General features: G+C 40.0%; 2 long non-coding RNA genes across 3 annotated transcripts in view; one reads left to right on the forward strand and one right to left on the reverse strand.

Annotated features, from left to right (window-relative positions):
* The window catches only part of LOC138372010 (uncharacterized), a 15,755-nt gene extending 405 nt beyond the window's left edge, over window positions 1-15,350 (reverse strand). Inside the window, exons 1-4 of the long non-coding RNA XR_011230622.1 lie at window positions 15,336-15,350; window positions 13,467-13,878; window positions 10,552-10,714; window positions 9,207-9,305 (exon numbers count right to left, since the gene is read on the reverse strand). This is a non-coding gene — a long non-coding RNA (uncharacterized lncRNA). The remainder of the gene's footprint in view (window positions 1-9,206; window positions 9,306-10,551; window positions 10,715-13,466; window positions 13,879-15,335) is intronic.
* A 3,758-nt stretch (window positions 15,351-19,108) lies between these two features.
* LOC138371935 (uncharacterized) lies at window positions 19,109-53,289 on the forward strand. Of its 2 annotated transcripts, none has more exons than XR_011230576.1 (2): window positions 19,109-19,160; window positions 52,953-53,289. It is a non-coding gene; the product is annotated as an uncharacterized lncRNA (long non-coding RNA). The 2 variants fall into 2 exon arrangements; XR_011230575.1 differs by lacking the exon at window positions 19,109-19,160 and adding an exon at window positions 52,323-52,624.
* Window positions 53,290-72,089: the final 18,800 nt, after the last annotated feature.

Below are 72,089 nucleotides of genomic sequence, written 5' to 3' on the forward strand. Positions count from 1 at the left end.
GAAGTGGAAGAAACTTCAGTCAATATTTTAGTTTTTATATTTGAAAGAATTTAAAGCTATGCAACACCTAAGCTTTGTACAAATTATGATTAAATTAACTAAAGATCATTGTTAAATTTACAAAACATTAGAAAAGTGACACTGAAGCATCTATACAACATGGTTTTCACAAAGTCTTTGGTAACTTAAATTTAATCAAAGCTCTTAAATGATTTGTCTGCCAAACTTCAGATATTCTGAAATATTTTACCTATATTAAAACCATCATTGTTTGAAAGGGGCAAAACAGATTACTGTCAATTAGTTTGACCTAACATCTGCAAGGTCCTGAAGGAATGGAATTTTTTTTTTTTTTGTAAAACTGTTTGCTAAAAACAAACCCTGCCTAATGAACCTGCTCATTTTTTTTATAAATGGTAATTGCAACATTACCAAAGACCATTGTTTTAATAGCCAAAGTACCAAATGAAAGACCAAGAAGCAACAAACAGGTACATGGTAGAAAGGACAAAAGAATGGTTACGAGGACCCTTTAACAAATGAAAGAAATGACTGGGGAAAAATGCTGTCATACCACAAGGGGTCTTAACCCTTGTCATTTACATCACTGACATTAATCTAAATATTACCAACCACAAAAATTGCTGATAACATGTTATTAAAAAAATAAAGAATATAATATTGAGGCCTTAATGCAGATCTCTAACTCTACAAATAGTAACAAGACTGGCAATTTCTTAAAACAAACAAATCCAAGACCTTGCACGTGAGCCAGAACAATCCATATCACAACTACCACATTAAAATGAAACAACAATGAAGGTAAGGTAATTACCAAAAGAAGGCACCAAAGTGCGAAATAATCAGAGGGCGCTAAATATCACCAAGAATGCCAATACGAGAAAAAAAACGCACAAGGCGAACGATATCAAAAGTATCCGATTCACCTAGAATTCTATTGAGGGACAAGTGACTGCGAGGGACGGTCGGAAAGCAAGACACACGCTCGTCCTGGAAGTCAGGACATTCAACAAGGATATGCACAACTGTTAGAGGGACAACGCAATTCGGACAATAAGCAGCAGGGCGGCACTCCATTAAGTGACCGTGGGTTAAGCGGGTATGACCAACCCACAGCCGTGCCAAAGCAGTGTCCCACCGCCGGTTACGGTGGTAGGAGGAAGGCCACGGGGACACACTAAGTTTGAGAGTATGCAGCTTGTTACCAACCACAGAGGACCAACAACCCTGCCAACAGGGAAGAATGAATAACAGGATAAAAGTTGGAATAAGGAATACCTTTATGGGAGATGGGACAAGAACGGATAGCTTCCTTAGCGGCAGCATCCGCACGCTCATTGAAACACCAATATGGCTGGGAACCCAGCAAAACTCTACTGATTTAAATTTACTAGAAATAAGAAACAGCCAATGTTGAATCTCAATGACCACCGGATGGACAGGATTAAAGGACCCTAGAGCCATGAGGGCACTACGAGAATCAACTACAACCACAAAGGTTGTGGTTGTAGTTGATTCTCTATCCGCTCCCCAAGAAGTATGGGACAAAACCTTAAGGAGGTTAAGGGCCTTAGAGCATTCAACTCGGAGGCAAGAGATAAGGCTGACCAAGACAAACGAGTGTCAAACACTAACCCCAAAAGCTTCGCGGAATCCCTGTACACAATGAGATGACCATAAAGCAACAACAATGAAGTAAAGGTCCTTTCAGTAAGAATCTATCATTCACTGAAAGTTGCTGCAGTTAAAAATAAAAGAAAATACAAGTCCCTAGAAATAAACAAGCAACCATTTTGACTAAGGAAAAGAAGGTAGTTATTCTACTGTATAAATCTAAGTATTCACTTAGATCAGGGGTCTCCAAACTATGGCCCGCGGGCCACATCCGGCCTGCCACATAATTTCATCCGGCCCTCCAAACAAATCCCTGTGTGGTGGCCTTGAAAAAATAATTATGGTACGAATGGCATCGCAGAATTATTCAAAGCTGGGGCTGCTGACTGGTGGCGCTCAACCCGAGTCAGTTTTCCTCTCTCTCGATAGTGTGACGCACAGATACTAATACTGGTAGGTATGTGTTGTGCATTACAACCAATCAGTTGTGTATAACTGTATATTGTGGGGATGGAGGGCGAGTGGGGCTTCGCTGCTTCCGTTTCAGGGAGCACAAACACTGTACAATATTCTTTTCTCTGTACTTTGACAATGCCTTTATCTTAGTTATACAAAATAGCAATAATACTATTGTAGCCAAAAATATTGCATGTTTAAAATAGTTAAAATGATAACCATTAAGTTTATCAACGAAAGCTGTTGCCATAATATTTACCACTTTATAATAATATGCTATGCTTTTTAACACCACATACAAGCTGTTTTTTTCCTGTAGAATTTATTTCATTTATTTTACCCTTATGTTTTCAGATATGGAAAAGATAAAGAAAAGAAAAGTGGACATTGAGTGCCGTCGGTTCAATGATGAATGGAAGATAAAGTACTTTTTTGTGATAGCAAATGATAAAGCTTTATGCATAATATGTAGAGACAGTGTTGCTGTTCTGAAGGAATACAATATTCGTCGGCACTATGAATCTAAACGTGGCTCAAGTTATTCTCACATCACAGGAGCAGAACGCACTAAAAAGTTTGAATCATTTCAGCACAGTCTGCATTCTCAACAAGCTGTTTTCAGTAAGAAAAAATCTGAAAATGAAACTTCAACTAGAGCCAGTTACAAAGTTGCCTATGTGTTGGCTAAAAAAGGAAAACCTTTCACTGATGGTAGTATCATAAAAGAGTGTATAGTGGAAGCAGCAGGAGAGGTATGTCCAGAAAAAGTAAACCTCTTCAAAATGATAAGTCTTGGGTCAAATACTGTTGCTCGTAGAATTGAAGATTTAGGAGGCGACATAATTCGGCAAATAAAGGAAAAAAACAAAAAGATTTTGTTGGTATTCTCTTGCGTTGGATGAATCAACTGATGTGTGTGATACTTCTCAGCTCTTAGTATTCATTCGTGGTGTTGATAGTGAATTTAATGTGAACCAAGAATTAGCATCAGTTCACAGCATGCACACCACAACAACTGGAGAGGACATTTTCAATGAACTAAGTAAAACTATGACAGAATATAACCTGGAATGGAAACAAGTGCAGTGTGTGACAATTGATGGAGGAAAGAATATGTCTGGGACAAAGAAGGGTTTGGTTGGGCAAATTACAACAGCTTGTGAGGTTGGAGGCTCAAAACCCATTTTTCTGCATTGCCTTATCCATCAACAAGCATTGTGCCTAAAATATGTTGATATGTCTTGTGTCATGAAACCTGTTGTTTCTGTGGTTAATTTCATTAGATCTCATGCACTCAACCATCGCCAGTTCCGTGATTTCTTGAAAGAAATTGATGCGGAGTTTGTTAACTTGCCTTATTATACAGCAGTTAGATGGCTTAGTTGTGGAAAGGTTTTGCTGCATTTCTTTGAGCTCAGATTAGAAATTGATTTATTTCTCACAGAGAAAAATAACCCTCAGCCATTATTATCAGAATGTGAATGGATTTGGAAATTGGCATTTTTTGCAGATATGACAGGTCATATGAATAACTTGAATCTGAAATTGCAAGGCAAAACAAATTTGATCAGTGACTACTTTGTTCATGTCAAGGCATTCAGAGCAAAACTTGCACTACTTGAAGGCCAGGTGAAGGTTAAGAATTTTGCTCATTTTCCATGTTGTGAAAAATTTCATGCAGGAAGTAAAGTTGAATTTCCTTTTTCATTTGCAAATGAAATAATTTCAGATTTGAAAAAACAGTTTCAGAAGCGATTTGCTGACCTTGATGCCAAAGCAAATGAAATCAGGCTCTTTCATAATCCATTTGACTGCAATGCTGAAAATCTTCCAACTCAATTTCAAATGGAAATTATTGATCTCCAGGCAGATGACAGACTGAAAGATAAGTATAGAGAAGGAAATCTGATTGAGTTTTATAAATGCCTGCAGCCAGATCAGTTTCCAAATTCGATAAAGTTTGCTTGTAGTTTTGTGTCCATTTTTGGTTCAACATACTTGTGTGAACAAACTTTTTCCAAAATGAAGTATGTGAAATCTAACTATCGAGCAAATTTGTCTGATGATCACTTGAAATCAATTCTTACAATTGGCTCATCTAATCTGGAACCTGATTTTAATGAAATTTTGAAGTCAAAACAACAGTATCATTCGTCACACTAATTTGGTTGCATAAAACTAAAGGCAGGAATCTATTTAGTTTACCCTGATTTTTTCCAAAAAGATATGTTTGAATTTTTCCATGTTTATACTTTAATATTTGAGGAAATTAAATTACTGGCACTGATTTGTTTTTTGTTTTTTTTTCATTTTTTATTCCTCCGGCCCGCATAAATATGGGAAATATATAATGTGGCGCTTACATTGAAAAGTTTGGAGACCCCTGACTTAGATAACTGTATCCAAGCATAGAGGTTCCCCCCCCCCCCCTTCCCTTTCAGAAAAACATCTACTTTCGAAAAAGTTTAACATTGCCCAACAAAAATGATTCCAGAACTAAATTGCCTAATACCAGGAACAACTGAGAGCCATGACAAACACTGCAACCCTCTCCTACCCCCAAGTCTTATGCTATTTATGATCCAAGGTAATTTGACATACTATACTGTACTTCCTACAGACGAGTCTAGTGAGAGGGTGATCTCCTGGCGATTAAATTGAAGCACGATACAGGTGTCAACGAACATCAGTCAGCCCACTTGTCAGCACAGTGGATAACTAATGACATCATAATCTGCAGTGTTGTATGCCTCCCTGTGGCCATTTAAATCAATAAAACACAGGGTTGTGGCAATGTTTACAGCATAAGGCAAGGTATAGAGGAATCCTGGAATGCCATGTAATGTGTAGTCCTTGAATGTGCTTTAGGCAACCAAATTGAATAACAACATTTCTGGTGTTCGGCTATATAATCCGAGTTTCTCATTCGGTATGATGTTTTAAACCTAAATAGGAATTCACTTTAAAGGTCAATTTATTTGCAAAGTGCTAACCAGATTCCAAATTACTGAGCTCTGAAAATACTACAAGGCAAGTTTAACCGAATGAGTGTTTGCCTATCCATACCCCCATGAGGTATGTGACAACACTGAATAAAGAAAGGGTCTTTGAGCATTCACCGTGCAGGTATTAATATAATTGTACAATGGTGCTTGGTGGATGATATTTCCTATTAAAACTCATTGGACAACTGTTTGTATTAGACATTTTAAACCTACAAATGGTAGCCCTAGATATCGCACTACAGTATTAATTACAAGATGAACAATGTAAAATCAATACCACAACAGCAAAGGATGACAATGGCTTTTCAACAACCGACAAACACACAGGTCTAACACCAGCCATCCCGAGAGAGGACGTCCCAAGCATGTACACCCCACAACTTTACATCACCTTTGCTACCTCACGCGAGCACGCAACAGCATGAGGATGCCATACTCCCAAACCAACTCCATGCACTTTGAGGCTTTAACAACTCAACATTTAAAAAGTTGATTTAAAAAATCAAACACCTGAATTTTTCCCGAATTAAATTTACTAGGGAAATGCACACCAAGCCATGAAACTTACAATGAAGATGAACAAACTACACACAACTGTCACCAAACTTCCACATACCACCCCCCTCTCACTCCTGCCCTCCCTCCTTAGGTGCTCTGATTGGCTGAGCACCTGAGCCACCACCACTCGCCTCTTGTTGTGAGAGCCTAGAGCATGTTTGGTTGCACTTTAAAAGTTCCCGAGTGTACTCGCCTAATTGTGAGTACCGCCTGCCCGGTTCACCATTTTGTTTTTCAATCTACCTCAATTTACCCCTTTACAGTCAAATATTATGCAAAATTCTGTTTAAGACTTGTCCCTTCTTAACTTAAATAACTGCTTTGGCCATCTGCAATCTTTCTAGGTGGGTAAAAATGACTCTTGAGGCCAGAAAGGACTTATCACACGGCGATCATAACAATACGGTACACACACAAAATCACAACCTGATATACACCGAGCAGAAAATCCACTGGAGCTGTGATGCGACGTAAACCCTTGCCCAAGGCACTGGCAGCTGCATACTCTACCACAGTATATTACTGACTTTGTAAAAGTCTTACAACCGGATTTCCCCATAAATCACAGCAAGTTTTGAGGCCCCTCCTTGAGTCAACGTCTTACGTAAGACCTACAAGCACTCAGGTGAAGGCTGAAGAAGCAGTTCAACACCATACGCCCCAACTTCAAATACACAGTTGAGAGGCGGGACCAAAACGTGATTTTCTGTGTGTGCCTGAAGTTGGGGCATACGGTCTTGCTTCACCCTTCACTTTACCCTTCACCGGCGTACTTCAGGGGTTTTATTTAATACTTGGACTGGCTTCAGTAGGGCCTCCAGAATTTCTGTGGCTTCACAAGTGTCACGTGAATCCCCTGCATAGCAGTGGAACTGCCTTTTCCCTTCACCTTCAATACCTCTGCACTGGAAGTATTATACATCTACACCAGCCCAGAAGAGTCATCAGTCCTGCCACCTCTCCATACCCCCCAGGGCCTGGCACGGCCTGGTACGACTCAGAGGCAAGCCGGGCGCCACTGCTAACTGGCAGTTTGTCCCCACAAACAAGCAGTTAGCCGCCTTCAACTGACAGTGGTACAGCTCAACACAAAGGCACCGCCAGCCACAACGAGCATTTTGCTAGTTGACCGGATGTCCACCTCGTGTTGACACTGGATGAGTCATCACCGCCGGACTATATAAAGAGCGCTGCCTCCCTGGAGAGGCAATCTCTCCCTTAGTGCTCTAGGATCACCTTGGTGTCTCTAACCCGTCGTCCACTTCCAGCCAACGTCGTGTGACTGATGCCATGGTGGTATGGTAGCTGTCTTCAGAACACCAGTATATCTTCATACTTTTATTCATTGCTTATAGTTTATTTTTTGCATTTAAGGTCATACTAACTTGTTCACCTTTGCATTACATGATAGTCAAGTATTGTCATGTGTTATTTTTGTTCATTACTATTTCAGTAAATTGTTTAATTATTTATTTGATAATTTTCATTTGTTTCCACCTGCAACTTACACACTGCAAGGCCAATACCAGCATTTCTTTCATTTATGTGAGGGAGAGCCATACCATCTTGGTTCAGTATAGCTGTGATACCATAACCCGTCACACAAGATATCCAGTTGTAAGACTTTTACCATCAGTGGTGGTAGAGTATGCAACTGGCAATGCCTTTGTTACAGGTTCGCTTCATCTCACAGCCCCAGTGGATTTTCTCACACATTTGAATACATGAAACAACTTTATTTGATACATTCCAAACCAAAGTACTGTACAGTACAGTAATTATCAAACCATCAAATGTGTGGGATAATCATAGTGCGCTAAATATCACTAACGTCGCCAATACAAGAACAAAAACGCATACGGCGAACAATATCAAAGGTATTGAATTTACCAAGAATTTTATCGAGGGACAATTGATCCCTCGATAAACAATTCCCGACAATGGTCGGGAAGCAAGACACGTAAGTCCTGGAAGTCAGGACATGTAGAGACAACGGTTTGGACAATAAGAAGCAGGGCAGCGCTCCATTAAGTGCCCGTGAGTTAAACGTGTATGACCAATATACAACCTCGCCAGAGCCGTTTCCCACCACCAACTACGGTGGTAGGAGGAAGGCCACGGGAACACACTACTCTTAAGAGCACGCAATTTGTTACCAGTAACCGAAGACCAACAACCCTGACAACGGGCAAGAATGGGGAAATGAATAACTGGGTAAAAGTCATAATAAGGAATACCTTTACGGGAGATGGGACAGATGCGGATAGCTTCCTTAGCGGCAGTGTCCGCACGCTCATTTAAGAACGCACCAATATGGGTGGGAATCCAGCGAAATTCCACTGTCTTAAATCTATTGGAGATAAGAAACAGCCAATGTTGAATTTCAACTACCAAAGGATGGACTGGATTAAAGGATTCTAGAGCCATGAGGGCACTGCAAGTGTCAACTACAAACACAGAGGAGGATTGACAGCGAGAAAAGAGTTGATGAAGAGCATAGAGAATAGCATAAAGTTCTGCCATGAAGATGCTAGTCTCCGGAGGCAGGAGACACAAAGGTGCAGTCAGGAAAAACAACAGAGTAGCCTACACCATCTGCAGACTTAAGACCCATTGGTGAAGACAGAAATAGAGTGGAAGTGTGAAGAAAAGTGTTCAAGGAAAAGGTGATTTAGAACTGTAGGAGGGGTAAAAGTTTTAGTCATGTGGGTCAAGGCTTACAGAATTTAGGAACGGGGACCCCTCCATAGGGGCAAAGATGGAATGACACGAGGGGAAATATTGGTAACACAAACTGAAAGAGCATTTTGTAAGAGAGACAACCGTACAGAAAGAGATAGGTGGTGAAGGGGAACAGGAACCACAGGATGGGTAAAGGTCAAGGCATGACATAAGCAAGAGTGAGGGTGCTGTAAGGACCGTGCAAGGTGGAGAAGACAGTAGCGATCATGGCGATCCTGTAGAAACAGGACGCCAGTTTCAACATACAGGCTTAGGGTAGGTGTCGAAGGAAAGGTACCAGAGCCGAGCCGTAACCCAGTATGATGCAGTGTGTCCGGATGGTGAAGGGTAGAAGGAGAAGCAGACGAGTAAACGGGGCCATAATCGAGTTTAGACAGAACGAGAGAGGAATGTAAAGAGAGGAGCAGTGTCGATTAGCTCCCCAAGAAGTATGGGACATGACCTAAAGTTAGTTAAGGGCCTTAGAGCATTCAACTCGGACGTAAAAAATATGGGGCGACAAAGACAAACGAGTGTCAAAGATTAGCCCTAAAAGCTTTAGCAGATTCTTTGTACAAAAGGGGATGACCCCTGTTACCTAACAGTAAATAGGTATCTGGGAGTTAGCTGTTACAGGCTGCTTCCTAGGGGGGTGCGTGTGTGGGAGAAAAAAAAATTTAGTAGTTAACCACTGAACTGCTCTGTCTCCAAATAACACCCTGGTGCACAAGAAATAAATTCTTTCCAAAAATTTTTTTTCTCTTCTTATATTGTTAAAATGCAGAGTCTGATCACGGGGAAACTAAACAAAAAATATTGTATGTGACTTACTTTAGCTGCGATGGAGCTGGGAAGTTGAGCAAATTATGGGCGCTGAGCGTTGGAGCGATGGGGGTCTGTCGGCCCCGCCACCCCGTGCGACGGCAGTTGCTGCGAATAAAATGTTGCGCAATTATTTTGAAGTTTCTCATTCATTTCTTCTTTTTTTTTGCTGTAATATTATTTAAAAGTGTGTAATTTGTGGAATTTATATAATTCAAAGTATAGAACATCGCTATGCTCAAAATTATGGGCCTCATATATGCGACATATTCTACAATCAAACAGTGTTTTTGCTGTTATTACACTATATACACACATTGTATATACCCATCTACGTATGTATTCACCATAACGATCCACTATGTTGGTATGGTGAGCCCAAAAAACATGAGTGAGCTGCCACACCCTGCCAGTCCTCCCTCCCTCCTCCAACACATTACTCGCCAACATTCCTCCTCCCAAAATACTGTTATTGTGTTTATTACACTATTTACACACGTTATGTATCAGTATGTACATGTTTTATTCATGTACATACGTACATACTTCCATCTCCTCACCTCTCTCTCTTGCCTACTTAATGCTCTTCCTTCCCTCATCTCATCACAATCGACTTTATAATGGTCCAGGACGGATCGAAATGTCGTCGTCTATTCAATTTCCAGTGTGTGGTTTGGTCAACAATGAAATCTTCATGCAAGATCTTATAAAGAAAACCCCTAGAACGAGTTTTGTAGATACGAAAGAGTTTAAGGTGAGTAGGGGATGGTTTGAGAAATTTTGAAAAAAGACGTGGTATTCATAGTGTTGTGAGGCATGGTGAGGGTGCCAGCTCAGACAAAGTAGGGGCTGAAAGATTTGTTCATGATTTTAAAGATTTTGTAGATACTGTATTGATGGATATATTCCACAACAAGTGTTTAATTGTGAGGAGACATAGCTATTCTGGAAAAAATTGCCGAAGAGGACATACATTACCCAAGAGGAGACGTCACTGCCCGGACACAAGCTAACTTGGGCTAACTTGTGTCAGGATAGGCTAACTCTTGTGCTGTGTGGCGATTTGAAAATTAAACCCTTGCTCGTGTATCATTCCGAAAATCCAAGAGTTTTAAAAAATATATGATGTGCAGAAAAACTGTGATGTGGAGTGGTTTGCCCTGCCACCAAAAAATATCTGCAAGAGAAAAGTTTGACACTCAAGGTCCTGCTTCTCGACAATGCTCCTGCTCATCCTCCAGACTTGGAGGATGCATTGTTGGGGCCACTTTTTTTTTTTTTAGGGATATTCCTACATGAGCCCTGAGTTTCTGGCTAATGTACCAATGACATGAAGGAGGAGTTTTCAACCTACCTTGTGTTAGGTGTGCAGAGGTCAATGGTTGAACATAATGTCAGGAGCAAAGGGGGGCCTTTGCCTCTTCGAACACAATTGCGACCATCTTCATCTCTTCGAACTATCCTAAATGCTCTCTTCACCTGTCTGACCAAATTGGGTGTCCAGACCACCTTTGAATCTGAAATTGTAAAATAAATAGCAATTTCAGAATATTCAGTCCATTTATACTAACAAAATTATACATACAGTACTGTAATTGAAATTTTACAGAATGATAAAGGCAATTTAGCAACTTTGTTAAAATGCACATGGGGGAAATACATGAAAATAGGTTAATATTGTTTGTAAGGTTGATGGGAAATGTTTATTACTTTTATGATTTAAAAGATGTATAGCCCTAATACTCCATCCTGGGTGCATTCCACCAGGTAATGACCACAGCAAAAGTTTTCCTTTTGCCACTTTAATGTTCATAATGTCCTTTTCTTAGCAAGTACAGTGCATATTGTTGACATAGATTTGTTGTACTGCCTAGCTAGTTCAACAACCCGTGCACCATTTTGATGTTTATGAATGCTCTCTTGTTTTTCCTCTATGGTCATTCTCACATGTGTTTTCTTGGCTTGAACCTTACCACTGGCTTTCTTGGGACTCATGGCAAGATATATCATAACAAATTTTATGTTCAAATAGCCAAAAATCCCAAAACAAATGTAATGCTTTACAAAGAATTCAGGCGCGATACTTACTAGGCAGGAGACACTGGTAAACTGAGGCGCGATCACCATGCCACCACGCGCTAGGTCAGCCCATACGTATATCAACAAACTCCTTTCCCGAGGCAAAGTTTGTAACCCGATTCAAATTTTTCGAAGAAATTAGGCTCGTAACCCGAAAAGTTCATAAATATTCATTCGTAAGTCGAGGTGTCACTATATATAACTAAAAAATTAAACTCAGGATTACTTTCAATCCCCACCCCGTTTGCTCTACTCCATTGCCACCTACCTTCACCCCCCTCTATGATGTACTCTTCCATAGACACCTACCTTTGCCCCCCTCCTCCCCTCTACTCCTCCATCATCACCTACCTTCACACCCCCTCCCTTCTCCTCCTCCATCGTCACCTTCCTTTCACCCTCCTCTATGATGTACTCTTCCATAGACACCAACGTTCACTGCATATAATGCTCCCCTCTACTCCTCCATCGTCACCTACTTTCACCCCCCCCCCCTCCGCTCTACTCCTCCAGGGTCGCAGACAATTTCACGAGCGTGAGAACTACGAGTTCTCTAACTACTCTCACACTCCTACTCTCTCACCAGTGAGGGGGAGGGAAGGAGGGAGGAAATGAAGGAAGAAAGGTGGGGGAGAGAGAATAGGCAGGGGGGAGGAGGGCCTAGATACATTTCTTCCATATAGATAGGTAGACTGAGGGAGAGCTGCTTGCCAAGAGCCCTATCAGACAGGCTTCCTATTCCTCAACCCTCCCTAATATGCCACATCCTGGTCAGGACAACTTGCTCGAATGTTATTCTTGGTGTGACTCGAGAACTGACCTCGAGGCGGGGCATGGGCATGGATTATCTCCCTGGGGCACGCACCTCCCTGCCCCAGCTCTATCTCTCTCACATAATCTATCAAGGGTCTAACATGAGGTCATTGTGCCTACCAGAAGCGTATATGTCCAAGGCTGGCCACCTGTCTGGACCATTCAAATGTATAAACACGTAATTAGTCTATTAAAATTATATATAATGCTACAATTATAAATTAATTTGTTCATGGTCATTCGTTTATCAGTATTTTAATATGAGGTATATATACGCATGTATGTATACGTTGACGTACACATATATGATTATGTGTATAGAATGATTATGATTATGTGTAATCATATATGATTATATCTAATGGAATGCATTAGTAAGTGATGTGGTGGAGGCTGACTCCATACACAGGTTCAAGTGTAGATATGATAGAGCCCAATAGGCTCAGAAACCTGTACACCTGTTGATTGACGGTTGAGAGGTGGAACTAAAGAGCCAGAGCTCAACCCCAGCAAGCACAATTAGGCGAGTATATGAATGAATGCACATGTACACTTTCAAATGAATTAAGATACCTTGAGATACACAATGACTTAGTTTAAATAGTTTAAACACATTATGGTACTGATTTTGACATGCTGATGTCTGGAAGGGAGAGGGGGTGTGGGGGGTTATTGTCTGAGGTGGAGGACCAGAGGAGGGGGTCAGTGGAAGAATGGTGGCTGGAGGGATGCCATTGTTCTAATGGTTATGAAAACAATTATTGATGGCAGGAATTCAGTGGGTGTGTACTTCACCCGCACCATCACCATACTGTGCCCTGCTACAACCCCCCCCCCCTCACTCCACCCATGCTGTGTGCGGCGTATTACACATTATGGGATAACCGACTGTCTGTCCATTCCTGTCTGCTCGTTATGCTGCCCTTCCTTTTGAAAATTGTCTGCTTTATCGACTTCCTTCAAGACCACACATTAGCCTCTTATCACGCCCTCTTACCACTCTCAGGGAGCCGGCTCTTCTATACAATAGTTACCACTCAGTCCTCAAGGTGAAAGTGTGTCCGGGCATATGACTTGTTACGTGTACTTATTTGCGATTCGTTTGGGCTGTCATGTGTGGTGATTAGTGTTGGGTAAGGCTAGGCCAGGTCAGGTCAGACTAGGCCAGGTCAGACTAGGCTAGGTAAGGCTAGGCCAGGTCAGGTCAGACTAGGCCAGGTCAGACTAGGCCAGGTCAGACTAGGCTAGGTAAGGCTAGGCCAGGTCAGGTCAGACTAGGCCAGGTCAGACTAGGCTAGGCCAGGTCAGGTCTGGCTAGGCCAGGTCAGGCCAGGCCAGGCTTGGCAGGGTGAGAGAAGTAAAGCGGCAGGTACTTACGTTTCCGAGAAAGTAGCGGCGGTAGTATATTGTTGATTTAGATTCGACGACATCCTGAAGCTAGTTAGTGGCGGCCTCATCGCTCTCGAACTTCTTGTTGTTGTAGGGGATACGAGGCACACCCAATATCCCCCTTACATTGATCACATCGCACACTAATATTTTTACTATTTCCGACACCAGATTTGTCTGTTTCGTATATGTATAATTGTTCAATATTAAAACCACAATAGAATGCTCTAAGTACTTTCGTATATTAATACATCTTCAGAAGGAATGGTTCGCTCTGAAGATGTATTAATATAAGAAAGTACTAAAGGAAATTCCTGTTTCAATTCTTCCTTCGTGGTCTGACACTCTTATTATATATTGTATATACTGAATTATATATACTATGCTTATATAATATATACTGAAATATTGTTACATTTAACGGATGAAACAAAGTATATATCTGTATTTTTAATAAAATATAAAACATTAATATTTATCAACGTATCTCTGTGAATTACATAATTTATCAGTACTGTACAGCCTGTGATCTCCACCTGGCTGGCCACTGATACTTTATTTATTTATTTATTTATGCATTTACAAGAAGGTACATTGGGATTGTGAGGATACAAATATGGTAATTACAGTCTTGTAAAGCCACTAGCACGCGCAGCGTTTCGGACAGGTCCTTAATCTAAGAAAATTTTATTTATTTATTTATTTATTTATTTATGCATATACAAGAATGTACATAAGGAATGTGAGGATACAATTATGGTAATTACAGTCTTGTAAAGCCACTAGCACGCGCAGCGTTTCGGGCAGGTCCTTAATCTAAGAAAATTTTAAGGAGGTAAATACTTGCAAAATTTATAGACAAAAAAATGATAACAGATTAATTACATGGAATGAAAAAAAAAAAGATGAGAGAAAATTATAGGTACAGTATAATATATTAAAGCACATAGGTAGCTAAGATTGATTGCAATGACAGCTTAAAATGGTAGTTGACAAAAATTGGTAGTCACAATACAGCATATGGCTAGCACATAAAAGAAGACAGCAATGAACACAATGATAAGGTTGTTTGATATTACATAAAAATTAGGAGATTGGGTACCAACTAGGTACAGAGCAAATTTAAAGCTCAGTGTAGGAAACTAAATAGATGAAGTTAGGTACTTTTTGGTTTTGCTTTTAAATAAGGCAAAAGTTTTACAGTTTTTCAATTCACTAGGGAATGAGTTCCATAGACTAGGTCCCTTAATTTGCATAGAGTGTTTACACAGATTAAGTTTGACCCTGGGGATATCAAAGAGATATTTATTTCTGGTGTGGTGAAAATGGGTCCTATTACATCTGTCCAGGGAGAGTTTCAGAGCATGGTTTGCATTTAAGAACAGGGTTTTGTAAATGTAGTTGACACAAGAGAATGTGTGGAGGGAGTTAATATTTAGCAAGTTTAGGGATTTAAACAAGGGAGCTGAGTGTTGTCTGAAAGCTGAGTTAGTTATCATTCTGATAGCAGATTTTTGCTGTGTGATGATGGGCCTATATTTGTGAATATTTGTTAATTAAGCAATATATCAGAGGGCGTGTAGGGTTCGGTGTTCAATGAACGAAAAGGACTGGATCACTGTGTACAGGAGGCTGATATGGCAGCAAACACTCTCCTGGCGACCATATTTCTTGGATAAGTCGCTCCACACAATTGTCGCTTGGACCGTCGACTTCCTATGGCGTCACCTCTCACATATTTACGTCTCATTTCGTTATGAAATTAGATTATTTCAGAGAAAAAATAGGTTTGATCATGTTCTACGTGTAGCACCAACATTATAGTAAGTAAATATACCATATTTCTTCATTACTTACGTAATGCTAATACGTTTTGGGTAGTTTTGGCCTGATTTGGGTGATTGGGGTAATTCTATGGACCGCTCCTGTGTATGCCAAAAAGCAAGAAATTTTCATTTAGGCTACACAGTGAATCAGCTTTAGACAATCTTACAGAGGCACTTCACAATATTAACTGGGATTCTGAATTCAATAATACCCATGCTATAAATTCATTAGCTAACCTCTTCCTCTCCAAAACTCTAAGCCTCTACAACCTTCATTGTCCCCTTCTTACAAAGCAAGTAACTGACAAAAGATTAAACAATCCATGGCTCACAAATGGCATTCTCAACTCAATCAACAAGAAACATGAATATGAAAAGAAAGTTAGGATTGGCCTAGTTTCAAAGGAAGTAGCTAAAAGGTACTCATCAATGCTTACCAGTATCATAAGAAAGGCAAAACTTGTATATTATGTGAATAGATTCAATGAAGCAAAAGGCAACATGAAAAACACTTGGAAAACTATCTCTAGTATCCTAGGAACTAAACAACACTCACATAACCAAATAAAACTCTACAAGGATGGGGATATACCGTCAACTGATTTAGAAATGGCAAATGAATTTAATAGTTTCTTTTCATCGGTTGGTGCTAATCTTGCCAGTAAAATCCCACAGACTCAGACACATATTAACACATATCTCTCAGGCAGCTATCCAAACTCTCTTCTCCTTTCACCAATCAGCCCGGCAGATGTTGTGTCCATCATACACTCTCTAAAAACCAAGGCAGGGAACACCAGTGAAATTCCGTCCATTGTGTACAAGAGAGCCTCCCATGCCCTTGCCCCACCCATAGCACTACTGTTCAACAAATCTATAGAGTGTCACACCTTCCCTGATATCCTCAAAAAAGCAAGAGTAACGCCAGTCCATAAAGGAGGCAATCCGGCGGACATAAACAATTATAGACCAATATCAAATCTACCCATTCTATCAAAAATATTTGAAAAAATTATTTACAAACAGCTCTATTCCTACCTCGTAAAATTCGACATACTCAGCCCCTGCCAGTTTGGCTTCCGGTCCCAAAAGAGTACCAATGATGCAATCATTAGTCTCCTTGACATTATCTACTCAGCCCTTGACAAAAATGAGTTTCCGATTGGACTCTTCATTGACCTAAGAAAAGCCTTTGATACTGTTAATCACAACTACCTCTTATTTAAACTCCAGCATTATGGAATCCGAGGCCTTGCCCTTGACTACATCCGATCCTATCTTAGTGACAGACACCAATATGTAACCATCAGTGATACAACTTCTTCCACTCTACCAATTACCGTTGGAGTGCCACAGGGCAGCATCTTAGGACCTCTTCTATTTCTTATATATATAAACGATCTGCCTAATGTCTCTAATATTCTCAAACCTATATTGTTTGCTGACGATACTACCCTTATCTACTCAAACCTCAACCCACATACACTAAATAATGTTGTGAATAATGAATTAAAAAAAGTCCACTTATGGATGTCAACGAACAAACTAACATTAAACATCGAAAAGACTTACTACATCTTATTTGGAAGCAAATCATCAAATGCAATTCAGCTACAGATAGACAACATTAACATCAGTAATAAAAATGATGGCAAGTTTCTTGGCCTATTCCTAGACAAGAGACTCAACTTCAGCACCCACATTCAACACATAACTAAGAAAGTCTCTAAGACAGTTGGTATACTCTCCAAAATCAGATATTATGTTCCTAACTCTGCTCTCCTCTCACTATATTATGCACTAATCTACCCCTATCTTAATTATGGTATCTGTGCATGGGGGTCTACCACTGCAAACCACCTTAAGCCCATCATCACACAGCAAAAATCTGCTATCAGAATAATAACTAACTCTGCTTTCAGACAACACTCAGCTCCCTTGTTTAAATCTCTAAACTTGCTAAATATTAACTCCCTCCACACATTCTCTTGTGTCAACTACATTTACAAAACCCTGTTCTTAAATGCAAACCATGCTCTGAAACTCTCCCTGGACAGATGTAATAGGACCCATTATCACCACACCAGAAATAAATATCTCTTTGATATCCCCAGGGTCAAACTTAATCTGTGTAAACACTCTATGCAAATTAAGGGACCTAGTCTATGGAACTCACTCCCTAGTGAATTGAAAAACTGTAAAACTTTTGCCTTATTTAAAAGCAAAACCAAAAAGTACCTAACTTCATCTATTTAGTTTCCTACACTGAGCTTTAAATTTGCTCTGTACCTAGTGGTACCCAATCTCCTAATTTTTATGTAATATCAAACAACCTTATCATTGTGTTCATTGCTGTCTTCTTTTATGTGCTAGCCATATGCTGTATTGTGACTACCAATTTTTGTCAACTACCATTCAAGCTGTCATTGCAATCAATCTTATATTGTTTCTGCTGTATTGTGCCTACCAATTTGTTGTCAACTACCATTTTAAGCTGTCATTGCAATCAATCATAGCTACCTATGTGCTTTAATATACTGTACCTATAATTTTCTCTCATCTTTTTTTTTTCATTCCATGTAATCTGTTATCATTTTTTTGTCTATAAATTTTGCAAGTATTTACCTCCTTAAAATTTTCTTAGATTAAGGACCTGCCCGAAACGCTGCGCGTGCTAGTGGCTTTACAAGACTGTAATTACCATAATTGTATCCTCACATTCCTTATGTACATTCTTGTATATGCATAAATAAATAAATAAATAAAAAAGTTAAATCGACTTCATAGGACAATAGTTTTGTTATATATACTTGTTATTCGTTGACATGCGTTCGCTACTTAAACTACCATGTACTGTACTTATGTAAAATCTCCCATGTCTCTTCGCTCGGCTTAGACTCGCTTACAAGTATCTCTGGGAATTCTCATTATCTGCTGATGTAGACCTGACCAAATGTAAACTGTCAACAAAATTATTCGCACACCCTCCGTCACTATGTGATGGAGTGCCTACAGTAAGCAAATGCTGGATACTTCGCTAAGATTTCGGGCAGCACATCATTATGAATGAAGTACTTACACATTTCTTGGACACTATTGATGGTGTTATCTCTAAATTCAGCGATTTTTTCACATTCCATTATATAGTGACGCAAAGTATGCGAATAATTCTGCTGACAGAGTTTACATTTAGTCAACTCTACCCTTATTAATATCCCCCTTTGTTATGTTCATTCATAGAATCACTTGATCCATCGTCCAGGCCACGTAACCCAAATTACACTGGTAATAGCACTTATGCTTATTATAATGATTCTAAATTGCATGCACTAAAACGCACTGCCAGAAGAATTAATTGGACTAGCTTATAGAAGGACCCGCACTGCTGAAATGCTTAAGCTCTTTCAAGCGGCTCTGGCTGAGGCCAGGGAACGTATGGTGGAGCTGAGGCAGACAGACTGGGAAACTTTTGTCAGTGGTCTCAATTCTCACACGCCGATCGACTTGGAGATACTATGAACATGTTTGCCATAAAATTTTCGTTTTCTCCAATAGTCACAAAGCCTTTTTGAGAGAACGGCATTGTATTGGATCTTCGTGGTATGACTATTGTTTTGTTGACACGACGAGGGTAATTAATCGACGTAGGTTTTTTTGTTTGTTGCCGGTCTAACGCATCCTTGTTTGACATTTTATTCATATGTTCTTGTATAACATTTTATTGTGAACACATTGGGCCCTGCTCAATAAACTCGCCCCTCGGAGCAAAATTTAAATTTTTTTTTTTTAATCTTGATGGAACATAAAATGGCCGCCTGTGTTTATGCTGTCGTCAGCTGAGGCTGTGATGTCACAGGTGAGGGAAGCACGTACTGCGCATTAATGCCTCCATCCCTCGTTATTTATTTATTTATTTATTTATTTTATTTATTTTATTTATTTATATATATACAAGAACGTACATTGGGGGTTAAGAGACAACATAGAGTTTAAGTTGGAATTACAATGTTGTAAAGCCACTAGCTATATATAGCGTTTCGGGCAAGTCCTTAAACTAACCTTTGAGCAAATCCTTAAACAAACAAAGTTCTAGAGAAATAATTAGGAGTAAAATTGATAAAAAGTGTTTAACAGGTACATTACAGCTTTACTTTACAAGTACAGATGACTTTAAGCAGGATAATTACAGTAAAATTGTCATTTTTTTTTTTACAGGTATGATGCAAGAATTTTCGACACAAAAGCAGATCAGAACAATACACAATAATAACAATACACAATAATGAACAAGGAATCCTAAGTACAATTAGGAAAACATCTCAGGGTTATACATTGGATTACTGAAGCACAATATGAGGATCATTACAAGGAGTAATGCAGTAGAATATGCACTCATATTCTATTATTAAGTTAATATTAAGTTCCTTCCTCATGTTAAGTATCTTTGTGGTACGAGGGGCATCCAAGGATTATCTTCAAGGCTTCGTTCTGCAAGTTTTCAAGCCCTTTAAGCTTTCTTTCAGTCATCAAGGCAAGCAGAGGTGCAGCATAATCCACTAAAGATCTGATGTATGCAAGGTACATCATTTTGACAATTGTGACATTGGCACCATAGCCTGAGTGATAACCTGCAACATCTCCAAGAGGGCTTATGGAGCCTCTCTTTATACTGACGACAGAGTTTGAATACAACAGGACAATACAAGGCCAAGGTATTTGAATCTGTTAACATAGTCAAGCTGGGAGCCATCATACAGTTACATCTTGCGAACAGCTCCTCCCTGCCTGGGTGAACACCCGTTTAGTATCTTTGTTTCCTCTGCTGAGATATGACTAAACCTAAGTCCTGACATAAGACTAATACAGAGTTAAGAGTGTTCTGCATGTTAGCATAACAAGTAGTGTGTATCATTATATCATCAGCATATACCCAGTAGTGTGTATCATTATATCATCATGTATGATGATTCATGATACAAGGGGGTCTAAATTGATCTATCGAACGATCTAAATTGGGTACTGAAATATGGTCAAAAGATTGGCAGAGCCGTTTAATCCTGACAAATGTAAGGTTTAGAGGATAGGTAATGACAACAGAGTTAGAAGCAAAAGGCAACATGAAAAGCAACTGGAATACCATGACATCTATTATCCTAGGAACTAAACAACACTCCTACAACCAGATAAGAAAGTCTCTAAAACAGTTGGTATACTCTCCAAAATCAGATATTATGTACCTAACTCTGCTCTCATCTCTCTATATTATGCACTAATCTATCCCTATCTCAACTATGGTATCTGTGCATGGGGTTCAACCACTGCAAACCACCTCAAGTCCATCATCACCCAGCAAAAATCTGCTATCAGAATAATATCAAATTCTGCTTTCAGACAACACACAGCCCCCTTGTTTAACTCCCTAAACATGCTAAACATAATCTCACTCCATAAATTCTCTTGTGTCAACTACATTTACAAAACCCTGTTCTTAAATGCAAATCCTTGTCTGAAACTCTTCCTGGACAGATGTAATAGGACCCATTATCACCACACCAGAAATAAATATCTCTGATATCCCCAGAGTTAAACTTAATCTGTGTAAACACTCTATGCAAATAAAGGGACCCAGTTTATGGAACTCACTCCCTACTGAATTGAAAAGCTGTCCAACTTTTACATCATTCAAAATCAATACTAAAAAGTACCTAATTTCATCCTCATAGTTTTTCACTTTTTGCCTTAAAATTGCACTGTATCTATTTCTACCCAATCTCCCAACCTTTATGTTCCAAATTTGAACATCTTTACTATTGTGATCATTGCTGTCTTCTTATATGTCCTGCCAATCTGCTGTATGGTGTTTATAAATCTTGTTTATCTGTAACTTTTGCTACCCTGCAGTCTCCCAATCTTTATGTACCCAATCTGAACATCTTCACCATTGTGATCATTGCTGTCTTATATGTGCTGTCAATCTGCTGTATGGTGTCTATTAATCTTGTTTAAATTACTAATCAAGCTGTCAATGTAATCAATCAGAGCTTTAATATAACAATGTGCTTTAATATACTTACTAAGCTCTCTCATCTCATTTTTCTCTTGCAATGTATCTTTATCATTTATCAATTCTGATAGAAATTACCTACTTAAAATTATCTGCTAGATTAAGGACCTGCCTGAAACGCTGCGCGTACTAGTGGCTTTACAAGAATGTAAATACTGTACTATCCAATGTATTCTCACAAACCCAATGTACCTTCTTGTATATATGTAAATAAATAAATAAATAAAAGTAAATATGAAAAACTTGTTGGTCAACTCTGCGCATGTAGTGCATCAACTGTGGGAGAGCTATTTCCTTCAAAAAGTATAATCGTGTGGCTTTATGTTTAAAGAAACAATTTCAGGTACATTCTTTGATTGAAAAACATGAATATAAATACAAGTGTTAATTGTAAATGATAAGTTATAAACAAAAATAAGAAGTAGGAAAAATGATATGTGGAACCAGACAAAAACATTGGAACGCTCAGGTGATGAGAGGGTAAACAACCGCCGCCATTTTAGCAGCACCCGCCGGTGATGTCCAGCACGAGCATTAAGGAAAAACCTTGACACAAACTGCACCTATCATAAAGAAGAAGCAACACCATTGACCGCCAAGTGCTCACATCAAGTCTAACTCTAAGAAACAACACTCAAGCCTTGACGCTTCTCCCAACATCCGGGGGAGAAAACCTTCACACAAACTGCACCTGTCATAAAGAAGATGAAGACTCACCAGTGTCCACAGTGTCCGAAGGTATTCACCCGTTCTGGAGATGTGAAGACTCACATGTTAGTGCATTCAGGGGATAAACCTCACGAGTGTCCAGAGTGTGGGAAGAGATTCGGTCGTCTTGGAAGTATGAAGACTCACATGTTAGTGCATTCAGGTGACAAACCTCACGAGTGTCCTGAGTGTGGGAAGAGATTCAGGCATCTTCAACGTATGAAGACTCACAGGATGGTGCATGCGGATGAGAGACCTTTTCAATGTGCCGAGTGTGGCAAAAAATTTAGAGCACGTGGAAATATAATAAGGCACATGTTAGTGCATTCAGGTGACAAACCTCATGAGTGTCCAAAGTGTGGGAAGAGATTCAGTGAGCTTGGAAATATGAAGCGTCACAGGATGGTGCATGCGGATGAGAGACCTTTTCAATGTGCCGAGTGTGGCAAAAAATTTAGAGTACGTGGAAATATAATAAGCCACATGTTAGTGCATTCAGGTGATAAGCCTCACGAGTGTCCAGAGTGTGGGAAAAGATTCAGTCGTCTTGGAAATATGAAGACTCACATGTTAGTGCATTCAGATGATAAACCTCATGCGTGTCCAGAGTGTGGGAAGAGATTCAGTCGTCTTGGAAGTATGAAGACTCACAGGATGGTGCATGCGGATGAGAGACCTTTTCAATGTGCCGAGTGTGGCAAAAAATTTAGAGCACGTGGAAATATAATAAGCCACATGTTAGTGCATTCAGGTGACAAACCTCATGAGTGTCCAAAGTGTGGGAAGAGATTAAGTGAGCTTGGAAATATGAAGCGTCACAGGATGGTGCATGCGGATGAGAGACCTTTTCAATGTGCCGAGTGTGGCAAAAAATTTAGAGTACGTGGAAATATAATAAGCCACATGTTAGTGCATTCAGGTGACAAGCCTCACGAGTGTCCAGAGTGTGGGAAAAGATTCAGTCGTCTTGGAAATATGAAGACTCACATGTTAGTGCATTCAGATGATAAACCTCATGCGTGTCCAGAGTGTGGGAAGAGATTCAGTCGTCTTGGAAGTATGAAGACTCACAGGATGGTGCATGCGGATGAGAGACCTTTTCAATGTGCCGAGTGTGGCAAAAAATTTAGAGTACGTGGAAATATAATAAGCCACATGTTAGTGCATTCAGGTGACAAGCCTCACGAGTGTCCAGAGTGTGGGAAAAGATTCAGTGAGCGTGGAAATATGAAGGCTCACATGTTAGTGCATTCAGGTGAAAAACCTCATGCGTGTCCAGAGTGTGGGAAGAGATTCAGTTGTCTTGGAAATATGAAGGCTCACATGTTAGTGCATTCAGGTGAAAAACCTCATGCGTGTCCAGAGTGTGGGAAGAGATTCAGTCGTCTTGGAAGTATGAAGACTCACATGTTAGTGCATTCAGGTGACAAACCTCACGAGTGTCCAGAGTGTTTGAAGAGATTCAGTCGTCTTAGTGATATGAAGAGGCACAAAATGATACATGCAGATAATAGGCTAAACACTTAGTGTGTGGAAGGTAATTAAGAGAATGTTGAAGGATAATGAGGCACATACAGGTATATTAACTTAATTTTAATCTAACAGTGTGCTATCACAATGTCAGTTGGATGTTCTTCAAAGGTAATTCTATTTTGTTTGAGAAATACACTTCACCATGAAAGGTAAAGATCAAGATATTTTATTATATTCTTTTATGAAAGTTAGATGACCAAGCAAGAACTAGAGAAGCTGTCACTATAGGAAAATTCAAAATTGCTTATAAGTATAGAAATATCTCTTTAGTTTAGAAAAGATAAATCAAAGCTTTAAATGTTTTTCTTCATATTTATGTAAATAACAATGTGCTTTCTGTTTTTGTTCTCTGTGAAAATTTATTTAAAATGTAATATACTCTGTAGCTAAGTTATGGACATTACTGTTGTAATACAGCGCTTCTTTAAAGAGCGCTGTTTGTCGACATAATTGTATTTGTGCTGCTTTTTCATCTATGTTTTCATTTCTTGTTTTCATTCTACTCATTATGCTCAATTAGTATTAAGCTTGTCATTTAAGTTTATCATGCCTGAAACGCTTTGCGTAATAGTGGCTTTAGGCATTGTATGTACTAGCTCTACCTATAAGTCAACCAATCCTTGTAAAAATTTATTGTATGTATGTACCTTACCTAAATAAAATTGTATTGTATTGTATTGTATTGTATTATTTAGCATTGGTGCTGGTGAAGAAGTCAGTCTGAGACGTACTTAAGATGAGACTATTTGATTGATAGGGAAATGTAGGTTAATCAAGGAATTTTCTCATCAGATTCATATGCAAACTGATGTCTATTTTATATTTTTTGTTTAGGCATATTTATGAATAATACTCTTGATTATAAATATTTCACCGAAGAGTTTATTGAAGGCAGATTGGCATTTATAACTGTTAGTCAATTTAATATGAAATTTAAATTGATATTACTCTAGAAATTTACATCACTCTAAATTTACCAGAAATTTATATTACTCTAGCCTAACTTTATCAGTTATGCTGTAATTGTCTTGGAATAATATTTTACCCGATTTACCTGAGGGCCACTAACCCTAGTGTCCTCGATAAAAACGGGAAGCTTGCAGTTTGTTGAAGGTTTCCTTCCCCCCCCCATTTTGCTTGATTTTTTCCAGGTATATTTTGAAATTCAGCACATTTTGGCAGTTATGGCGTTGGCGGGTAGTCAGTTCCATCGATCAATAACCCTGTGGGTGAAAAAGCCTGATTCAAAGTTATATTAGCTTGATTAGCAATAATATTATCCTGATTTCTATAATCCTCTGTCAATTATATTATCCAAACTGGCAGTTATATTAAGATGATTGTGAATTACATAAACCTTACTGGCAATTATATTAGCATGACTGTCAATTTATATCAAACAGATACTTATTTATGTTGTGGTGCTCGTGGGTTCTATTACATCTATCAATGGAGAGTTTCAGATCAGGATTAGCATTTAGGAACAAGGTTTTGTACATGTAAATAGCACAAAAGAATGTGTAGAGCGAGTGTATATTTAGCATGTTCAGGGATTTAAACAGAGAGGCTGTGTGTTGTTTGAAGACAGTTTTATTGTTCTGAAAGCAGATTTTAATTGGGTAGTGATGAGCATCAGGTAATTTGCAGTGGATGAATGAACCCCATGCACAGATACCATATGTTCACATACCAACCCTAATTTTCAAAGAAACCTCTAGATTTTTAGCTCCAGCCATTTCATTGCTCTACAACAAATCATTTGAACTCCAAACCTTTCCTGATATTCTAAGGGGAAAAAAAAGCAAGAGTAACCTTAGTCCATTAAAGTGTCAATCTCACTGAAGTCAACAATTATAGACCAATATCAACTCTGCAGATTTTGTCTAAAATATTTTAAAGAGTTAATCTACAAGCAGCCTTAATCCTATTTAGCAAAACAAAATTTACTTAGTTCTTGCCATAATGGTTTGAGGCCCAAAAAAGGACCAATCATGCACCGATTAGTATCATTAACTTTATATATGCAGCTCTTGGAAGAAATGAGTACCCTTGTTCATATATTTGTTGACCTACATTAAGACTTTTTTACACTGTTAACACATTAACTTTCTTAAATTACAACATTACGGAGTAAGAGGTTAGTCCCTCCAATACCTACAGTCTTACCTTTGTGACAGGCTTCAGTATGTCTCTGTGAATGATTCCAATTCACCCACTCTACCTATTAACACTGGTGTTACACTGGGCAGTATTCTTCACCCTCTCGTCTTTCTCATCTCCCCCTCCCTTTCCAGCCCATTGCCATCATGAGGGGGCTTGGTTGGCGGATGCTAGAGTGTGATGCTCCATGGGACAGTGTCCTCTGTCCTTTTGAATCCTAATGCTCTTGTTGGCATCTTCACTAATTGTGCTGAATGCTTTTTCCTATTAAGTTTAATTTTTCCTTCCCAATTCTCCTGTTTAATTGCTATTTCAACAATACAATACAATACAATTTTATTTAGGTAAGGTACATACATACAATAAATTTTTGCAAGGATTGGTAGACTTATAGGTAGAGCTAGTACATACAATGCCTAAAGCCACTATTACGCAAAGCGTTTCGGGCATGATAAACTTAAATGACAAGCTTAATACTAATTGAGCATAATGAGTAGAATGAAAACAAGAAATTAAAACATAGATGAAAAAGCAGCACAAATACAATTATGTCGACAAACAGCGCTCTTTAAAGAAAAAAACAGACATTGGTTGACAATAGAAGGGTAAGGTATTTCCTTGTGACGTTTTGCAATTCTTGATTATTCTTTCAGATGTTTTCTTCTGTTTAGACACCGGGTTTTTTGGGAGGCACACCCTCTCACCCGTAAAACTGTGGTACTCGGCATTGTCGAGCAAGAGGACACCTTTATTGTCAATCTTTTCCTTCATTGCTGAGCCCAATTATATCGTGCTGAGCTTCCATTATATCTTGACGGACTGATGATTCCTATGGTTGCGATTGTAGGGCATATATCTACAGTGCACCGACCGGGGGAGCCGGTCGGCCGAGCGGACAGCACGCTGGACTTGTGGTCCTGTGATCCTGGGTTCGATCCCAGGCGCCGGCGAGAAACAATGGGCAGAGTTTCTTTCACCCTATGCCCCTGTTACCTAGCAGTAAAATAGGTACCTGGGTGTTAGTCTGCTGTCACGGGCTGCGGGGTGGAGGCCTGGTCGAGGACCGGGCCGCGGGGACACTAAAAGCCCCGAAATCATCTCAAGATAACCCCTGGGGGGGGTGGCCTTTGCTTGTTGGTTGTCTTATCCTCTTATTGTGGCTCCATGGTGGGTATGGGGCCTTGTTTGTTGGTGAAATGTTTACTCGTTCATTTACATGCTGATATCTGACCCTCTTTTTAACTTCTAAGACGTTAGGGGTGGGAGACCAGGCCCCCAAGTCGGATTGTGATGGAAAGCTGGGCTCTGTAGCCCACACTACATTGGTCCCAGATCAGGCAGCTCCTGACTCTCCCTGCTTGATGGGGTTTTGGGAGCTCTTCTACTACCTGACTTGTGAGTGCTTGGTCCACCAGGTCCCAACTACCCTATCTGCTCCCCCTCCCACCTCTGTGGCTGGGTTGAGCCCCAAGCTCCCAATGATGACCACCTCATCACAACATTGTAACAACTGGGTCTCTTTGTCCCCACCCCCCTTACTGGGGGTGCTCGGTGCTGCTCCCTCCACAGTCACACTCACGCGATTCCTTCCAGTTCTAATACGTTCCAAGCTTTATTTGGTTCTGCTACATGGACAAAGTATTTTGATCTTAGTCATGTTGATTCTACTCATCCTGATGATTTATTCATCTATAAACACCTAGTTGATTTGGTGGATACCTTTGTCATTTTTATCCCCACGCCTACTGGTACGTGTTTCTTTGCAGCTCCTTCTCGGGAAGCTGCTGTCTGCTTAGCCTCGTTGTCCTGCTTTGGGAAACCCCGGTTCGGATCTCCAGAAATGCCTAGTTAAATGCTAGGATTTACAGTTATTCTTCTGCACCATGTAGCGACTGGTGATAGCTGTCAATGCTATCAATCAGAGCTATGGATGTGCTTAATATACCTAGGAATCTCTCATTTTTTTTTTTTTACAAAGTATCTGTCAACTTTTTATAAATTTTACTACAATTTACCTACTTAAAATTATCCGTTAGATTAAGGACCTTCTCGAAACGCTGCATGTACTAGTAGCTTTACAAGAATGTAGTACCCCTAACAAACCCAATGTTCCTTGTGTGTATATATATGTATGTATATATATATATATATATATATATATATATATATATATATATATATATATATATATATATATATATATATATATATATATATATATATATATTATATATGTTAAATATGACCGAAAAGGTAAGATTAATAATTCTAACACGAATTTTCTCAATATTTCTTATGTTTCTTTTCACTGTCAATGGTAATGGAAAAATCAATTCTCCAAAATTCATTTTTATTTCTAGTCTGATGCGACGCCTGAACGCGTTTCGTAATAACTTATTACATTTTCAAAGACTTTAGTTTACACACACAACTGTAACCTGTAAACACTCATTATACATCCATACTTATACTCGCATTTGGGTGAGGTGATATGGTGCAACAGTTTTGGGTGATGTGAACAAACTTGTGACTAGCACAAGACAAAACATGAAACAATGGGTATAACTTGGATAAGAGAACATAAGAATGGAAGTAACTACAGAGGGCCTATTGACCTATACTTCTATATTGGTTCGGAGTCTTGAAGTGGGTAGAACATACAGTAGTTGTGTATTAATTCGCCGTTGATTGCTGGTGTTGATGTTTTGATGTGTAGTGCCTCGCAGATGTCGAGCCTCCTGCTATCGCTGTATCTATCAATGATTTCTGTGTTGTTTGTTAAGATTTCTCTGGTGATGGTCTGGTTTTGAGAAGAGATTATATGTTCCTTGATGGAGCCTCTATGGATATTATATGGAGAACATTATAATCTCTTCTCATAACCCATCAATAAGACATCACCAGAGAAATCTTAACAAACAACACAAAAATCATTTATACATACAGCGACAGCAGGAGGCTCGACATCTGCGAGGCACTACACATCAAAACGTCAACACCAGCAATCAACAGCCAATTAATATACAACTATATTCTACCCACTTCAAGACTCCGAACTAATATAGAAGCATCAAGAGGAAGTATGGGCCAATAGGCCCTCTGCAGTTACTTCCATTCTTATGTTCTCTTAACTAAGTTATACCCATTGTTTCATGTTTTGTCTTGTGCTTGTCCCAAGTTTCTTCACCTCACCCAAAACTGTTGTACCATATCACCTCACCCAAATGCGAGTATAAGTATGGATGTATAATAAGTGTTTACAGGTTACAGGTTGTGTGTGTAAACTAAAGTCTTTGAAAATGTAATAAGTTATTACGAAATGTGTTCAGGCGTCGCGTCAGACTAGAAATAAAAATAAATTTTGGAGAATTGATTTTTCAATTGCCATCGACAGTGAAAAGAAACATTAGAAATATTGAGAAAATTCGTGTTAGAATTATTAATCTTACCTTTTCGATCATATTTAACAACATATGTTTACAAGAAAGACTGCTACCAAAATATATATATATATATATATATATATATATATATATATATATATACAGTGGTACCTCGAATAACGAATTTAATCCGTTCCGTGTTCGTCATGTGAAACGGACGTCATACAAAACAAATGTCCCCATTTAACCACTCTGATGCACTGTGTTTATTGTGAAATTTCCCCAGTCTACATGACATCAAATGTTCCCAAAAAATCATTTTTCTTTGTAAAATGATAAATTACCTTCCCTGAACATGTCTATGTAAAAATAATTACCAAATTCCACTTTGGCCACCAGTTAGCAGTAACCACAACCCACTTACTTATTACTTAACAATAAGGACTTGGACAAGGTGCGCTGTGACGTCATCAGGGCCTGGTCGCCCGTGTGTGAAGCTCCCAGACACGGTCGCGCGGGCCATTCAAGCACCGCGTGTTGCCACAAATATATTTTCAAATATTTTATCAATGTATTTCCAATGCGGTTTTATTTATTTCTTTTATCGTATATGATGCATATTTGTGACCTTTACAATGTGTATATAGTAGAACGTTGATAATGTTCCACAGAACTGTGATACATGTATCAGTAGAGTGTCCACAATAAATGCTTATTGTCACAATATTACGTGGTAAAAATTCACTAAAATTACAATATGTACAGTTTCACACACTATTTACACAGTAACACACTGTATTACACACTCAGTACTTTGGAGGTGCGTAATAATCAACGAAGGAGTCAATGGTACACAGTACGACTCTCCTTGTACCAGCTACAGATAGATTTTCGCTTCCTGTTTCATCGTTCTGTGTGCTTGCAAATAACGCACTCATGTACACCCTTGGCTTTAGTACTTGTAGGTGGTATGTATCTAAGCTTGTAAAGCATAAGGTAGTATGGAGACGATTATAGGAAAAACTCAATTTGTAAGGTAGTCTTGAAAAGATCGCTGTGTAAGGTCCCACACAGGAAGAGATTCAGCTAGCCTCAAAGAGTGTCCGTCAGTCAGGAAGAGATTCAGGTTTTCTTGAAAATATCTATGGAAAACACTACCATGAAAGCCGCTAACACTGTTCATCTATGCTACTTGTATCAGATGCATCATCATTGAAGGCAGAAAACGATTCTTCTATGTATCATCTATATAAATTAGAGATGGCAAGGGTGGGGCTCAGAGCTACACCTGGATACGCTCGCTGTATCATCCTCATAGGTGCTGTATCACTGGCATCCGACTGTTGTGCTAAGTCCTTATTGCGCCTAGCTTCACCAATATTATGACCCTTATGTTCTTCAAACAATAAGGTCTGAATTTCACCAACTGAGCGCAATCTTTCAACACCGTGTCGTACAGGTGTTTGGGAGAGGCACGTGTGCCACAAATGGTTGCTCACGCAGTACTAACCCAGCCAGCAGCCCTTGTCTTTCATATTCGTTATAGCAAAAGGTTCGTTCAGTGTTTGTTGGGTAGGCTGCTCCATTATGACGATCTTTCTTTGTTTCAAAAGTGTTCCATTTGTTTTGTATTTGTCACTTACGTCTCAATAATGGAGCAGCCTACCCGACAAACACTGAACGAACCTTTATGGCATATGTCATTTTTCAAATTGTTTCAACAGTTCTTTTATTTTTTCGTTTTATTTTTTTTTTTATTTAAGAAACATGGAGCAGCCTACCTGTAGACCACCGAACAAACCTTTTTGACATTTGTTCATGTTTTCAAAATTCTTCATTTTTTTATTATTTACGTATTTTTTATGTAAGAAACATGGAGCAGCCTACCTGCCGACCACCGAACGAACCTTTTGCTATAAGACAAATGGAAAATAAATATTGAACACATTTGAAGAAAGGACAATGTCATAATGGTTCATTGTATGTAAGGTAGGCTGCTCCATTATTGAGACGTAAATGACAAATACAAAACAATGGAACACATTTGAAATGAAGAAGGATTGTTATAATGGAGCAGCCTACCTGCTAAAAACCGAGCAAACCTTTTTGACATTTGTTGTATATCAGAAATTTCATTTCTTTTTTCTACAAAAACGTCAATGCTTTGCAACATCTCAGCAGTCACCCCTTTATATCCCAGCATCATTAGCATCTTTAAACAAGAACAACATAATTTATGTGCATCGTCGGAGGCGTCTGAGAATGTGCAAGAAGCAGCGTGACCCCACCATGTGGTGTTGACGTTACTCAAACCAGCGTTCGTCATACGGGACGATTTGACGCCGATCGGGCCGTTCGTTACCCAAAATGTTCGTCTTTTGGGGCGATCGTTATGCGAGGTACCGCTGTATATATATATATATATATTTTTTTTTTTTTTTTTTAAATATATATAGGGGGGTACCACCACTGGTGCAATTATAGGGACCCACAGCCTCAGAGAAGGGAACACAGAGCACTCAGGGAAAAACTTGACATTTATAATATATATATATATATATATATATATATATATATATATATATATATATATATATATATATATATATATATATATATATATATATATATATATATATATATATGAATTGAAAAACTGTAAAACTTTTGCCTTATTTAAAAGCAAAACCAAAAAGTACCTAACTTCATATTCTTAGTTTCCTACACTGAGCTTTAAATTTGCTCTGTACCTAGTGTTACCCAATCTCCTAATTTTTATGTAATATCAAACAACCTTATCATTGTGTTCATTGCTGTCTTCTTTTATGTGCTAGCCATATGCTGTATTGTGACTACCAATTTTTGTTCAACTACCATTCAAGCTGTCATTGCAACCAATCTTATATTGTTTCTGCTGTATTGTGCCTACCAATTTTTTTTTTTTGCCAACTACCATTCAAGCTGTCATTGCAATCAATCTTAGCTACCTATGTGCTTTAATATACTGTACCTACAATTTTCTCTCATCTTTTTTTCATTTCATGTAATCTGTTATCATTTTTTGTCTATAATTTTGCAAGTATTTACCTCCTTAAAATTTTCTTAGATTAAGGACCTGCCCGAAACGCTGCGCGTGCTAGTGGCTTTACAAGACTGTAATTACAATATTTGTATCCTCACATTCCTTATGTACATTCTTGTATATGCATAAATAAATAAATAAACATATATATATATATATATATATATATATATATATATATATATATATATATATATATATATATATATATATATATATATATATATGTATTATTAAATATGACCGAAAAAGTAAGATTAATAATTCTTACACAAATTTTCTCAATATTTCTTATGATTCTTTTCACTGTCGATGGTAATTGAAAAATCTATTCTCCAAAATTCCTTTTTATTTCTAGTCTGACGCTACACTTGAACGCGTTTCGTAATAACTTATTATATTTTCAAAGACTTTAGTTTACACACACACACACAACTATAACCTGCAAACACTAAACTGAGTTTAAACAGCTTTCATTTTATACCTGCATTTGGGTGAGGTGATATGTTACAACAGTTTTGGATGAGTTGAAAACAAACTTTCAACACAAGACAGAACACGAAACAATGGGTATAATATTGGGTAAGTTAAAGGAAAGAATGGAAGTATGTAACTGCAAGGGCCAATTGGCCCATATTTTTTTATGCTTCTATATTGGTGCAGAGTCTTGAAGTGGGTAGAATATAGTTGGGGACGAAACATCCTCAACCTATTCTTAAACTTTAAATGGGTGAGATGCCGAGCTTGCTTGAACGCTGAAGCTTCGGCGACAAATCTGAGTATCTAGTGGGCCATTTTTGGTAATGAAAAAATTTTGGTAACGTCCCCACAACTATATTCTACCCACTTCAAGACTCCGCACCAATATAGAAGCATCAAGAAATATGAGCCAATAGGCCCTTGCAGATACTTCCATTCTTCCCTTTAACTTACCCAATATTATAACCATTGTTTCGTGTTCTGTCTTGTAGTGAAAGTTTGTTTTCACCTCATCCAAAACTGTTGTAACATATCACCTCACCCAAATGCAGGTATAAAATGGAAGCTGTTTAAACTCTGTTTAGTGTTTGCAGGTTATAGTTGTGTGTGTGTGTGTAAACTAAAGTCTTTGGAAATATAATAAGTTATTATGAAACGCGTTCAAGTGTCCCGTCATACTAGAAATAAAAATGAATTTTGGAGAATTGATTTTTCAATTACCATCGACAGTGAAAAGAAACATAAGAAATATTGAGAAAATTCGTGTTAGAATTATTAATCTTACTTTTTCGGTCATATTTAATAATATATGTCTACAGGAAAGACTGCTACCAAAATATACTATATATTATACATATATATATATATATATATGTCGTACCTAGTAGCCAGAACGCACTTTCAGCCTACTATGCAAGGCCCGATTTGCCTAATAAGCCAAGTTTTCCTGAATTAATATATTTTCTCTAATTTTTTTCTTATGAAATGATAAAGCTACCCATTTCATTATGTATGAGGTCAATTATTTTTTATTGGAGTTAAAATTAACGTAGATATATGACCGAACCTAACCAACCCTACCTAACCTATCTTTATAGGTTAGGTTAAGTTAGGTAGCCGAAAAAGTTAGGTTAGGTTAGGTTAGGTAGGTTAAGTAAACGAAAATACATTAATTCATGAAAACTTGGATTATTAGGCAAATCGGGCCTTGCATAGTAGGCCAAGAATTGCGTTCTGACTATTAGGTACGACATATATATATATATATATATATATATATATATATATATATATATATATATATATATATATATATATATATATATATATATATATATATATATATATATATATATATATATATATATATATATATATATATATATATATATATATATGTATATCACGAAAATAAACACGTGATTAAGAATGTGACAATGTCAGACCACGGAGGAAAAATGAAACAGGAAATTTCCTTAAGTACTTTCGTATATTAAATACATCTTCAGAAGGTCATTTTACAGATCGAGTGATGGGTATAAATAGGCAGGAAGGAGTGGTGAAGTAAGGTGAGGTACAATACTTGGACAACGCAGACGGCCCATTGGCCCATCAGATGCACCCAATTGACACATCCGATGTAGCCCAATGGCCCATCTGATACAGCAGACATACAAGCATAATATATAGGTAATTATAACATAAAGAAGTAAATATATACAATAAATTAGTGAGACAAATGTTTTTCAATGATTCTACTTAAATCGTCCTTTAGCTGATCTATTAGAAATGGATCTAAGTTATATAGACCACTGCTAATATTCAAATTACTTTCTTTGGTGATCTGTATCAAAGCAGATTCAATTATGTTTCTGTTATAGGTGCTTTTACAATTTGATATTGAAGAAGCACTCTCCCAATCAATTTGGTGAGCTTTTTCTGACAAATGCACAAACAAAGCATTAGACAATTGGCCATGTCTTACAGAGTATTTATGTTGCGATATTCTACATTTTAAATCTTTAAATGTTTGCCCAACATAGAACTTATTACATTCCTTACAAGGTATTTTATAAATGACGCAATTATCACTACGAGGGCTGTTCCTTACTAATAGCTTACCAACAGTGTTTTCGTAGCTAAACATTACATCTATATTAAAAAGTTTCAAGGCCTTGACAATATTCTCAAACCCAGAGAAATATGGTAAACATAACACATTCTTTGGGCGAATCCTTTCACTGCATACATTATTATAATATGTACGACGAGCTTTGTTACGACAAACTTCCAAAAAATTCAGTGGGTAACAAAGCTTAAGACCAATCGAATCAATATTCTTAAATTCTTCATCTAAGAATTCTGGACTCACAACTCGAAGTGCTCTTAGATACATAGAAGAAAAAATTGACTTTTTTACATTGTATTTATGCCCTGAAAAATAATGAACATAAGATAAATTGTTCGTAGGTTTTCTGTAAACACTAAACTTTAATGAAGAGTTTTCCCTATGAATAAGCACATCTAAGAATGGCAAACATTTATCAATTTCAGTCTCCATAGTAAAAGGGGACATATCTTGTCCCCTTTGTTAGGAACTATCTCCTCTTCTCATTTGACAAATTCTCTTGATTTAGTTAACAAATTGAATAGTGTTCCTGTCACTCCTGATGTAATGTTAATCAGTTTTGACGTTTGTTCCTTGTTCACAAAGGTACCGTTCGATGATATTCTCGATAATCTTGCTCGTGAACTAATGAGCCATGACTTACCTCTTTCTGCCGATATTATTGTCAGTCTTGTTAAGTTGTGCATTAAAGAATGTAAATTTACCTTTAATAATGAGTATTATTTACAGACTTTTGGAATGGCAATGGGGAATCCTCTATCGCCATTGCTCTCAAACCTGTACATGGAATTCTTTGAAAAGAAATTTGTTTCAAAAATAACTCCTGGAATCATTCCTTGGTTTAGATATGTTGATGATATCTTGTGTATTTGGCCTTCAGATGTAAACACAGACGAATTTGTAGCCAAACTTAATGACCAAGTCACCTCCATAAAATTTACTATGGAGACTGAAATTGATAAATGTTTGCCATTCTTAGATGTGCTTATTCATAGGGAAAACTCTTCATTAAAGTTTAGTGTTTACAGAAAACCTACGAACAATTTATCTTATGTTCATTATTTTTCAGGGCATAAATACAATGTAAAAAAGTCAATTTTTTCTTCTATGTATCTAAGAGCTCTTCGAGTTGTGAGTCCAGAATTCTTAGATGAAGAATTTAAGAATATTGATTCGATTGGTCTTAAGGGGGCGTCTGGTTGGCATCTGGGTCCAAAAATGCAAAAATGAAAACTCATTCGAGTTCAATCAAACTTTTTTGACAAGTTCTATATGAAAAGTGTTTCATCTGGTCCAAGTTTCAGCATTGTAGCATAAATAGGAAGGGAGAAAAAAAATATTGAAGTAGTTGTGAAAATAATGCAAAAATGGTCAAAATCGATTATCAATCAAAAGTGTCAACTGAAATCATAACTACAACTCTTTGCTATCACAATAGCATATATTAAAAAAATATTATTAGTTTAATTGGAAAAAAATTTTAAGGAAAAAAAAAAAAAAGGATTTTTTTTTTCTTTTTTTTTTTAAATATTTTTTTTTTTCATTTTTTTTGGGGCGATTTGCATCAAACTTACACACCTGACTGTACGTAAGCCTATCTGTAAGGATGCCAATTTTGAAGAAAATTGGTTGATGTCAAACCCAGCCACAGATTTTAGAACCTTAGACTTTATTCATTTCTGTTTTTTTTCAATTGACACAAACGTTTACAAAACTCATTCTTTTTTTATTCAATTTACATGAAACTTACACAGTATATGTAGAGGGCATGTCTCTACATTGGGGGGCTTTCATTTTTCTCTAAGTTCATTTATTGATTTTATAATAGCAATAAACATGCCATATTTGCAAAAAAATTTTGGGGAACTTTGAACATTTGTATTAGGAAAACTAAAGATGTTTTGGAAATTCTAAATCCCCAAATCCTTTATTATATGCTAATGTGTCAGAAAAGTGTTACAGAATAATTTTATCTGAAACGTGTGTTCTGAAGTGTGGACTTGAAAATGTGTAAAAAACGTTCAAAAAAAATAAAATAAAATAAAACTCCCTTTCTATTTACGCTGCAGTACTGAAACTTGGGACAATTTAAGCACTTTTCATATACAACTAGAAAAATAATATTGGTTGACATTGAACAACTTTCATTATAATAACCAGACGCCCCCTTAAGCTTTGTTACCCACTGAATTTTTTGGAAGTTTGTCGTAACAAAGCTCGTCGTACATATTATAATAATGTATGCAGTGAAAGGATTCGCCCAAAGAATGTGTTATGTTTACCATATTTCTCTGGGTTTGAGAATATTGTCAAGGCCTTGAAACTTTTTAATATAGATGTAATGTTTAGCTACGAAAACACTGTTGGTAAGCTATTAGTAAGGAACAGCCCTCGTAGTGATAATTGCGTCATTTATAAAATACCTTGTAAGGAATGTAATAAGTTCTATGTCGGGCAAACATCTAAAGATTTAAAATGTAGAATATCGCAACATAAATACTCTGTAAGACATGGCCAATTGTCTAATGCTTTGTTTGTGCATTTGTCAGAAAAAGCTCACCAAATTGATTGGGAGAGTGCTTCTTCAATAACAAATTGTAAAAGCACCTATAACAGAAACATAATTGAATCTGCTTTGATACAGATCACCAAAGAAAGTAATTTGAATATTAGCAGTGGTCTATATAACTTAGATCCATTTCTAATAGATCAGCTAAAGGGCGATTTAAGTAGAATCATTGAAAAACATTTGTCTCACTAATTTATTGTATATATTTACTTCTTTATGTTATAATTACCTATATATTATGCTTGTATGTCTGCTGTATCAGATGGGCCATTGGGCTACATCGGATGTGTCAATTGGGTGCATCTGATGGGCCAATGGGCCGTCTGCGTTGTCCAAGTATTGTACCGCACCTTACTTCACCACTCCTTCCTGCCTATTTATACCCATCACTCGATCTGTAAAATGACCTTCTGAAGATGTATTTAATATACGAAAGTACTTAAGGAAATTTCCTGTTTCATTTTTCCTCCGTGGTCTGACATTGTCATATATATATATATATATATATATATATATATATATATATATATATATGTCGTACCTAGTAGCCAGAACTCACTTCTCAGCCTACTATGCAAGGCCCGATTTGCCTAATAAGCCTAGTTTTCATGAATTAATGTTTTTTAGACTACCTAACCTACCTAACCTAACCTAACCTAACGTTTTCGGCTACCTAACCTAACCTAACCTATAAAGATAGGTTAGGTTAGGTTAGGTAGGGTTGGTTAGGTTCGGTCATATATCTATGTTAATTTTAACTCCAATAAAAAAAAATTCTCCTCATACATAATGAAATGGGCAGCTTTATCATTTCATAAGAAAAAAATTAGAGAAAATATATTAATTCAGTAAAACTTGGCTTATTATGCAAATCGGGCCTTGCATAGTAGGCTGAGAAGTGAGTTCTGGCTACTAGGTACGACATATATATATATATATATATATATATATATATGTCGTACCTAATAGCCAGAACGTACTTATCAGCCTACTATTCAAGGCCCGATTTGCCTAATAAGCCAAGTTTTCATGAATTAATGTTTTTTCGACTACCTAACCTACCTAACCTAACCTAACCTAACTTTTTCTGCTACCTAACCGAACCTAACCTATGAAGATAGGTTAGGTTAGGTTAGGTAGGGTTGGTTAGGTTTGGTCATATATCTACGTTAATTTTAACTCCATTGAAAAAAAATTGACCTCATACATAATGAAATGGGTAGATTTATCATTTCGTAAGAAAAAAACTAGAGAAAACATATTAATTCATGAAAACTTGGCTTATTAGGCAAATCGGGCCTTGCATTGTAGGCTGATAAGTGCGTTCTGGCTACTAGGTACGACATATATATATATATATATATATATATATATATATATATATATATATATATATATATATATATATATATATATGTCGTGCCTAGTAGCCAGAACGCACTTCTCAGCCTACTATGCAAGGCCCGATTTGCCTAATAAGCCAAGTTTTCCTGAATTAATATATTTTCTACTATTTTTTTCTTATGAAATGATAAAGCTACCCATTTCATTATGTATGAGGTCAATTTTATTTTATTGGAGTTAAAATTAACGTAGATATATGACCGAACCTAACCAACCCTACCTAACCTAACCTGTCTTTATTGGTTAGGTTAGGTTAGGTAGCTGGAAAAGTTAGGTTAGGTTAGGTTAGGTAGTCGAAAAACAATTAATTCATGAAAACTCGCCTTATTAGGCAAATCGGGCCTTGCATAGTAGGCTGAGAAGTGCGTTCTGGTTACTAGATACGACATATATATATATATATATATATATATATATATATATACAGTGGTACCTCACATAACGAATTTAATCCGTTCCATGTTCGTCATGCGAAACGGACGTCATACAAAACGAGTGTCTCCCATGTAACCAGTGTGATGCACTGTGTTTATTGTGAAATTTCCCTAGTGTGCATGACATCAAATGTTCCCCAAAATATAATTTTTCTTTGTAAAATGATAAATTACCGTCCCTGAACATGTCTATGTAAAGATAATTACCAAATTCCACTTACTTTGGCTGTGAGGGCGTGGACAAGGTGCGCTGTGACGTCATCAGGGGCTGGTCGCCAGTGTGTGGAGCTCCCAGACACGGTCGCGCAGGCCATTCAAGCACCGCGTGTTGCCACAAATATATTTTCAAATATTTTTCCTATGCATTTCCAATGCGGTTTTATTTGTTTCTTTTATCGTATATGATGCATATTTGTGACCTTTACAATATGTATACAGTAGAATGTTCATAATTTTCCATGAAACTGTGATACATGTGTCAGTAATGTGTCCACAATAAATGTTTATTGTCACAATATTACGTGGTAAAAATTCACTAATATTACAATATGTACAGTTTCACATACTATTTACACAATAATACACTGTATTACACACTCAGTACTTTGGAGGTGCGTAATAGTCAACGAAGTAGTCCATGGTACACAGCGCGACTGCTCTCCTTGCACCAGCTACAGATAGATTTTTGTTTCCTGTTTCATCGTTCATTGTGCTTGCAAATAATGCACTCGCGTGCACCCTTGGCTTTAGTACTTGTAGGTGGTATGTAGCCAAGCTTGTAAAGCATAAAGTAGTATTGAAACGATTATAGGAAAAGCTCAATTTGTAAGGTAGTCTTGAAAAGATCGCTTTGTAAGGTCCCACACAGGAAGAGATTCAGCTAGCCTCAAAGAGTGTCCATCAGTCAGGAAGAGATTCAGCTAGCCTCAAAGAGTGTCCATCAGTCAGGAAAAGATTTAGGTATTCTTAAAAATATCAATGAACACCTCCACCATGGAAGCCGCTAACACTGTTCATCTATGCTACTTGTATCAGATGCATCATCACTGAACGCAGAAAACGATTCATCTATGTATCATCTATATACATTAGAGATGGCAAGGGTGGGGCTCAGAGCTACACCTGGATACGCTCGCTGTATCATCCTCATAGGTGCTGTATCACAGGCATCCGACCGTTGTGTTAAGCCCTTATTGCGCCTAGCTTCACCAATGTTATGACCCTTATGTTCTTCAAACAATAGGGTCTGAATTGCACTGACTGAGTACAGTCTTTCAACACCGTGTGGGACAGGTGTTTGAGAGCCAGAGGCACGTGTGCTACAAATGGTTGCTCACGCACTACTAACCCAGCCAGCAGCCCTTGTCTTTCATATTCGTTATAGCAAAAGGTTCGTTCAGTGTTTGTTGGGTAGGCTGCTCCATTATGACAATCTTTCTTTGTTTCAAATGTGTTCCATTTGTTTTGTATTTATCACTTACGTCTCAATAATGGAGCAGCCTACCCGACAAACACTGAACGAACCTTTATGACATTTGTCCATTTTCCAAATTGTTTCAACAGTTCTTTTATTTTATTTATTTTTTTTTTTTTTAAGAAACATGGAGCAGTCGACCTGTAGACCACCGAACGAACCTTTTTGACATTTGTACTGGTTTTCAAAATTCTTCATTTTTTTTATTATTTACGTTTTTTGTATGTAAGAAACATGGAGCAGCCTACCTGCCGACCACCGAACGAACCTTTTGCTATAAGACAAATGAAAAATAAATATTGAACACATTTGAAGAAAGGAAAATGTCATAATGGTTTATTCAGTGTATGTAAGGTAGGCTTCTCCATTATTGAGACGTATATGACAAATAAAAAACAAATGGAACACATTTGAAACAAAGAAAGATTGTTATAATGGAGCAGCCTACCTGCCGAACACCGAACGAACTTTTTTGACATTTGTTGTATATCAGATATTTCAATTCTTTTTTCCTACATAAACGTCAATGCTTTGCAACATCTCAGCAGTCACCCTTTTATATCCGAGCATCATTAGCATCTTTAAACAAGAACAACATAATTTATGTGCATCGTCGGAGGCGTCTAAGAATGTGCAAGCAGCAGCGCGACCCCACCATGTGGTGTTGACGTTACTCAAACCAGCGTTCGTCATACGGGACGATTTGACGCCGATCGGGCCATTCGTTACCCAAAATATTCGTCTTTTGGGGCAATCGTTATGCGAGGTACCACTGTATATATATATATATATATATATATATATATATATATATATATATATATATATATATATATATATATATATATATATATATATATATATATATATGTTTCATTGAATATGACCGCATATTCTGTATTTATTATTGTCTGGTTTAGGGCTTCTATCCCTATAACTATTTTCTTAGCATCAGGGCTTAATTGAAATAGGAGTTCTCCAAAACTCATTTTCGTACTTTTAAGGTGAAGAAAAGAAGTGATTTACTATAGAGTGTATTACACTTATTTATATAATTTGCACGACGTTTCGAACCTCCATGGTTCATTCTCAGGTGAACAGATCTTACAATACTAGTTGATTTTATACCCGCACTGGGTCAGGTGATAATACAATGAAGGTGAAAACATGGGGGGATACATAAGGGATAAATGTGAGGTGAAACATAGAGGCTGCAGAAGGCTTATTGGCCCATACGAGGCATCTCCTATCTAAACAAAGATTAATCCAGTGTAATTGGCCTGTTATGTTGGACATTGTCTTCTGTGTTGGCATCGATATGTTCTTGTCTTGTCCTTACTCTCATGGTGGGTAGAGTAAATAGTTCCGTGATTTGGGTGTTCATGGTAGGTCGCTCTATTCTTATGTGAATTGCCTCAAGAATTTGTAATCTTCTTGCATCTTGGGTTTTGTCTATTATGCAAGTATTCTTGTTCAACATTTCTCTTGTTAGAGTAATGTCATGGGCTTGTCTCATGTGATTCCTAGGGGCACCAGATTGAAGATGGCATGTCAAACGCCTCGTCAGCTTGGTCGACGTCATACCTATGTACTTACATTGAAGGTTACATCCTTCGTGGGGGCAAGTGTACATGTATACAACGCTTGACTGCTGTAGAGGGTTCTCCGTCGGCTTCGGGCTGTTTTTGATAAGGAGTTCGGAAGTCTTCTTGGTTTTGTAGAATATTATCAGGTTTATGTTTTGGTTAGGGGTAGTGCTTTTTACTCCTTTACGGATTATTTCTTTCATTATTCTTTCCTCTTTTATATGTTCACTGTGCATGGTTGATTTGTAATATAATTTTATTGGGGGTGTTGTGGTTTCTGTTCTAGGTTCTGAATTATACCAACGGTCCAAGTGTCTTCTTATAGCAGCGTTTATTTCTGCGTTGCTATATCCGTTGTTCACCAATACCTGAGTTACTCTTTCAAACTCTCTACTCACGTTGCTCCATTCAGAGCAGTGGGTAAGCGCTCGACGAATATAAGCATTGAGAACACTGGCTTTGTATCTTTGGGGGCACTCACTTCTACCGTTCAGGCATAATCCTATGTTGGTGGGCTTGGTATATACGTTGGTGCTTAAAGAGGTTCCTGTTTTTGTTATTAGTACATCCAGGAATGGCAGACTGTTATTTTCACTATTTTCATGTGTAAATCGGAGTACTGACTCTCTCTCTAGGTGTCTTTTTAGGTCAATTAGTTCATCTGAGTCTTTTACTATTACGAATATGTCATCTACATAACGGCAGTATACAGTTGGTTTTTGTCTGCTACTGAAGACCCTGTCTTCAATGGTTCCCATATAAAAATTAGCAAATAAAACTCCTAAGGGGGAGCCCATTGCTACTCCGTCTATTTGTAAATACATGTCTCCTTGTGGACTGATGAAAGGGGCTTCCTTTGTACATGCTTCGAGAAGACTTTTCAAGTGTGGCTCAGGTATGTCTAATTTGGGGGTGCTCACACTTGAAAAGTCTTCTCGAAGCATGTACAAAGGAAGCCCCTTTCATCAGTCCACAAGGAGACATGTATTTACAAATAGACGGAGTAGCAATGGGCTCCCCCTTAGGAGTTTTATTTGCTAATTTTTATATGGGAACCATCGAAGACAGGGTCTTCAGTAGCAGACAAAAACCAACTGTATACTGCCGTTATGTAGATGACATATTCGTAATAGTAAAAGACTCAGATGAACTAATTGACCTAAAAAGACACCTAGAGAGAGAGTCAGTACTCCGATTTACACATGAAAATAGTGAAAATAACAGTCTGCCATTCCTGGATGTACTAATAACAAAAACAGGAACCTCTTTAAGCACCAACGTATATACCAAGCCCACCAATATAGGATTATGCCTGAACGGTAGAAGTGAGTGCCCCCAAAGATACAAAGCCAGTGTTCTCAATGCTTATATTCGTCGAGCGCTTACCCACTGCTCTGAATGGAGCAACGTGAGTAGAGAGTTTGAAAGAGTAACTCAGGTATTGGTGAACAACGGATATAGCAACGCAGAAATAAACGCTGCTATAAGAAGACACTTGGACCGTTGGTATAATTCAGAACCTAGAACAGAAACCACAACACCCCCAATAAAATTATATTACAAATCAACCATGCACAGTGAACATATAAAAGAGGAAAGAATAATGAAAGAAATAATCCGTAAAGGAGTAAAAAGCACTACCCCTAACCAAAACATAAACCTGATAATATTCTACAAAACCAAGAAGACTTCCGAACTCCTTATCAAAAGCAGCCCGAAGCCGACGGAGAACCCTCTACAGCAGTCAAGCGTTGTATACATGTACACTTGCCCCCACGAAGGATGTAACCTTCAATGTAAGTACATAGGTATGACGTCGACCAAGCTGACGAGGCGTTTGACATGCCATCTTCAATCTGGTGCCCCTAGGAATCACATGAGACAAGCCCATGACATTACTCTAACAAGAGAAATGTTGAACAAGAATACTTGCATAATAGACAAAACCCAAGATGCAAGAAGATTACAAATTCTTGAGGCAATTCACATAAGAATAGAGCGACCTACCATGAACACCCAAATCACGGAACTATTTACTCTACCCACCATGAGAGTAAGGACAAGACAAGAACATATCGATGCCAACACAGAAGACAATGTCCAACATAACAGGCCAATTACACTGGATTAATCTTTGTTTAGATAGGAGATGCCTCGTATGGGCCAATAAGCCTTCTGCAGCCTCTATGTTTCACCTCACATTTATCCCTTATGTATCCCCCCATGTTTTCACCTTCATTGTATTATCACCTGACCCAGTGCGGGTATAAAATCAACTAGTATTGTAAGATCTGTTCACCTGAGAATGAACCATGGAGGTTCGAAACGTCGTGCAAATTATATAAATAAGTGTAATACACTCTATAGTAAATCACTTCTTTTCTTCACCTTAAAAGTACGAAAATGAGTTTTGGAGAACTCCTATTTCAATTAAGCCCTGATGCTAAGAAAATAGTTAGAGGGATAGAAGCCCTAAACCAGAAAATAATAAATACAGAATATGCGGTCATATTCAATGAAACATGTTTGAAAGAAAACCTGCTGCCAGTATACACCAATATATATATATATATATATATATATATATATATATATATATATATATATATATATATATATATATATATATATATATATATATATATATATATATATATATATAAATGTAGATATATAGGGATTGCCTCAATAGATTGCCACAAGGATAGTAAACATATCCTTGAAACCCAAGGCCATTCAATGCTCCAGATTGATATGTTACTCGACCTCCCTCGTGGTCATCCTGGCCAGTCTCTTTGCGTAATGAAGATCACTTTTGATAGTAGGTCCCTTCCGTCTTCCGTAATTCTTGCTGGTGCCAGATGCTCCTGAAGGAGCATCTGTTCTCCTCCCCTCTGCAATAGGTGCTGGAAATTTGGGCATGGTCCCTTCAAATGCACAAGTGCCGTGTCTCTATGCCCCTTGTGTGGATACTCAGGTCATTATAAGACAGTGCTTTTCTTCCCAAGCTCACTGCATCAATTGCAGTGATGCCCACCTTACCTTCTCTCGCACATGTGTGCAATACAAATTTGAGGAAGCCATCCTCAATTTGAAACATCAGAATCATTTATCGTTTCTTGTGGTGAGACGCCAAGTACGCCATCTTTTATCTTCCTCTGGCATGTCTAATACTTGTATATTGCGTTCCACTTGTCGCCCTCTCCCACTCCCTATCTCAGTTTTGCAACCGTTTCCAGGCCATGGACCTGGACACCACCACCACCTCACCTGCTCTACTGAATTCTGGGCCAGAGGGTCTTCCTCCTAGTTCTCTGTCTGGTGTCTCCCTTCCCTTTCTCCCTTCCTTCCTTCCCAGTCTTCCCTGTCTCCTGTGCCCTCTTTTCCTTCTCGGCCCTCCCCTCTTGTATTTTGGCCCTCCACACCGCCTGTCCATCCAGGTCATTGTCCCTCCTCCCAGCAATCTTCATATTAAGAACATAAGAACATAGGCAACTGCAGAAGGCCTATTGGCCCAAACGAGGCAGCTCCTATCTATAACCACCCAATCCCACTCATATACTTGTCCAACCCGTGCTTGAAACAATCGAGGGACCACACATCCACCACATTACACGGCAATTGGTTCCACAAATCAACAACCCTGTTACTGAACCAGTATTTACCCAAGTCTGTCCTAAATCTAAACTTAATCAAATTTATACCCATTGTTTCGTGTTCTGTCTTGTGTTGATATTTTTAATACCCTATTAATATCCCCCCCTGTTATGTCCATTCATCTACTTGATAACCTCTATCATGTCACCCCTCACTCTTCGCCTTTCCAGTGAATGCAACTTAAGCTTTGTTAATCTTTCTTCATATGAAAAATTTCTAATTTGGGGAATTAACTTAGTCATCCTACGTTGGACACATTCAAGTGAATTTATATCCATTCTATAATACGGCGACCAAAACTGAACTGCATAATCTAAATGGGGCCTAACTAGAGCAAGATATAGCTTAAGAACCACACCAGGTGTCTTGTTACTAACGCTTCGATTAATAAATCCCAGTGTCCTATTCGCCTTATTACGAACATTCATGCATTGATCCTTTTGTTTTAAATTCTTACTGATCATAACTCCCAGATCCCTTTCGCAATCCGACTTTGCAATCTCAACACCATCTAGCTTGTAACTCTATCATCATTACCTAGCCTCAGAACTTTACATTTATCAGCATTAAACTGCATTTGCCAATCCTTTGACCATTTCAGAACCCTATCAAGATCAACTTGAAGTGATAGTGAGTCCTCCTCCGAATTAATTTCCCTACAGATTTTCGTATCATCGGCAAATTTGCAAATGTTGCTACTCAAACCTGAATCTAAATCATTTATATATATTATAAACAACAGAGGTCCAAGGACAGAGCCCTGAGGTACTCCACTAACAACATTATCCCACTCTGACTTAACCCCATTTATACTAACTCTCTGTTTCCTATGGAATAGCCATGACCTAATCCAACTTAATATAGCACCCCCAATACCATGAGCTTCTATTTTTTAATTAGTCTTTCATGTGGCACTGTATCAAAAGCTTTGCTAAAGTCAAGGTACACAACATCACAATCCTTACCACTATCAACTGCCTCAACTATGCTGGAATAAAAAGTTAGCAAATTTGTTAAACATGAACGGCCATTTGTAAAACCATGTTGCGACTCATTTATTAATTTATGTTTTTCAAGATGGAGATGAATTGTATTTGCACTTATTGATTCAAGTAACTTTCCCACAGTAGACGTTAGGCTAATTGGCCGATAGTTTGATGCAAGTGATCTATCTCCTTTCTTAAAAATTGGTACCACATTAGCTACCTTCCATGACTCTGGCACTCTGCCTAACTCTATTGATTTATTAAATATGGTAGACAGTGGCTCAGAAAGCTCCTCTTTGCATTCTTTAAGCACCCTGGCAAACACTTCATCCGGCCCTGGGGATTTGTTTGGTTTTAGTTTTTCTAATTGTTTAATTACATCCTCCCTGGTAACTGCTAAACTAGTCAACCTGTCCTCATCCCCACCCACATAGACTTGTTCGGCTGAAGGCATATTGTTAAGTTCTTCTTTAGTAAATACAGATATAAAATATTTGTTAAAAATACTACTCATCTCCTTGTCATTATCCGTTATATGACCTGTCTCAGATTTTAATGGACCTATCCTTTCCCTAGTCTTAGTTCGATATAACTGAAAAAACCCTTTAGGATTTGACTTTGCTTGCTCTGCTATGCGAACTTCATAGTTTCTTTTTGCTTTCCTAATCTCTTTTTTAACATTTCTGACCAGTTGTATGAATTCCTGTTCTAAACTGACTTCCCCATTTTTAATCCTTTTGTACCAAGCTCTCTTTTTCCCTATAAGGTTCTTTAAATTATTTGTTATCCACTTTGGGTCATTAGTATTCGATCTATTCAATTTGTATGGTATACTACGTTCCTGTGCTTTGTTTAGAATATTCTTAAATAAGTTATATATTTTATTACAAGAGTTATTACATTCTTGTACAGCCACTAGTACGCGTAGCGTTTCGGGCAAGTCCTTAATCCTATGGTCCCTGGAATACGATCCCCTGCCGCGAAGAATCGTTTTTTCATCCAAGTACACATTTTACTGTTGCGTTAAACAGAGGCTACAGTTAAGGAATTGCGCCCAGTAAATCCTCCCCGGCCAGGATACGAACCCATGACATAGCGCTCGCGGAACGCCAAGCGAGTGTCTTACCACTACACCACGGAGACTGCTAAATATTATATTAAATCCACATCGAAATCCCCTTTTACGTCACCTATCGCTGGGTTCATGTCTTGCTCCAAGGCCGGCCCACACACCATACCCAAGACTTTCCAATCTATTTGACCCCAAAAAAATTCTTAGGCTATTAAAATCAGCTTTTCGAAAATCTGGCACTTTAACAGAATTTTCTCCTACAGGTCTATTCCATTCTATGCTAAATCTGATTACTTTATGATCACTGTTCCCTAGCTCACTCCCTATTTCGATGTCATTAATTTGTGTTTCCCTGTTAGTTAACACTAAATCTAAAATATTATTTTCCTGCGTTGGTTCCTTAATGTTTTGAGTAAGAAAGTAATTGTCAATTAATTCTAGAAAATCTTCTGCTTCACTATTCCCTGTTTTGTTCACCCAGTTTATTCCACTAAAATTAAAGTCACCCATGACATAAATACTGTTAGATCTAGATGCTCTAGATATTTCATCCCATAGATGCTTTGCTTCCATTCTGTCTAAATTTGGTGGCCTATATATAACTCCTTTTATAATATTATTTGCTTTTTCATTTAATTCTATCCAAATAGTTTCTGTGTGTGGCTCAGTTTTGATTCCCTCTTTGAGACTACATTTCAAATTGTCCCTAACATATATGGCTACTCCCCCTCCTCGTCTAATATATCTATCTGTGTGAAATAGTTTAAATCCATTTATTTGATATTCAGCTAATAGTTCTCTATTTTCTACATTCATCCACGTTTCGGTAAGTGCAATAATATCCATTTTTTCTGTGCAGACAAGAGCATTTAATTCGTTAATTTTATTTCTTAGACTTATGCTGTTAGTGTAATATACCCTAAGTGAATTGTTATTTTGAGGCCCTTTTCTTTCCCTGATCATTTTGCCAATTCTTTTCTCCCATGAACACATACTTTTATTACCTCCTTCCTCCAAATCAATTCCCATACCACTATCTACTAACAGTTTAAACCCAAACAAACACCTCTAACCACTGGTTCCAACGAGTTCGCAACAGCAACAACCCCAGCCCTCGATAGATGCACCCCATCACGAGCATACATTTCATTTCTTCCATAGAAGTGTTCCCAGTTGTCTATGAAAGATATTGCATTTGATTTGCAATATCTTTCCAGCCGGCAATTGACACCAAATGCCCTCGACATCCATTCATTTCCCACTCCCTTTCTTAGAAGAATGCCACATAAGATCGGGATTCCTCCCTTGCTCCTAACTAATTCTATGGCTGTCCTGAATCTCTGTATTAGTTCCTCACTCCTAACTCGCCCAACATCATTACCCCCTGCACTAATACAAATAATGGGTTTGTTCCCATTTCCCGTCATAATATCATTCATGTTTCCAACAATATCGGCAATTCCATCTCCCGGATAGCCAACTCTTAATCTGTTCCCCCTATCTCTGGCACAAAACGTTCTGTCTAAATACCTCACCTGGGAATCTCCCACAACCAAAATTCGCTTCGGTACCTCCTTAACTTTCTGAGCAGCCTGAGAGGCCTGCGCTCCGCCGCTCCTCGCTGGTTTCCATTCCGAGTGAACTGCAGGCTCACCACAGCACTCATCCTCCAACACGGCAAATGAGTTTTCTGTCCTTAGGGCGTCTGTAGGTGGCCTTGTCAAGGTCTTCTTAATTAAGACCCCTGTCCTTCACGACTCCCCACGATGAGGTCCCGTCAACACTGGTCTCCTCCTTTGTTTCCTCCCGAAGTCTCAGCCGTTGTACCTCCTCCCGCAGGGAATCTATCTCTGCTCTCAGAGCTCCAACCAGACTCACCAAAGCCTTCACTAATCCTTCCATTATTGCAATAATAATGTTACAACAATCGGAGCTCCAGCTAACACAACCTCTCACTGTGACTGCACCTGACTGACTTGTGACTGCACCTGACTGACTTTATTGACTGCTCCTTTTCTCCTTCTCCTGTTGAGACTGCAATGGCTGTCGCCCAGTACGATGCTGCTGGCACACCTGTCTATATCAGAAACATAAGCCTTGCTCCTCTACTTCCTCATCAGCAGGTAAGAAGGCATCAATCTCTTCCCCACCTTCCGACTCCGACTCTATCCCTGAATCCCCCTCCCATTTCGGTGGTTAAGTCCTCTGTCCCAAATATGGAAATTCCCTTGGCCCTCAATTCTCTCTTGGATGCTGCCCTTGATGAGGTGCGCTCCCCTGTTTCTGCCCCTCCTCTCCCTGATTGCCTTGACCGCACCTCTCCAATGCTGCTCTGGACCCAGTCAGTCCACCTCTGGTTCATCCTACCACTACCTTGACTCCATTGTTCTTGCTAGATTTACCTGTTCTTGCTAGATTTACTTGTTCTTGCTAGATTTATCTATGCCCCATAACCCCAATTTCACTGATCCTGATCCTGATCTTAGTATACTGTTTTAATTTGTCTTTGTCCCATGTTCTCTATTTCTATTCTCTCTATTTTTGACAATGTTTATTCTTCATTTGAATATTCGTGTATTTTATGCCAACTTATATGAATTCCAGCTTCGGATATCACAGTTTTCACTGCTTTGTGTCTGTCTCCAGGAGCCAGACACAACTGGTAAGCCATGAGCACTACCTTCTTCACCTTATCGTAATCACTGGAGTCATCAAGGGACAACGTGGAGTTGATAATTTGGGCCTTCCCAGTCAAGACGGACTGTATCATGATGGCCCAATTCTCCTCTGGCCAATCCAAAGAGGCAGCAACTTTCTCGAAGGCTGCGAAGAACTTCAAAACTTCCTTTTCGTCGAATTTAGGGACCATCTTTATATTCCTTACCAGATCAAAACTACTTGTTAACGTTGTTTTCCTCTGACCACCTAATCGCAATACTTCTAACTCGTGTAGTCTTTCCTTCTCCCTTTCTTGCCTTTCTTTTTCCTTTTCTTCTAATTCCAACCGTTTCATTTCCATTTCCTTTTCTTTCATTTCTCGTTCTTTCTCTATTTCCTTTTCTTTCATTGCCATTTCCTTCTCTTTAATTTCCTGTTCTATTTCTAATTCTTCCACTCTATCTCACGATTTATTTCTAAGGCTCGCATTTTGACAGAAAACTTATATTCAGTTTATCCTTGTTCAGAAAGTCCTAAACATAGTCCAGATCCTCAATGGTCACTTTCTCCGAAATTGTCACTTAAGTGGTGCACGAACACTTAACACACTGCTTCACTTGAGCACCTAACACACCGAGCACTGTACTTCACCAATACTGCACTTAATCGCACCGAGCACCAAACTCGCCAATACTGCACTTAATCACACAGAGAACCGCACTTGCCAATATTGCACTTAATCACACTGCACTGAACAGGATGTATAACATCCTAATAATTACAAACAGGGGAATTATTCACAGGAGATTGCACTACGTCACCATCCCTGTCAAACATGCTTGACAAGGGGTCGGATCCCGCAGGGGATGCAAATTATGTTATGGCCCTACTGGGACGCAACCGGGTTCTTTTCTGATGGTATTAGTTTTTTGGGCATCCAGCCCCAAGTTAGTAGAGGCTTTGAAGGGGTGAGCTCCATAACGCAAGTAAAATCAATGGGGAGGTACATTAAATACACAAGTATACTTAATTATATATGTTCCTTTCCCACCACCATATGTAAATTAAAGTCACAAAAGGGAATTATTACAACACAGTATTTACATCTTAGTCTTCCTCTGAAGACACTGGATACTTGGCGATGCTCACTCTGGGTAGCCTTTCCTGGTTTTCTCTTCCGTGGCCCAGAACCCACCATGAATCTACCCTGGCCACAGGCCAGCCAAATTACAATCCCACTGGGTGCCTCGTCGTGATGGCCTACAACCACAGTCCAGCCTGTAGCTGGCAGGTACTAGTCATCCTCGCTGTTAGGCCACTCCATGACTAATACTAAGGTTGCGAGCCCTAGGCAGGAGCCTCGTGTGACTCACTGGTCACTCTCCTCGGTCGGCACCGCAGTGGGTGGTCTCTTCCACCAGCCAGCCCCGGAGACGGCGAATCCTGTCACTGCCACTCCTCAGGCAGGTTATCACGCACTCAGCAGAGTTCGTCCGGGGATGGCTCACAGCTTCTACAAAGCAGACTGGTGAAGAGACCTTGGCTGCCTTGGGTAGACTGATTCAATGTACCTCACAGCCTTCCTAGGTTGACTCTGAAAGCAGACACATCATCAGTACCGGGGACACTACATGGGATCACTAGGAAACATCACTTACTAGCTTAGACACAAACGTCCACTTATTCGCTCCATAGATGGCGATCACTGTCTAAGCGCCACCTCACCAGAGTTCAGCAGCGGCTACGTCACGAGCCGACTAGGACAGGCATCCAGCACTTATTGCCGGTATCTCTCATCATCACTAGATGGCGTTGTCCATGTGGGATTTTCGGGAGCGGACTCACAGATGGCGTGGACTTCACAGCTTCTGGCTCGGGCGAGGAATTTTGGTTCATAGCACACGCGCCCAAAGTCCATGCTTTGAGCACACTATACAGTAATGTAAGTTTGCCTCGGGTAATAAATAACAGTGATCATCATTACCCGGTTTCAGGGGATGGACGGTGTTTCAGGCCATCCTCCAAAGGTTTTACAATGTCAACAAGAAAACAGTCAATTTAAAGTAGTCTCTCCTACCCTACCAGAGGCTCCAAAACAGAAAATGGGACAGTACATCACTTTCTTGAGTCGCTTTCATTTTCTCGTAAATATTTTGGCCTGGTGTGATGCATATGAGCAAAAAGTGATGCTCTTTATCAGAGGACAGATTAGGTATTTACTCGGAGTAGAGAGAATATTATAGAGAATCTTTTTTTTCTCTCTTTGGCAGGAACACCACTTGAATATGGCATTGCTTGTGTGGGTGTGGCGGCGAAGTGATCTGGCCGCAGCGGTGCGACCCATCGTGGCTGTACTGATTTACGTCCTGGATGATTCCGGAAGCGCCTTAGTCGGACCTTAGGATGCATCTTAGCCCGGACACAAGTTCGAGCCCTCATTACGGCCTTTGTGGATTTGTTCATTAAATGTATCATGATATTGTGATTTCTGTATCACAAGTAATGTTCTTTTCCTTAAGAATGTATTCCATGATTTGTATACAGATAAAGGTTTGATTGATAACAGTTGTGTACCTCAACTTGTCTTGATAATAAACAATAAAAGTATATTTTAGTTTAAAAACTTATTATTGCTGTCAAGTTTCATAATTTCTGGAGTGCAAGACGACTGGTATTGCCCCTTTTAACCCTTCCGTGGTGCCTCCTTGCCGTGGTGAGGGGGCTCACGTACACCGCCCTGTGACCGGTGTATGTTGCCTTTGCCCCCTCTCCTGCCCCTTTTTGGGTGGTGGAAGTGCTGAAGGGCACCACGTAGGGGCCTTATGAGCCATCGGACCACCTGCTGGAGGGGTCGCCTGTGAGGGGCCGCCCTGAGTGGATGGTTGGGTGTCCAGGCTGGGACGATAGGGGGAATGGGGTCTTAGCACCAGTGTGGGAGAATGGACGATGTAGTAGGACTCCCCTGTTGAAAAGGGGGAGCACCGCTGGGGACAACACACCCTTCCTGCACTGGCCCGCGCTCAGTCTCCCTGGCTGCCCTGGTAGGTGGTATCTCTTGGTTCCAGGTCCCAAACTTTTGATATTGTTTGCTGCATGGATGATGACACGACTTCTCTTACCCAGGCTCATGGGGTGGGTGACCAGGCCCCTGAGTTGGACCGTCCTGGAAGACCAGGATCTGTAGCCCCCACTACAGGGCCCAGTTTAGGCCCAGACCGGACTCTTCCTCCCTGCTCCCCTCCCTCCTCTGTGGTTGGGTCGAGCCCCAAGACTGCTGTGGTGACCGCCTCGTCCCCTTGCATGGCTCCATCTTATTGTGACTACTGCGCCTTTTGACCCATCTCTCTCTAAAGGTTCTCATCGCCGTCCCCGCCATGGCTACTCTCGTGTGCTCCCTTCCCATACTAATTTGTACCATGCTTTGTTTGGTCCTGCTATGTGGACTAAGTACTTTGACCTCCATCCTTTACATTCAACTCCTGACAATTTTTCCCTTCATAGGCATCTTGTAGATTCCGTAGATGCCTCAGTTACCTTCAACCCCACCCGTCTTGGTACCCGTGTCGTTGCTGCTCCTCAGGATGCAGCCACCCGCTTAGCCGCCTTATCCTGCCTTGGCGAGACTCCTGTTCGGGTCTCAAAGAACGCTCGGGTAAATGCCAGTGTTGGCACTGTTCTCCTCCCACACCATGTTGCGACTGGTGTTAGGAATCTAAAAGACTGAAAAGACCACGAGGATATCAAGCATATCCTCAAGGCCCAGGGTCATTCTGTCCTCCAGGTGGATATGTTTACTCATCCCCTTCATGGTTATCGCCTTCTGCCCCTTTGGGTTGTGAAGATTAACTTTGATGGTAGGATCCTTCTGCCCTCTGTCATTCTTGCTGGTGCCAGATGCTCTGTTCAGGAGTATATTCCATCTCCTCGGCTCTGCAGTAAGTGCTGGAGGTTTGGGCATGGTGCCCTCAAATGCTTTAGTCCTGTCTCTCTCTGTCCCATGAGTGGGGGCGAGGGTCACTCTAAGCTGGAGTGCACTTCTCCCTAGGTCCGCTGTCTCAATTGCGGTGAGGCTAACGCTACCTTCTCCCGCACGTGTATACGTTACAAACTTGAGGCAGCTGTCCTCAACTTGAAGCTCCGGGACCATTTGTCTTTTCCTGAGGTTCGGCGCTAAGTTCATTGTCTCCCCTCTTTCGCTGGCGTATCCTATGCTTGCGTGGTGCGCTCTTCCTCTCCTCGTCCTTCCCACCTTACTCAGTCTCACAACCGTTTCCAAGCCTTAGACCCGGACAGACCCACCACCACCTCCCCTGTTTCCCTCCGTTCTGTCCCAGAGGGTCCCCTCCCCTTCTGGTTCTCTGTCTAGGGTATCCCTTCTTTCTACCCAGTCTGTCATGTCTCCTGTGTCTTCTTTCTCCTCTCCTTCTGGTCTTCCTACACGTCATTCTCCTCTGTCTCTTGGCTCACCACGCCACCTGACAGTGCGGGCCGATGTCCATCGCTCTCCTGATGGTCATGTTGTTTGCTCGCGCTCTTCTTCTCCTTTCATGATGCTGGAGTCTGTTGCCCAGTACATTGCTGCTGGGAAACCAGTCTCTTTGAGTCAGAAGCGGAAACCTGGCTTCACTCCTTCCTCCTTCCCGGTAGGTAAGAAGGCTTCGCTTTCTTCTCAACCCCCTATCTCTGATTCTTTTGTTCCTTCCCCCTCCCGCTTCGGTGGTGGAGCTCCCTGTTCCTACTGTGGGGGCTTGTTTAGCCCCCGGTTCCGTCTCGGATACTGCCCTTGCTGAGGTGTGCTCCCCTCTTTCTGCCCCTCCTCCTCCTCCTCTTCCTTTTCCTCCTCCAGACCCTGTTCGTCCACCTCTGGTCTGTCCTCCCACTTCTTTCCCTCCTTCTTTACTCAGTTTACCCATGCCCCCTAACCCTGACTTCGCTGATCCTGACCCTGTGCTTCTTTCACGTGCTGTATTCCCTTTTCACCTTTGTTTCATCTTTGATTTCTGTTGCAATCCTTTCTCTTTTTGCCAATGTCTATTCTTCCGTGGAACATTCGTGGATAATACGCCAATTTCCTTGACCTCCAACTTCTAATTTCACAGTTTTCGCTCCCCTTTGTGTCTGTCTCCAGGAGCCGATGCTTGGTGCTCGTCCTGGTCGCGTCCGTGGCTATTCTTTTCTCTCACCCCCCGACCCCCCAGCTGTTGCTGGGGCCTATAACTCTTCTGCTCTCTTGAATCACTCAGATGTTCCCTTCGTCCCCTTACTTTTTTCCTCGCCTCTCCACTGTTCTACTGCGTGTGTCTTTGTGTGTAAATGGTACGTGGTTTGTTCCATTTATCTCCTGCCCACTGTCCCACTTTCTCTTCCCGATCTTAAACACCTCCTAGACTCCTTGCCAGAACCTGTGCTCCTTCTGGGTGATTTCAATTGTCGTCATGCCCATTGGGGTGATGTGCTGACAAACACCCAGGGTCGCCTCCTTGAACCTTTCCTCGTCTCTTCTTCCCTGTTCCTTCTTAATTCTGGTGAGCCCACTCATTTGGACTCTCGGACTTGCTCCCTTTCCTGTCTCGATCTTTCTCTGTGCTCGTCATCCCTTTCCTTAGATTTTGGGTGGTGGGTCCTTGATGACTTCCATGGCCTATCTATCTTGAGGCCTATCTTGACCTCAAGATAGGCCTCAAGGATCAAGGATCAAGGATAGGATCTTGAGGCCTATCTTGACCTCAAGACCAAATAGCAGTGACCATTTTCCTGTCCTTGTTAGTTTTTTCTCTTTTCACCCTCCTCTCTCCTTCCCTAGGTGGCGGTTTGCAGAGGCTGACTGGTGCCTCTTTACTCTCCATGTTACTATTTCCGACCTCTCTGTTCTGCCTCTCCCTCATGCCCTCCTTCTTTTTCATGACACTGTCTTTGATGCTGCCCCCCACTCTATTCCTCGCTCTTCCTCTTGGGGAATGCGGAAGTGCGTTCCCTGGTGGAATGTGGACTGTACTCAGGCTGTCTGCTGTAAGCGTACAGCCTGGAAGAGACATCGCCGCCGGCAGAAACTTGAGTCTTTTCTTTTGTTTCGAAAGGCGAGTGCGGTGGCCCTTAGGACCATCCGTTCGGCTAAACGTGCATGCTGGATGTCTTATGTATCCACCGTTATGTCCAAAACTCCTCTACCACTGGTCTGGAAGCGTATTCACAAGATTACTGCCCGAAACGCTGCGCGTGCTAGTGGCTTTACAAGACTGTAATTACCATATTTGTATCCTCACATTCCTTATGTACATTCTTGTATATGCATAAATAAATAAATAAATAAATAAATAAATAAATAAATAAATAAATTACGAACTTACCCTCGTAAGTTCGTTCCCGATGTCTCGCCGGTCCTTCGCCTTCGTGGTGTTCTTGTGGCAGACCCATTGCAGGTCGCGACCGAACTGGGTTCCCACTTTTCATGTTAGTTCTGGTTCTCATCTTCCCCAATCCTTCCTTCTTCGTAAGCCTATTCTTGAATCTCGTCCTTTAAATTTCTGTACTCATCTTCACCTTCCCTATAATGATCCCTTCTCTCTCTCTGAGTTTCAGTCTGCCCTAGCCCTCTGTGGTTCTACGGCAGTGGGCTCCAATGGCATTCATTATGAAATGCTTTGCCATCTCTCTCTGTGCACGTCTCAGTATTTACTGAGTCTGTAAAATCGGAAGAAGAACCAAGAACTCTGCCTTTTTTATAACATATAAAATTATAAGCATTATTTGTGAATCTCAAATAATTAAACAATATATCACAGAGCCTGTATGGTTCGGTGAAATGAGCGAAGAGAGTTAGTTTAGTTCATTTAATATGCACCCCATACCCATCTTGTGGGCGGTAGTGGAAAGGGTTACAGAGGCACATAATGGGCTCAGGGACTGAACCCCACAATTCATTTAGCTAAGCAAGTTACAATCTTGATGAGCTAGTTACAAAATTCAATATAAGTCGTCACATCAACAATGGGTTCGAATTCGACCTCAAGTACAGGTTCTAAATTAAGCAACTGACATATGGGGAGAGCTAGTGTCAAAATTTATATGTTGTCCTGCACACCGCCCCCGTCCAGTGGGCAGCGGTGGATAGGTTACAATCACTTTGTTACTACCTACAGTTAGCAAACTGGGGATATTTGGCTAAAATTTCTGGTAGCAGATCATTTTGAATGAAATATTGACACATCGCTGGAACATTGGTTATAGAATTGTCTCTAAATTCACGTATCTTTTCGCACTCCATCACATAGTGACGGGTCCATACCTACGGGTTCCATACCCACGGGTTCCATACCTATGGGTTCCATACCTACGGGTTCCATACCTACGGGTTCCATACCTACGGGTTCCATACCCACGGGTTCCATACCCACGGGTTCCATACCCACGGGTTCCATACCCACGGGTTCCATACCCACGGGTTCCATACCTACGGGTTCCATACCTACGGGTTCCATACCCACGGGTTCCATACCCACGGGTTCCATACCTACGGGTTCCATACCTACGGGTTCCATACCCACGGGTTCCATACCCACGGGTTCCATACCTACGGGTTCCATACCTACGGGTTCCATACCCACGGGTTCCATACCTACGGGTTCCATACCTACGGGTTCCATACCCACGGGTTCCATACCTACGGGTTCCATACCTACGGGTTCCATACCTACGGGTTCCAGACAAAGATCGTCACAGCCCCCTTTCATCCGAGGCCGGCTTCCTTCAAGACCAAGCAGAGGGAAGAGTGATAATTATTAATTAATTATATTATTATTATAATAATTCTTATAAATAGACCAACACCATTTTATTTGATAGTAAATCATCAAATCAGATTCAACTTCAGATATACAATGTTAACATTAGCAATAAAAGTGAGGGAAAGTTCCTTAGCCTATACACAGACAAGAGATTGAACTTCAGCACTAACATACAACACATTGCTATAGAAGTCTCAAAAACGGTCTGTATACTTTCTAAAATCAGATATTATGCTCCACACTCTGTTCTCCTCTCATTATACTACGCACTAATCAATCCCAATCATATAATATAATAATAATATTTTTTTTTATTTATTGTTAACAATATTATTAAGAAAACATGGAGCACTATTTCCCAAATATTAGGATCAAAAAAGATTTTGAATAAAAATATAATACTCCTATCCAATGACGATGGTGTGCTTTCAGCCTCTGACACTGCTATTGAATTCAATAGTTTCTTCTTGTCCATTGGCACATTCCTTGCAAATAATATTCCATCCTCCCTAACTAATGCTATGGACTACCTAACAGGAAGCTATCCAGAATCTCTGTACCTAATTCCCACTAATTCCTCTGATGTTAATGAGATAAGCCTTTCTCTTAAAACAATGTCAAGTGCCCTTGCTGAGATACCAACTCTGATTTACAAAAAAGTCTCTAGATTTCTAACTCCAGCCATTGCACTGCTCTAGAACAAATCACTTGAACTCCAAACCTTTTTGGATATCCCCCCCCCCCTCCCCACACACACAAACAAAAGCAAGAGTAACCCCAGTCCATAAATGTGGTGATCTCACTGATATCAATTTCAGACCTATATAAATTCTGCCAACCATGTAAAAAATATTTGAAAAGCTAATCCACAAGCATCTTTACTCTTATTTAGCTAAACACAATATACTTAGCTCTTGCCAACATGGCCTCAGACCTAAAAAAAAAAGCACTAACGATGCACTGATCAGTATGATTAACTTGATACATGCAGCTCTTGATAAAAATGAGTTCCATGTTGGCTAATTTGTTGACCTATGCAATGTTTTTGACACTGTCAACTACCAAAACCTTCTTCTTAAATTACATCATTATGGAGTAAGAGGTCATGGAGTCACCCTCCAATGCCTTTAGTCTTACCTTGACAGGCTCCAGTATGTTTCTGTGAATAATCCCATTTCTCCCACACTTCCCATCAACATCGGTGTTCCACAGGGCAGCATACTTGGCTTTCTCCTCTTTCTCATCTACATGAATGACCTTCTAAATGCCTCTCAACACCTTAACCCAATTTTATTTGCTGATGACACAACCTTCCTTTTCTCCAGTCCTAACGCTCTTACTCTGAATTATACAGTGAATACTGAACTAAATAAAGTCCATGTTTGGCTAACTGCAAACAAATTCACCCTTAACATTGACAAAACCTTCTTTATTTTGTTTGGTAATAAATCCTCAGATCAAACTAATCTAAGAATAAACATTATCCAAATTAGTATCAAAGTAGATGGTAAATTCCTTGATGTTCTTGTGGATAACAAGCTGAATTTCCAGGGACACATTCACAATATAGCAAAAAAGTTTCTAAAACTTTTTGCATTCTTTCTAATATCAGGTATTATGTACCTCGCCCTGCCCTGGTAACCCTCTCTTATTATTACTCTCTCATCTATCCTTATCTCAATTATTGTATTTGTGCTTGGGGTTCTACTACCCAAAATGATCTACGTCCTCTAATTACTCAACACAAATCTGCCATTAGAACAATAACAAACTCTGTCCCCAGACAGCACACTGCACCCTTAAATCTTTGAATATGTTAGATATTAAGTCACTGCACATTCTCTCAAGTGTACTCTGTATATTTAAATCTCTGAACTGTCATGCTAATCCTGACCTTCAACACTTCCTAGAAGGATGTAACAGAACCCATGGGCACCGCACCAAAAACAAATACCTATTTGATGCTCCAAGAGTGCAACTTGGAAATGTCGCACTCGACCCAAACTAGAAATGCTCTGCAAATCAAGGGACCCAGAATGTGGAATGACGTTCCCAATTACGTCTGAGGTTGTACCCTCTCAACCAGTTTAAGAGAAAAACTAAGTACTGCCTAATAAACTCTATGAAATCTACCTTAACCCCTAAATGTCAACCCCATGTCTTGCTATTTTCAAACAATACTGTTGACCAACTTGTATAATTGCTGATTTCCATCATGTTTTTTTCCCCCATTTTAACCTTTTTCAACTCAATTTATCCTTTGATCTCAATTAGTATTACGTTTTAGTCTAAGTGTTTTTCCCCACTCCCAGCCGGAAATGCTGTGCGTATTAATGGCTTTAGGCATTGTATATACTAGCTCTTTCTAGAAATCCAACATTATGTTTGTAACTCATAAACATTTGCAAATTACCTCAAGCCTATCATCACTCAGCAAAAATCTGCTCTCAGAACTATAACAATCTCTGTTTTAAAGACAACACACACCCCTTCTGTTTAAATCCCTTAACATGCTAAACATACACTTCCTCCACACATTCTCATGTGCTATCTACATGTTCAAAACCTTGTTCCAAAATGCTAATCTTGATCTGAAACTTTTCCATGATTGGTGTAATAGAACCCATGAGCACTACACCAGAAATAAACATATCTTTGTTATCCCCAGAGTCAGGCTAAATCTGAGCAAATACTCTATGCAAATGCAAGGTCCCAGTCTGTGGAAGTTACCGCCTGATGAATTAAAAATGTTCCAAACTATACCTGGTTCAATTAAAAGTAAGACCAAAATGAACCTAATTACATCCTCATAGTTTCCTACCTTGTGCTTCAAACTCACACTGTTCTTGTACTACCCACTTTCCCAATATTAATACTTACGACTAGTTAAGTACTTAATCTCTACAAGTGTAATCACCTAAATCAGTTTATATTGTTGAAATATAATCTTACCATAATGTACTTTTTCACCTTACCTGATATGTTAGCTTAAGGACCTGCCTGAAACGCTATGTGTGTTAGTAACATTGCAAGAATGTAAAAATATCCCTCTAATGTAATCTCACTAAGTCATTGTACCTGTTTGTAAATAAAATATTATTATTATTATTATTATTATTATTATTATTATTATTATTATTATTATTATTCTAAACTCTTGGTTCACGCTTCAACGCGTGAAAGGAAAAGCTTCAAAGGCAAAACAACACTGGAAACGGGAGATCGGAGCCAGAGCGACTCAACTTTTTCTCAGCAACACAACTCAAAAGTCGACTCAGCGACTTTTATAGTCTCTGTGGTGTAGTGGTAAGACACTCGCCTGGCGTTCCGCGAGCGCTTTGTCATGGGTTCGTATCCTGGCCGGGGAGGATTTACTGGGCGCAAATCCTTAACTGTAGCCTCTGTTTAACTCAACAGTAAAACGTGTACTTGGTTGTAAAACGATTCTTCGCGGCGGGGATCGTATTCCAGGGACCTGCCCGAAACGCTACGCGTACTAGTGGCTGTACAAGAATGTAACAACTCTTGTATATATCTCAAACTGCGACCAGGCATATCGGAATAGAACTGACGGTGACGTAAGCTAGATTACCGGGTATGCCTCCCTCCATACCCCAAATGAGGGGGGGGGGGGGGCAAACTAGCATGCACTAGTTTCACTTATTGATGACAGGTATAGACTTTTACATTATGGAGTCAGTTGTTCTAACAACAGTACAGTAGTTTATTTACATTATTGACAGAAAAGAAATACTAAGATGTAATTTAGAGAAGCAACTGGAACATTACATAAGAGTAGTATAGTATAATTAACGTTTAATGGGGTCGACACTTAAAAATATACAAGAGTCATAAAGGTCCTGAAAAACACTTTATAAATAAAATGCAGAGATTAAATGACAACGAAGAAAGGACAATTATTAGTAAATACAAATTTATTGTATGAGTAACACACACACACAAAAAGCATTGAATGTAATGAAACGCCAGTTTCTTGGAGAGCCCAAAAGTCTCCCAGACGCTATCCAGAACTGATATAGTGCTATATTAGTTGTGGTCATCAGTTACAGAGTTCTTATTCCTACTGGGGACAACGAGCCAGAACCTGGCACCCCCCCCCCCTCAGAGAGGTGCCTATGAATAATTTTCATTTAAAGTATGTCATACTTGCCATCGACCAGGTAAGGCACCCAGAAAGGTAGGCGAAACAAAACAGACTACAGTCCGGTTAAACTTGCCACCTACGTCCTCAAAAGACAGGCACCCTAAAGCAACACAAGACCGCAGAGGCCCTGGTACGTTCACGAGATACTTAGAGGTCAGGACCCTGTTCGACCTCCAAAACCTTTGCGCCCGAATATCGTCCCAAGACATATTGCCAAAGATAGCCAAAAGAACGACATACTTACTAATATAATTGGCATGAGGGTAGACTGCAGGCTGGCTAGACTTAATGACACTGGCCAACACACGACCCCTGGAACAGAGGAAACCAGATCAACCCAGAGGGCGTCCACCGACACAGGACCGTTGACATGCAGGTAATGGCGCAAATCAGCTACTGGATACAGAACGTAACCAATCAACCATCCACAACCCAAGGACCCTTCCGGAAGTCCGCGTTTCATACATCACCAGAAAAGTACAAATCGGCTACAAACGAACAAAACAACCACAATGATCAAACACTCACAACCCCCGGCGCCGGAAAAGAGCATGAAGCTCCCCAACCCGATCGATACCCACAGGCCAAACACAAAAACCTAAGATTTCCTAAAGCAATCACGAAGGAGCCACAACAACCCGATGAGAATAAAGAAAGGAAAGACCCTATTCAAAGACCAAGAAGGCTCAGGCGGAGCATGAGCAGGCCTGAGGTGAAAAATGCATAAGAAAGCTTGCAGAATGGAGCAGAAGTGATCGGCATGAGATGCTGATCCAGGAAAACCCAAGAGAGAAAGGACAAAACAACCTTGTCCGACACTGACGAAACCCGACAAAGAGAAAGAAAATGGCGGAAAGCCCACCAAGAAAATTTGCACTGTCGCTAAGAAAAACATCGCACGTGGGGCACGATCAAATTAGCGACGTGATCACAAAACAAATGGCAATACACACAGGGCAGAAATACCAGGCACATAAAGCGAACCAGCGAGGTACCTCACTGGCCCGACCAGCTGGAAGAGACGGAGCCGCGTAAAAACACCTAGGATCAGACACCGAGCAATCAGCGCCTAAAACCAAGGATGTGCCTGCCACCAAGGGGCCAGGGAAAGAACTCTCCCCCAATAGGATTCCAGCCAAGCCAGAACCGGAGCAACAGATGGACCGGGAGGAAGAGGAACAGGAACTCCCACCTCGATCGGTCGTGTCGAGAAACGTCCACTTCGAGGGGTCTCACTCTCGTGGAACGGTGCCACATACAATGGACTATTGAGTGACAGTGGTGTGAAGTCCACATGGACCAGTGTGACACTGTCACCACCATGATAAGTTACTATTGAATAACAGTAGTGTGAATTCCACATGGACCAGTGTGACACTGTCACCACCATGATAAGTTACTATTGAATAACAGTAGTGTGAATTCCACATGGACCAGTGTGACACTGTCACCACCATGATAAGTTACTATTGAATAACAGTAATGTGAATTCCACATAGACCAGTGTGACACTGTCACCACCATGATAAGTTACTATTGAATAACAGTAGTGTGAAGTCCACATGGACCAGTGTGACACTGTCACCACCATGATAAGTTAATTTTTTGTTTGCAAAGATATTCCTGCGTGGGCCCTAAGCGTCTGGCAAGCCCACTAAGTGTTACTTGTTTCTGTTTTACTTAGGCGTAGTATGAGTATTTATGACTTGTCTGGTAGCTTCAGTAAGATTTTGCCCCATGTGTTTAACAGTTTCTTCTACTCTATTGAATCTGAGTTGAAATCTTATTTGGTTTGTAACTGTGCACTGTGTAATATTTCAGTGGTCTGTCGGGCATTTTTCCACAGTGCTGACACTTCCTCTTATCTTCTGGAAACTCTAAGCCTATTTCTCATGCACGTGGGTATCCAAGACTGATGCAATGTAAGTGTACTTCTGTTGTTCTAATGCTCCCTTTCATTAAAATAAGTGGTTCGTAGTTGGTTGAATTCTTGTACCACCCCGCAGATAATAATGTTGCAACTGCTGTGTTGTGGTCACTGTATATTTTCTGCATTTCTCAATTTCTAATTACTTTCTTAATCTGAGATAGGCTCTGTGGTATGTAAATGTCTACATTTCTTCACTTAGTTGCAAGTTTTGCAGCATCGTCTGCAATGTCATTTCCTTTTATTTCCACCTGACTTTTCACCCAGTTGATAAGTACCCAACGGTCTTGACATTTGAGTGTTTGCATTAATGATATGACATTTGTGATCAGATGGATGTTGTCACGTATGTGTTCTTCTTGCAAGGTTTCAATGGTAATTATCAAATCTGTATGTATGATAACATGTCGGTATTCAGCAAGAGCATGTTTCAAAGCCTTTTGAATGGCTACTATCTGTAAAGTTGTAAACCCGTTTGAGAGTCTCCAACTATTTTCAGAATTTCCTGCCTTAACTGCAGCTCCAGTTTCTTGTCCCTGCTGGTCTACTGATCCATCTGTGAAGTATGTGAAGCTGTCGGATGCCAAGTTTGCCTCTATATTCATCTGTGCAATATTACGTAACAGATGAGGATTAGTCTGGTTCTTTTTTTCCTTCAAGAGCCACAAACTTAAAGCCCGCTGGCACCGATTCATAAGGGACTTGCATAACGAAGTCTGTATGTATTTCGTCGACACCGCTCTCAGTGACTGTATTTGTTATATTGAATGTATTGATGGTGTTAATTGCACAATGGGTCCACCTTTTGCTATTGGAAGCTCTTTTGTACTAAGACTTTTTTGTAGTGCTCCAGTGATTATTTCTTTAAATGTACTGATTCTGGGTCTAGTCAATATCTTGGTCAGTATGCAGGCAACAATCCCTTTTACCATAATTTAAATTGACGTTAGCTTAGTTTCTAGTCTTAGGTTCAGTATTTTAGTCCATCTGGGAGCCCCCTGTTATGACTCGCATTGCATCATTTTGAATAACCTCATCGTTTACCCACTGGCCAGGAAAAAGAGTTAGTAAGGCAGGCGCTGCATAATCAACTAGGGAACAAACGGTGAGTGTGTAAAACATTCTTAACACTTCGTTTCTCGCTCCTAGACGGGCCCCTGTGATTGTTCTCATTATATTCAGTCATGATTTTGCTTTCTCCTTCAGATATTGAATTTGCTTGTTGAATGTCATTTTAAAATCTATCCACACTTCGAGATATTGATATTGTGTAACCCACTGAAGGTTAATGTCTTGAATGCGTAGGTTCCTGTCTGGAGTGTTGCCACCTAGTCTCATTGCCTAAAACATCTGTACAGCCCGATTCTTTAGCCCTAAAATGCTGCAATCTGATATTCTTTATCTAAAGCCCCTTGTAATTTATTTAGAAGTGAAGGACCTGTTATGACTAATGCTATATCATCAGCATAGCTTAGTAATTCAACCCCTTCTACAAATGTCATGGTAACAAGGTTTTCCATAATGATGTTAAAAAGACTAGGATTAAGGACTCCTTCTGATGTAAGTGGCAGTCCGACACTTGTCCTTGCAACTTTACTCTGGCATACCTGTGACTTAGGTAATCTTGCATCCATGCTAGCATATTTCCCTTTACATGTTTTTAACTAAGGTGTGTAAATTTGCTTTTGGGCTTGCAGTTCGAATGCTTTTTCTAGATCAAGAAAGATCACTATGGCCGGACCTGAATTAATGTTGCTATGCAGTTGGCAGTACCTACTTCTCTAGTAAAGCCAAATATGTGCTTATGCAGGTCTCCAGTCTATCACAGTAGCCTATTTACGACAATCCGTTCTAGGTAGTAGTAGTAGGCACCCATGAGTCTCTGGAGACTATGGAGTTGCGCTCTGGTTGTCGATCTGGAGTGGCCTCTCCAGTGTGCAAAGCCAGGGAAGGTTGATACGGAGGAGAAGCTGTTACCCAACAGTAGGTCCCTCTCTCTACAGTGCCGATAGTCTCCAATGGAAAGGCAAACACCAATACGATTGCAGGCGATGAGTCACAATAACGTGGCTAAAGAATGTTGACCCGACCACACACTAGAAGGTGAAGGGACGACGGCGTTTCGGTCCGTCCTGGACCATTCTCAAGTCGATTGAGAATGGTCCAGGACGGACCCAAACGTCGTCGTCCCTTCACCTTCTAGTGTGTGGTCTGGTCAACACCAATACGATTGATTCCAGCGCCGTCGCAGGAACTGTGAGCTCCGGAGTTGACCTCGAAGATGGTGAAATAAGGCACAGGGACTCCAAACCTGGAGACCGCCGTGGTCGGGGCCGGAGAAGAACCCCCTCATCAAGGGAAAAAACTACCCCAGCCCCCTGAGGCAGAGCCTGGGCCGCACGACCCCCGGGAGGTGGACGTCCCAGTCCCACACCCACGGGTTCCAGACAGAGATCGTTACATCCCTCTTTCACCCGAGGCCGGCTTCCTTTAAGACCAAGCAGAAGAGTGATAATTATTAAATACAACAATTATAATAACTAAAGTTTAATATAACTTGAGTGGTCACTGCTTCTTGTAGTTGTTTTGTGAGTGTTGATAGTCTGGTGTCTTAACTACTGGACTGTTGTTGGTAGTCTGTATATCCATGTCGCGTTGTTTGTCCTCATGTGCTTTGTCTTGTCTCTGTCTGTCTATTTCTTGTGTAACTGTGGTCTGCTGCACGTTCTTGTACATTATTACACAAGTGATTTCTTGAATCTGTTGTTGTAAGACGTTCTGCATCATCTGTAGGCATTTGTTATCAGTGATCTTTACGATGTTTTTCAGTTGGACTTCGGAAAAACTGTAAATTTGTTGTGTTGATTCAGAAAGTAGCTGCTTTTTCCTTTTGTTGAATTTCTGCAGCATTTCTGTGCATTTCCTGATTTGGAATTGATAGCTTCGTAAAATTTGGTTCTGTGAGAGTGGGTCTCAGTTGTGGCTGTGCACGAGTGTTCCAGATGTTGGAGTTGGTATATGTAGTGCTTTATTCTGTGTCTAGAGTCTGTGTGTTTATCCTGGTCTGAGCAGTCTGCACTTTTTCTTTCCGTGCAGAGCAGGTTGTGCTCCAGGCATGATGTTTGCCTCCACAATTTGAACATTTGGTTGTTGTGGTCTGGTTTGCTTTGTGCTTGGCTGTACAGTCTTTGGTTGGATGTCTCAGGCTGCACACTCCGCATCTCTCCTGCCCGGTGCAGCGTGATTGATGGTGGCCGTATTTCTGACACCTGAAGCAGCGCAGGGGTTCCGGGACGTATGGTCTCAGTCAGTATATTCCCCAGTTTCCAAGATTGAGTGTTTCTGGCACATGTCCCATGACGGTCACCAGAACCTAACGTGTCGCTGCTTTGTCTACTTTTGTGCGGCATCATTCCGCATTCAGGATTTGCTTGTGTTCTAGTATTGGATCCAGTGGAAAGTCGATTGGGTATGCCAAAAGCACGTCTCGTGTGCGTCTTTCTGAAGAGTCCAGCTTTTCCAAGCAAACAGGTTTCCTTTGTAGGACTGTTACTTTTTCTAAGTAATTTGCAGTGTGTTGGTCTTGTGGTGTCATTATTATTTCTCCTTTCAGGTTGACAGTGATGGAAAGTTTGAACTCTGGTTGTTCCTTTTCCACTGTCGTTACTACTCCATTTGATGTAGGGATGTGGTCTGTCTGCATTATCTTGAATTTTGGAAGATGTGCAGAGTCTGGCGATGTCTGGTGTGTGAGACTGGTGGAGTCCTCTCCTGTTTCATAATTCCTGTGACTTGGCTGTGGAGAGAGGTACAGTGTCTGACACTGGCTGGTGTGTGACTGATGCTGTCCTCTCTAGATCCATTATGCCTGGTGTCTTGCTAGTTGAAGCACCTGGAGTAGCCTCGATAGCAGTTTTCTTTGGTGCCTGCTGCACCTCGGTCCACTGTCCTTTCTCGTCTGTAAGCTGCCTCCATTGCTGCTTTTTCTTTGACTTCCCCATGATGTCTCCTCATAGTGAGGACCAATTCACTGCCCTACCAATGCCTGAGACACACCTAGACCTGGAGAAATTTATTCCCCTCCGACATAGGTTGTAAAATGATCCCTCCAGGTGGAATCAGGGATACCTAACTCCTAATTGAGCAGTTTGGTCTACCTTACCCTGTAAGGCTCAGTATACGCTCTAAGGTGTCCCCTTGTGGCGATGCCCTCGGGGTATCGCCTCGCCCTTCAGGGTAAGACTCTAAGTAGCTTGGTCAGACATACAGTCCTCTCAAAAAAATCGGTCATGAGCGACGAGTGCGGTACGACAGTTTGGGTCGCTGGTGGGTTATGGTTACTTCTGTCTGCTGGTGGGTTATGGTTACTTCTGTCTGCTGGTGGGTTATGGTTACTTCTGTCTGCTGGTGGGTTATGGTTACTTCTGTCTGCTGGTGGGTTATGGTTACTTCTGTCTGCTGGTGGGTTATGGTTACTTCTGTCTGCTGGTGGGTTATGGTTACTTCTGTCTGCTGGTGGGTTATGGTTACTTCTGTCTGCTGGTGGGTTATGGTTACTTCTGTCTGCTGGTGGGTTATGGTTACTTCTGTCTGCTGGTGGGTTATGGTTACTTCTGTCTGCTGGTGGGTTATGGTTACTTCTGTCTGCTGGTGGGTTATTGTTACTTCTGTCTGCTGGTGGGTTATGGTTACTTCTGTCTACTGGTAGGTTATGGTTACTTCTGTCTGCTGGTGGGTTATTGTTGCTTCTGTCTGCTGGTAGGTTATGGTTACTTCTGTCTGCTGGTGTTTTGTGCCTATTGCTGTCTACTGAAGTGCTGTGGATAATGCTGTCTACTGCTTGGTTGTGGTTAATGCTGTCTGTTGGTGGGTTGTGGTTACTGTTGTCTACTGGTACTCAACTATTTGTACTCATCTAGTTGTGTTTACAAGGGTTGAGCTTCTGTTCTTTGGTACCGCCTCTCAACTGTCAATCAACAGGTGTACAGATTCCTGAGCCTACTGGGCTCTATCATATCTACATTTGAAACTGTGTATGGAGTTTGCCTCCACCACATCACTGCCGAATGCATTCAATTTGTTAACTACCCTCGCACTGAAAAATTCCTTGTAATGTCTCTGTGACTCCTTTGGGTACTCGTTTTCACCTGTACTCACCTAGTTGGAGTGTAGCAGCACCTGTGTCCCCTTGTTGGTGTTCTGTACATGCTAAATAGTTTGACTTTGTCCACTGTCAATTTATCTGAGATATATGTTGTTGGTGATCAAGTCTCCCCTAACTCCTCTGTTTCCCAGGAACGTGAGGTTTAGTTCTAGTAGCCTTTTCTGGTAACTCATACCTCTCAATTCTGGAACTAGTCTGGTACGTGGCATACCTTTGAATCTTTTCTAACTTTGTGTTGTGTTTACCTAGGTATGGACTCCAGGCTGGAGCTTCATACTCCCGGATTGGTCTGACATAAGTGGTATACAAGGTTCTTAGATAAGTTTCTAAAAGCAGTTCTTATGTTGGCTAACGTGGTATATGCCACTGATGATATCCTTTTGACGTGGGTTTCAGGGGAAAGGTTTGGTGTGATATCAACCCCCAGCTCTTTCTCTCTCTACATGACTCTTGTAGGATTGCACATCCCAGATGGTGCAATCCTATACATACTTAGATGGTACTTAACACATATCTGAGTTAAACTTTAGTAGCCATTTTCTAGACCTTTCCTCCAGTTGGTCCCGGTCGTCCTATAGTCTCTGTCTATCTTCATCTGTATTGATTTTTCTCATAATTATTGCATCATCAGCAAACATTGAGAGGAATGAGTTTATACCCTCTGGAAGATCATTTACATATATCAGAAAGAGGATGGATCCAAGTTCAGAGCCCTTTGGGCCTCCGCCGGTGACATCTAGCCATTCTGATGGCGAGATGTCTTCCCCCCCCCCCTTCGTCACAGTTACTCGATGTATCCTGTTGCTTAGATACTCCCTTATCAACTGGAGCACCTTACCTTTTACTACTGTCGGGTTCTCCAACTCTTGTAACAGCCTGTTATGGGGTTATTGTGTCAAAGGCTTTCTGACAATCAAAGAAAATGCCCTATGCCCACCCTGCTCTTTCTTGTTTATTTTTTGTCACCTGGTCACAGAATTCTATTAAACCTGTGAGGCACAATTTACCTTCCCTGAACCCTAGTTTGTGGTGTGTTACTTTTCCTTTTGTTGGGTTGTGTCATGTTCACAGAAAATGGTACCATCCGTTTTCTATGTGTGGCGGAGCAGACGCCAGAGAGAGAGATAGAAGGTAAACAAGAGCGTACAGGATGCCCGCCAAGCTTGGTAGCTACTAGTCATGTAATCATATTAAGTATTAAAGTCAGTAACCAAGTCATGACTTTACATCAACCCTACAACCAAGACTTCCTCAGTAACACACAAACACCACATTGGCGACGAGGATGAACTGTGAACGCAGGTATTTGTTCAGTTTCAAACACAAGGGAGAAGCATGCTGCCTGGAGGAGGAAGAGAAGCTGTGAGCGCCATACCCGATGCTGTATGCTAACCGATGCTGTGTGCTAACCAATGCTGTGTGCTAAACGATGCTGTGTGCTAACCAATGCTGTGTGCTACCCAAGCTGTGTGCTACCAAAGCTGTGCTGAAGAAACTGTGTACTGAAGAATCTGCCGACGTTGTGTACGAAACGACGCTTTGATGTGTACAAAACCTGATGTTTTGGTTACGAAATGACCCTTCGTGCTACAAAATTCATCACACTGAACTGACTGCTGTACCGACTGCTGTACCAACTGCTGCACCAACTGCTGTACCAACTGCTGCTGTACCAACTGCTGTGCCAACTGCTGTGCTGCTGCTGTGAGTAGGAGCAACACATGTACACAAGGGCTAGGTAAGAAGTCAGTTGCTGCTATATTGTGCACTGTTGTGAACTTTTGAATTAAAATGCTTGTGTGCTTTGCAAAATTAAAGTAATTACAGTGAATTCTTGACTAACATATTCAGTGCAGTAAGTGTTTAATATTCTGAGGAACATTTAAGTGATAAGTTACATTTATTCAGTAAAAATGGCAAATATACCTCAGTTTCCTGCATTTGATCCTGACTGTGACCAGACAAACCTGTCACAGAGGTGGGTCAAATGGCTTAAAAAGTTTGAAAATTTGTTGATAGTTTCTGACATCAAAAGTGCTGAAAGAAAGCGTGCCTTTCTACTTCATTATGCAGGTGATAGAGTTTGTGACATCTTTGACACACTGAAAGACACTGGTGGTGCCAAAGATTATGACACTGCCAAAGCCAAACTAACAGAGCATTTCAAACCAAGGCAAAATACTGCAATGGAAATTATGCATTTCAGGAGAGCAAAACAACTCTCTAATGAAACTGTGGATCAATACCACACACGTCTGCAGGGTTTAGCAGCCCATTGTGAGTTTGCTGATGTTGACAAAGAAATCAAACAGCAAATAATTGAAACATGCACATCTACACGTCTCCGTCGAAGAGCTCTAGAACTTG

The sequence above is a fragment of the Procambarus clarkii genome, chromosome 37 (assembly GCF_040958095.1).
Source record: "Procambarus clarkii isolate CNS0578487 chromosome 37, FALCON_Pclarkii_2.0, whole genome shotgun sequence".
In the NCBI taxonomy this organism is placed as follows: domain Eukaryota; kingdom Metazoa; phylum Arthropoda; class Malacostraca; order Decapoda; family Cambaridae; genus Procambarus; species Procambarus clarkii.